Source organism: Lycium ferocissimum, chromosome 10, assembly GCF_029784015.1.
Source record: "Lycium ferocissimum isolate CSIRO_LF1 chromosome 10, AGI_CSIRO_Lferr_CH_V1, whole genome shotgun sequence".
NCBI lineage: Eukaryota > Viridiplantae > Streptophyta > Magnoliopsida > Solanales > Solanaceae > Lycium > Lycium ferocissimum.
Window position 1 is genome coordinate 61,432,166 of NC_081351.1, and position 72,089 is coordinate 61,504,254.

Genomic DNA, 72,089 nt, shown 5'->3' on the forward strand with positions numbered 1-72,089 from the left:
AGACGTTTGAGGCATGAGAAGAAAGTTCGTTGAAGAATGTCAAGCATAAGTCGTGTTTTGAAGAGGGGTTTGCAAAGTACCGAGCTAATGTGGATTTAATAATGTATTGAGGAAGAGTTATAACGCTTCTTAGATTGTTAATGAAGTGCTAAAAAAGTGCTAAGAAGGTTCCATAAGGATTGGAGACCAAACGAAACGACGAGATGAACTTCGGAAAATTGGAGTTATACGACCACTTATACGGTCCGTATAACCCCCAACAGGAAAGCAAAATCCCTGATGGTGAAATACGGTCACTTATACGGACCGTATAATATTATACGGACCGTATAAGGGTCCGTATAACACCCGACGGGCGGAGTATATTTCAAGTATAAAAACATGTTCCCATTTTTAAAATTTCATTCTTCCAACTTCTCCACTTCTCTCCAAGTCTCTAGAACATTCCATACAATTCATTTACAAGAATTCAAGGGAAATCAAAGATCAATATCATCAATTCAAGGGAATCAAGTGCAAGAAAGCTCTCTAGGGTTGCTAGAAGTTAAGAACTCTCTTTGAATTGAAGTTAGGGTTTTCTCCAAGTGAAGCAACTCTATCCAAAATCCATTCCTACACAATCAACAGTGAGTTTTATGACCATTTCATGTTATTTAGAATATTGAAGGGTTGAAAGACTTGGGTTATGGAAGAAAGTAGAATATGGAGCTCAAGTGTGAAATAATGGTGTTCTTGAATGATAGTTTCACATGAACCATAATTCTTGAGATATTATGAGTATAATATTGTTATAAATAACATTAAGAATGTTGGAGAAGCATTATATGTGGATGACTACAACATTGGGTGATGACCATGGTTATGGGTGACTTCGAGAGGGAATTGTAGGAATTGAATAATGTCGAACTTGGCAAAGTTATTGATTATGATATTATGAATGTTGTTATCGATGTTGGGAGTTGTTATAGCATGTGGAGGAAGTTGTAGAAACAAAGGAAATGCTGCCCAATTTTCTTTAGCTTTAGCTTAAGCTTAAGTATATTTCCGATTATCTAATCTTAGTACTAGTTCGAATTCCTCAATGTAGAATCGTGAACATTGGAGGAAAGTGCTTAATTGATAAAGTTAGAGCGACATCAAGGTATGTGAGGCTAGTCCCTTCTTTTTCTAAGGCATGATTCCCTTTATTTTTCCATGACCTTCTTACATTCCGGAAACTATGAGTCTATGTTTATGAAAAGCTTCTCATGAGATAAAGATAAGAGATATATTATGAATATGATAATGATGATGATGAGTCTAAGTTTAGAGCTTCTAAAGCTTATGATATGATATTCTATGAAGCTAATGATCCTCATACGATTCTTTGATATTATTTATTGTTGTTACACTCACCTTATAATGCTAGTTCCTTCAAGGTAAGTCATGATGATTATGACTACTCCATAATGGAATCGGGAGTTCTCGATCTTACATCACCCCGATAGAATCATAGTAACTAATTGATTCCTAATGCATGTTCTACGATAAGTGTATAATGATGAGATAACACCGCGCCTAGAGGGCCGGGCATGACACCGCGAAGGCGGGCGGCTTATGATTACACCGCGCCTAGAGGGACGGGCATGACACTACGAAGGCGGGCGGCTTATGATTACACCGTGCCTAGAGGGCCGGCCTTAAACCACTAGTGGGTGGCGTGTGATAGTGTCACGACCCGAACTACGGGCCGCGACGGGTATCCGGGGCTAACCACCAAACACCACTCACTTACCTGCTTATCTGCTATTATTCATACTATATGCTCATAATCATGTAAAACTGGAATTTTCTGAAATACATTTGCTTGTATAAGCATGCTCCTTCGGCTATCCGAAATAATATATACATGCATATAAATAAAAGCCATAGGGACCGTACTACCCACACCGCGTATCTAGGAGCCTCATCGGAATACTAGACATCCGGACGGACAGGACCCCGTCATGCCCAAAAAACATGAATATACGTATATATATATACCAAAAGAGAAATCGTGGCACTTCCGAATATGGAGTGCTCTCAAATCAACTCGCTAGCTCCTATGAGTTCGGGCCACCTCCTCGTTCACCCGTGGCATGAACACGAATGTCCGAAGAAAGGATGTCGCACGAATATTGTACCGAGTATGTGAAGCATAAACAATAATGAAGCATCAATAAACCGAGGAGGCATAAAACAAGGAGCAATCAGAATCGATCGAATCATAAGGATGATCATGCATGCCGACTTACTTTCGTACTCATCATCATATCATATATGCATAACCGTAATAACCGCCCGACCATATAGGTGCGGTGTAATAATCGATCATTAGCATCATCAATCGCGTCTGTGCATCCTGCGTCCAGGATATTACCTCATGCCGCCTACTAGTGGTGTCTGCCAATGCCATTTGGCCATGGTGTGTATAGCTGCCCGCCTTGGCGGTGACTGCCCGGCCATATAGGCGCGGTGTGACATCATCATATACTCATTACATCATGCTTATCATAACATGCTTATCATAGTATGCTTATCATAACTCATCATGGTATGCTTGACATCATATACTTATCACAATACATGCATAGGGACTCTTAGCTATTCATACTTTATCGGGGTGACGTAAGGTCGTGGACCCCCGATGTCATTATAAAGAGCATTCTTACGTATTCCGTCCCACCTTGAAGGAACAAGCATAAGGTGAGTGTGCACAATGATCAATATCATTAAATTACATAAATGTCATCATTAGCTTCTTAGAGGCATCATATCATAGACTATAGCATTTCTAGACTTTAGCTTGCTATCATCATTTTCGTATTCATCTTATATTTCTTATCTCGTGTAGCTATTCATGAGAGGACTCTTAACTTTCTTGGAGATGGAACATTCATAGTAAAAGAGGAAATTCATGCCGTAGGACTCATGCCTTAGAAGGAAAGGGATTAGCCTCACATACCTTTGTCGCTTAGCTACTCTATCGCTTGTTCGTTCTCCTTAATGCGCTTGTCTATACCTTCAATGGAATTCATATCGACATTAGCTATGTCATCGTAAAAACATACTTACTAAAGCTATAGAAATTTGGGCAGCGCTTCCTTTGTTTATACTACTTTCCGCCATATTCCATATCAACTCCCAACATTCATAATAATCATCACAATATGATTAACAACAATCATCATTCATTCATATGATTCACATTTCATAATTCACCTCAATTTCCCATAATCATGACTAAAAATCCATCGTCGTATTCTTTCATATCCAACACTCATTTCATGTCTATAGGTCATTTGTAACACATTTATATCATCAACATATTCGTTTCCATGACTCGAGCCAACTACTAACCAATAATGACATTATTCATCCATTGATGATTCACTTGTTATGCACTTCTACAATTCATGAGTCTCGACTCATAAATACTTCAAATAGCATGTAAATGTCATGAAACTTACCTTAAATAATAGAGGAACAAGCTTGGAGTGGTGATTCACCCTTAGCACCAAAACCCTAGTTTATCTCTCTTGGGATTTCTTGATGTGGATGACTTTTAATGGGTTTCCTTCACTTGATTCTCTTGATTTCTTGTTGATGATCTTTGATTTCTATAGATTTCTCATGGATGAAATGTTTGGAACTCTCTAGATATTTCTTGAAGTGTGGAGGTGAAGTATGGAAAATGAAATGAGAATGAAAAGGGTCCCTTATATTAATCACAAAAGCTGATTTTTAATGAACGATTCGGTGTACAGTGATCGTAAACCATGGTTTACGGACCGTATACTAGTTTACGGTCCTTCCTCCATGCACGTATTTAAGCTTAAGAAAAATAGAAAGTTGAGATTTTTGACTGCTTGGAGGACGATCGCACTATACGGTCCGTAAATCACTTTACGGGCCGTATTGTGCACTATACGACCACTGGCTGGGAAATTTTCACAACTTTATTATTTTCACAAAATTCATGATTGGCCATTCCCAACTTAACAACACATCATATACTCAAGCTCTTCATCGTTCTACTCGTCACTCAAGTACGGAAAAATTTCGGGGTGTCACATTCTTCCCCCCTTTTGGAACATTCGTCCTCGAATGTTCGACACTCGGGGATTCTAGAAATTTTTTGCCAGAGTTTCCTTTGCAATTGGACATTACCTCTTTGTTACAACAACCCACAATATCTTTGCCTCACAGGGCCATATCACGATATCAACACATCTATGGCCACACACGACCAAAAACACAAAACTAAAACATACATACCTCATAATCTCGATGTCTCATCATAGCTTTCTCCTGGGGAAATTTGAAATAAGTGCGGATATGTGGATCTCATTCTTTCTTCTCGCTTCCCACGTCATCTCTTCTCGATTGTTATTTCGCCATAAGACTTTGACTGATGCTATTTCCTTATTTCGAAGCCTTCGTACTTGTCTGTCTACTATCACCCATATAGAATCATACTTGCCTCGGGAACGGGGCAATCCCACAATGAAATCCATATTGATCACTTCCCATTTCCATGTAGGAATTTCCATTGCTTGTAATAACCCTCCTCGGCTTCGATGTTCTATCTTCACTTGCCGACAATTCGGGCATTTGGCCACAAATTCGCTATGTCTCTTTTCATGCCATCCCACCAATACATCGATTTAAGATCATGATACATTTTTGTCGCTCCGGGTGGATGGAATACCGGGAGCAATGAGCTTCTTCTAAGATTTGGCGACGAAATTCGCCACATCCGGACACATAGCCTATTCTCGTACCGAGAACCCCATCTCGTCGAAACTTCAAATGGTGACCTTTCTTTTGGAAATTTCACACCTTTATAATACTCTAATTTGGGATCATCGTATTGTCGCTCTTTTTTCCCGAATCCAAGGACGAAACTGGGATTATTGATTCTAACTCCCGCATCACCCGAATCAATTATTCGCACCCCTGTTAGCTAGGCGATGGAGCTCATGAACCATTTCTTTCTTTTCTCGGGAGGAACTTCACATGAACCGCCCATTGATCGGCGGTTAAGTGCATCGCCTACTACATTAGCTTTTCCGGGTGGCATGTAATATCAACATCATAGTCCTTCAATAATTCTAACCACCGCCTCTCGCGCATTCAACTCCTTTTGTTTGAAAATATATTGGAGGCTCTTGTGATCTGTATAGATATCCACATGCACACCATACAAGTAATGTCTCCACATTTTCAATGCATGAATAACTGCGGCCAATTCTAGATCATGAGTTGGGTAATTCTTTTCATGTTTCCGCAGCTGTCTCGAAGCATAAGCAATGACTTTTCCATGCTGCATTAATACACATCCCAACCCAACACCAGAAGCATCACAATACACCACATAGCCATCTGGCCCTTCTGGAAGCGTTAGAACTGGAGCTGAGGTGAGTCTGTTTTTCAACTCTTGGAAGCTACGCTCACAAAGGCCATTCCACCGAAATTTTATCGACTCTCCGGGTTAGCTTTGTCGCTGGGCCGAGATAGATGAAAAGCCCTCACAAATCTTCTATAATAGCCTGCCAATCCCAGAAAACTACGAACTTCTGTGGGCGTCGTAGGCCTTGGCCAAGTCTTCACAGCTTCTACTTTCTGAGTATCAACTCTAATGCTATCATCTGAAATCACATGGCCCAAGAATGTCACAGGATTTAGCCAAAACTCGCACTTTGAAAGTTTAGCATACAACTCCCGAGTTCGAAGAATTCCAAGAACAATTCGCAAGTGGTCTGCATGTTCTGATTCTTTGCGAGAGTACACCAGAATATCATCAATGAAGACTATCACAAACAGATCCAAGAGGGGAATTTCGAATACATTATTCATTAAATTCATAAACACCGCCGGAGCATTAGTCACCAACGACATCACTCGAATTCATAATGGCCATATCTTGTTCTAAAGGCACGTTGGGAATATCTTCTTCTCTCGACTCTTACTTGACGATAACCCGACCTCGCATCTATTTTTGAAAACCACTTGACACCCCGAAGCCGATCAAATAAATCATCTATTCTTGGGAGAGGATACTGTTCTTTATCGTCACTTTATTCAACCGCCTATAATCAATGCACATTCGCAGGAGCCATCTTTCTTTCTCACAAATAAGACCGGTGCTCCCACGGTGAAGAATCGGGTCTAATGAACCCCTTTTCCAAAGAAATCTTTCAACCGTGCCTTTAACTCTTTTAATTTCACCGAGCCATTCGATAAGGAGGAATAGATATAGGCTCGGTATCCGGCAACACATTAATGGCGAAGTCAATCTCCCTTTCGGAGGAAGGCCCGGAAGCTCATCGGAAATACGTCCGGAAACTCACTTACTACCGGAACGCATCGGAAAGTAGAGACTCGCTTCGTATCATGAACTCGAACTAAATGATAAATATAGCCCTTAGCTATCATCTTCCTTGCCTTGAGGTAGGAAATAAACCTACCTCTCGGTTGCCGTATTACCTTTCCATTCAAGCACGGGCTCTCCCGGGAATTGAAAGCGAACCAATTTCATTCGGCAGTCAACATTGGCATAATAGGAGGCCAACCAATCCATACCCATTATAACATCAAAGTCTAGCATCTCTAGCTCAACTAAATCAGCTTTGGTCTGACGATCACATATCACAATTATACAATCTTTATATACTTGCTTAGCTATCACGGGATCACCAACCGGAGTGGATACCTCAAAAGGTTTGATTGGCTCGGGTTTCACCCCAATACGATTAGCAACATATGGAGTAATATATGATAACGTAGATCCCGGATCTATCAATGCATACACATCATAAGAGAACACAGTCAATGTACCGCGACCACATCATCGGGGAGGACTCAAGATCTTGCCGTCCTGGCCATGCATATAAGCGGTGCCGTGTGGCACCCGGCAGATACTCCCCCCGGCTCTACCTCGGCCCGCCGGGGTCCGAGAAGTCCGCTCCGTAGGATGTACCGAAGAAGATCCCCGCTAATGATCCGTGGGTGGGCCCTAGCTTCCCGCCACTCGTCGACGGGGCAATCTCTCATCATGTGCCCTACCCGGCCGCAAGTATAACAAGCATCCGAACTCGGCGGCACCGTCCGTAATGTAATCTACCGCACCGACCGCATCGCGGTACCGGAGGTCTCCTTCGACCGTGATCACCCCCAAATTGTGAACACGGGCCCCGTCCCGATCGGAAAGAGCGATCAAATCTTTCGTCCGCATCTTTGGGAGGTGCACTAGTCGCTGACTGACCCGAGTGCCTAGAAAATGTCTGCCTCGATCCTCCTCTATAATCACGGCCTGTGCCCATAGATCTAGCTCTTTTGCTCGGCCCTCTATCAACATCACGTTCACCTCTTTGTGGAGGTTGTTGCCCTTCAAGATTTTGGGCATGTGCTTGAATTCAGAAAATGTCCATCCCGTCTTGTAATGAAGCCGTTAGGCAATCTTTGAATAAATGTGGCCCTAAGCCACTCACAAATCTATACACCCGGTCACCCATGTCGGCCATCATTGTCGGGGCATATCTAGCCAAAGAATTAAATTGAAGGCTATACTCCCGGGCGCTCATATTACCTTGCTTCAAATTCAAAAATCTATCCGCTCTAGCTCGGCGGACCTCGGGCGGCAAGTAATGGCGAATGAAGGCATCAACGAACTCTTGCCACACGGGAGGAGGCGCATTTTCTTGCCTTGATGCTATCCAATTGTTGTACCATAAAACTACCACATCTCGGAGTCTATATGATGCCAACTCTACTGACTCAGGCTCGGAAGAATGAATAATCCGCAATGTTCTTAGCATCTCATCTATGAAGCCTTGCGGATCTTCATCCGGCTTTGACCCAAAGAATTCGGGAGGATTTAGGCTCATAAAATCGCGGGCTCTCTTACTAGTCGAACGATCACTGGGGCCGTATTTTGCCGTCGTGCACCGAGCGGCAACCAACTCGTCAATAAATTAATAGCTTCGGTCACTTGTTGACCCGGCAAGCCGGTGGAGGAACCGGAATAGGAGCCCCTTCAGTACAAGGAGGAGTAGTGGAGGCATTGGATAAGGCCTCATGATGTGACTCTCCTTCATTAACATTCATAGGCGTTCTCTTTCGCCCGCCCTCTTTGTCGTAGTCTTGCCCTTTCCGGCGGCTTTAGCTTTTGGCGGCATTTCGAAATCACAACATACTCGTTAGGGAGGATTAAATCTTATACTCGCCTCTATCGCACGATTTCATATGAAGAAAGATGGTCATTTTTCCTAAATGCCCCGTAGCCTCACGTTTATTAGCGTGGCGCGCGAACACACCATAAACAAGACTCTACTAGACACGGCTCGTAGACACTTCCTAGGACCGAATCGTTCGATACCACTTCGTCACGACCCGAGCTACGGCCGCGACGGTATCCGGGGCTAACCACCGAACACCACTCACTTACACGCTTATCTCGCTATTATTCATACTATATGCTCATAATCATGTAAAATTGGAATTTTCTGAAATACATTTGCTTTTATAAGCATAAGCCCTTCGGCTATCCGAAATAATATATACATGCATATACATAAAAGCCATGGGACCAGACTACCCACACTGCGTATCTAGGAGCCTCTACTGGAATACTAGACATCTGGATGGGACAGGACCCCGTCATGCCCAAAAAAACATGAATATACAGATATATATATATACCAAAAGAGAAATCTGTGGCACTTCCGGAATATGGAGTGCTCTCAAATCAATCGCTAGCTCCTACGAGTCCGGGCCACTTTCGCTCTACCCGGCATGAACACAAAGCCGTCCGAAGAAAGGACGTCGGTACGAATATTGTACCGAGTATGTGAAGCATAAACAATAATGAAGCATCAATAAGGCCGAGGAGGCATAAAACAAGGAGCAATCTCAGAATCGATCGAATCATAAAGGATGATCATGCATACCGACTTACTTTCGTACTCATCATCATATATATACATAAATCGTAATAACTCGCCGACCATATAGGCGGTGTAATAATCGCATCATTAGCATCATCAATAGCTCGCGTCCGGCATCCCGCGCGTCCGGATATTACCTCATGCCGCCCACTAGTGGTGTCTGCTATGCCATTTGGCCATGGTGTGTATAGCTGCCCGCCTTGGCGGTGACTGCCCGGCCATATAGGCGCGGTGTGACATCATCATATACTCATTACATCATGCTTATCATAGTATGCTTATCATAACTCATCATGGTATGCTTGACATCATATACTTATCACAATACATGCATAGGGACTCTTAGCTATTCATACTTTATCTGGGTGACGTAAGGTCGGGACCCCGATGTCATTATGAGCATTCTTACGTATTCTGCCCCACCTTGAAGGAACAAGCATAAGGTGAGTGTGCACAATGATCAATATCATTAAATTACATAAATGTCATCATTGGCTTCTTAGAGGCATCATATCATAGACTATAGCATTTCTAGACTTTAGCTTGCTATCATCATTTTCGTATTCATCTTATATTTCTTATCTCGTGTAGCTATTCATGAGAGAGGACTCTTAACTTTCTTGGAGATGGAACATTCATAGTAAAAGAGGAAATTCATGCCTTAGAAGGAAAGGGATTAGCCTCACATACCTTTGTCGCTTAGCTACTCTATCGCTTGTTCGTTCTCCTTAATGCGCTTGTCTATACCTTCATGGAATTCATATCGACATTAGCTATGTCATCGTAAAAACATACTTACTAAAGCTATAGAAATTTGGGCAGCGCTTCCTTTGTTTATACTACTTTCCGCCATATTCCATATCAACTCCCAACATTCATAATAATCATCACAATATGATTAACAACAATCATCATTCATTCATATGATTCGCATTTCATAATTCACCTCAATTTCCCATAATCATGACTAAAAATCCATCGTCGTATTCTTTCGTATCCAACACTCATTTCATGTCTATAGGTCATTTATAACACATTTATATCATCAACATATTCATTTGCATGACTCGAGCCAACTACTAACCAATAATGACATTATTCATCCATTGATGATTCACTTGTTATGCACTTCTACAATTCATGAGTCTCGACTTATAAATACTTCAAATAGCATGTAAAGGTCATGAAACTTACCTTAAATAATAGAGGAACAAGCTTGGAGTGGTGATTCACCCTTAGCACCAAAACCCTAGTTTATCTCTCTTGGGATTTCTTGATGTGGATGACTTTTAATGCGTTTCCTTCACTTGATTCTCTTGATTTCTTGTTGATGATCTTTGATTTCTATAGATTTCTCATGGATGAAATGTTTGGAACTCTCTAGAGATTTCTTGAAGTGTGGAGGTGAAGTATGGAAAATGAAATGAAATGAAAAGGGTCCCTTATATTAATCACAAAAGTGATTTTTAATGAACGAATGGGCTGTACAGTGGTCGTAAACCACGGTTTACGGACCGTATACTAGTTTACCATCCGTCCTCCATGCACGTATTTAAGCTTAAGAAAAACAGAAAGTTGAGATTTTTGACTGCTTGGAGGACGATCGCACTATACGGTCCGTAAATCACTTTACGGGCCGTATTGTGCACTATACAACCACTGGCTGGGAAATTTTCGCAACTTTATTATTTTCACAAAATTCATGATTGGCCATTCCCAACTTACCAACACATCATATACTCAAGCTCTTCATCGTTCTACTCGTCACTCAAGTACGGAAAAATTTCGGGGTGTCACAGATAGTTACCCGGACGCGGGTCAACGATGATGGTATATATGATATGCATACATGTGTTTTCCTTTAAAGGTTAAGCAGGTTATATCTTCATCTTATGTTTCATTGTTTCTTTATTATGCTCTAACCATTCATGCCTTACATACTCAATGCACTTTTAGTACTGACGTCCTTTCTCTTTGGACGCTGTGTTCATGCCCATAGATAGACAGGGAGTCGGTGCAGATTCCTAGGAGCTACTCAGCAGAATTACAGCAGCACTCCACTATTCCGGAGGTGCCATTTTTGCTATGTTATCTTGTATGTATACATCTGGGCACGACGGGGTTTTGTCCTGTCCCTATGTCTTAGTACTCTAGTAGAGGCTCAGAGATACGTATGTGTGGGTAGTAGATGTCCCATGATAACTACATTGTATATTCTTGTATATCATTTTTGCAGCCGAGAGGGCTTATGTATATTTATATATTGCCTTGGAGTTTATATATGTTCAGGATGAGTATGATGATTAGCATAATGAGTGGTGCTCGGTAGTCAGCTCCGGGTACCCGTCATGGCCCCTAGTCGGATCGTGACAGCTTTGTTAGTTCATTATCCTCTCGCTTGTCCTTGGTGATTGCTCAATTTTTCTTCCTTTCGCTGATGCTATTGCATTCGGACTTTCCAACTCTAACCTGTGGTGAAAATATCATCAACTTACCTTGTAACATCTATCACTTGAACTTCGCTACCTGTTCGATTGATGCCTTGATATACCGCAACGTCGGTTCTTTAGGACACATATACCGGTTGGCGCGGCCCACATATGGGATGTCATACACACACACACACACACACACACACACACATATATATATACTGACACCTCGCTTACAAAGTACTTCCCAATACTATTTGAACTCATCCTAATTCTAGAGATGTGATGCACCTTCTTTCTCTTGCCCGGCTAGTCCGCCTCATCCTTCGCGATCTTTTGTGGTTTCCAACCACTCCGCATACTCCGATTTCCCTTAGGCTACTCTAGCTTCTCATCTGTCTCTTATATCTGAATTTGTAGGACTCTTAATATACTTCCCAGGGGGTCACCCATCCTAGTATTACACTCATCCCAGTACGCTTAACCTTGGGGTGCTAATGGGATCCGGTGCGTTGGTGCTGGTACGATCACATCCACCTTACTGCATGACCTTTACACATGACCTAGAATAAGTTGAAGTTCTAACGGGTCCCAATAAATTCTCGTAATGCATCTTCCTCCGGATTAAAAAGGATCTCTTACTCTTCCGACTAAGCAAATGTTATTTTGGCCTCAATAATCACCTTCAATCTGCATGTATGACTACTTTTCATCCTAACTTTCAAGATTCCCAATGGTGGCGAAAGCATCTTAATCGCAGTTACTTATAAATACTTTAGTTAATGGTCCCTTAAGGATTTCTGCTCGTCTTAAGTAATATTCAACAGTAAATGCACACACATAGGAAATTTCCATAAAAGACTCATATACCTGTAGTTGATTGGTCCTTAGCCTGATCTGGTGGGCTATAGAGTGAAGTGTGCTCTTCATCCTTGTCTTCCCACCATCTACTAGTCTGACCTAACATAATACTGAAACGTAGGGAAAATCTAGATGTGCCAGCTCGTACTTCCTCGGTTACGTCTTCGTCCACAGGACTCTCGTGAACCCTTAAATGGGTCTTTGTCATATGATTTCTCAGTCGGGTCTCCTCCTACTGGAGCCACATCCTCCGATGGGTCCGCCTCAATGGAATAGCTGATGCTCTTTCTTATACCTCTTGACATCCTCGATCCTGAGTCGACGGGTGATACAAGTCTCATGTCCCCCCGAGCCTCACTTACGCTCCCATTAACTGAACTTATCCTCTTCTCCAATAAAATCCTGCAATTTAACAAAAATCGTACCAAGAACTAGCTTTCCTATCATTGGCTCTACTGCACGATCAATGATTAGAAAGAAAGATGACATCCTAAATGTCCTGTAGCTTCCTATTTATAGATGTGGTGCACAACACACCGATAAACAAGACTCTACTAGACACGATCTGTAGACACTCCGAGGATGAACTGCTCTGATACCACTTTTGTCACGACACAAACCGATGGGCCATGACTAGTGCCCGAGTTGGACACTCGTATACAAACCTGTTAGATATAATCAGACTGATACTAAGGACAATGTGGAAATCTATAAAAGCATTCTGTAGACTCATAATGCCATATAACAGAATAAACTTATCTCCTGAGGAGTCACAGTTAACCAAACATCACAAAATATGCAAGCCGACAAGGCTGCCACTATACGTGGGAATATCCAAAATGAACTGCATCTGTATAGCTGACCAAACCATATATATACAACCCACATGTGTCTACAGACCTCTAAGAGTATAACAAAGTCTATGTCAAAGGAATCTGTACCAAAATGACTCAAGCTCCGGAACAATGGAGCTCTCCAAGAAGCTGAGCAGAAGTCCTAAGCCGGAGGATCACCAAACTGAGAATCTGTACCTGCGGGCATGAAACGCAGCCCCCGAAGAAAGGGGGTCAGTACGAATAATGTACTGAGTATGTAAGGCATAAATAACAACATTTATGGATATGAAAGGTAACATGGAATGGGAGGGATAACTTGTACATCTTAAAATCATATGTACACAAGCACCTATTTATATATATACACATATAATATAAATATTAGTGTTGCGAAACGTGCAACCCGATCCATAAATACCATGTTCATATACATAATGTAAATAGTATGCAAGAAAGCTCATGTGAAAGCTACAACTTTATCGGAGTGAAGTAAGGTCGGTAACCTCCGATTCATATTACGGAGCAACCATTATCGCAATATCTCACCTCGAAGGAACAATTCATAAGGTGAGATTAACAATAATGAATAGAATCGAGAAAATCATGAAGTAGCTCAACATCTTCATATTATCGTTGAAATCATAACTTGAAACTTTTAAACATAAAATCATCATCATCGTAATCCTCATAAAAACATTCTCATCTTTAACATCATAAGAAGCTTTAAGAGTCATAAACTTCTAGCTCCTGTAAACAAGGTGGTTATGGAAACATGTACGAGATCATAACATAAGAATCATGCCTTTGAAAGAAAGGGACGAGCCTTAACATACCTGTTCAGCCTCCAATTATCTACACTTATTCGTCCGAGCTCACAAGTCTACATTTAAGAGGATTCACACTATCGTTAGACTCATTGTTGTATACTTGTACTAAGTTTTCAAATCAAACTATTTTATATCCTGCCGAAAATCGGGCAGCATCTGCCCTGTTTATATGCCTAGCTCGAAATCTCAATTCAGCAACCAACAACAACAAAAACAATACCAACATCAATAACATCATTTCCAACACTAATATGTACCAAAAAACAGCCCACACGCTGTTTTCCAACTTCCATAACTAACCAACTTACCACACAATTATTTAACGACATTGCCTCCGAGAATAAGCCTTAAATAATACCAAAAGAGAAAGATTCATACCTTTTTCTTGTCCAAACGATAATATCTTCAAGATTCCACCTTGAATCCAAGCCAAATCCAAAGCAAGACAATTCTAGAATCACAACCATGCGTTATCCGGGCTTGATTAACGCTTCGCCACTTGAAAATCACTCAAACCCTCACTTTTTTATGACGAAATTGCCCTTAGTGTTGCTGCTCCCAATCTGATTTTTTTTTTGTTAAAAAAATGGGTTTTACCCCTTTTATAAGGTTCAAATTCGGGTCGGGTCTCTGTAGCATTTTACTGTAGAAGTACTATTACTGTAGCAATACTGTAGAACGCATTTCTGCTTTGTCAGCCGAACTTGTAACGTCCATAATTGTCTACTCCAATATCCTATCGATGAGCGGTTTATTGCGTTGGAAACTAGAGTCGACGAACTTCATTTTAGGCTTTTGTTTCACTTCAAAAACCTTCATATGCTAAGATATGTCCTTCCTTCAAGTTGAACCAAAATTTTCACACGAAACTTTACGCATCCTTTCTCCAAAGTCGTACTACTCCATTTCTTCCACTCATTTCCTTATAAAACCTTCCGTTATACCGTATATACATTCTTCACTCATTAAATATACTTAATACTGCTTGATCCTTATTTTCCAAAGTGGTTTTACTTAACCATAACTCAACGTACTTGTGTTTCAAATTTGATAAGTGCTCTTCGAAGATACGGGGTGTAACAGTTCAGCTCCAGTTGTGCGCTCGGGTTCTCGGTCTTTTGTGAAAAGCCCACTCTAGTAAAACTTGGATAGAATTAAGCCAAATCCCTACTAAAAGAGAGCATTCATACCTAGATGAGCTTTGGGTATCTCAGACCTACCTAAAGCTCATTAAGAGAGACCACCTTGTGTTCGGACGGTTTATGACCCGATGAACACCACATCTTATTTATGTGCTTTGTGGAAGCATATTTTGTGCCTATGTGATGAACCATTGACTCTGTGGGGATGGGGAAATCTTAACTGTGTTATGTTTTGTAGATGGAAGGCCGCATCCATTTTGACATAGTCATCGAGGCTCCAAGAGTTTGGTGGGAGTGGTTAGGTGATACTCATAAAAAGATAATTAGCTGCACTCTAGGTCACCTACCAGCTAGCATGACAATGAAGGGTCGTCCAGAACTAATAGAGGTGTTAGCCGGACATTGGGACGATAAGGAAATGTTGTTCCACTTCGTTGAAATTGAGATGACTCCGACATTAGAGGAGATAGGGATCCATAGACAGCAATGGAACCTGTCTAAGAAGACGACACAAACTAGATCACCACCTGTTATTTCCACAGAGGCCCACAGTCAGCCAAATTAAGAAGTTTCTTGCACTGACTGAGGCGCCTTGGGCGCGAGGACCCACTGTAGCCTTTAGGGATCTGTATCGGAAATTTGGGGATGTCACCGGGTATACTCTGTATCAGAGGGAGTTCAAGAGTGGAGAAGAGTGGGAAGCTGTTAGACTTTTGGCGTTCGCCATAGCGTTGCTAGGCACTATGGTGTTTCCACAGGACGAATCGTTGGCCATAGACACCCGAATGATCTACTTAGCCCACGCTATCTTCTATGGTATGACCAAGGATCAGGAAACGAGGTATTTTGACCTAGAGCCCATTATCCTGGAAGACATTTTTCGGGCTTTAGACAAGTGCTGGAATCGCTTCCGATACTTCCAAGGATGTAGCATGTTGCTACAATGGTGGATTATCAAACACATCAACATGGCTAAGGAAGTCTAGTATCTGAGCAATCACAACAGGATAGACCGCCTTACAAATTATTGCCCGAACCTTGGTTATATGTACAAAGAGGCGTGGGCCCACTTCTTTGAGAAATTGACTAAAGATAGCATCCAGTTGATGTTTCCGAACATCATATAAAAATTATGGTGGTTCGGTGTAAGAATTGTCCCTTTGTGCCATTACCAGGGGTTTGAGGAATCCATCCATATTATCCAATCGGGTTTTGAGGCAATTTGGTATGAGGCAAGTGATACCTCAGGTAGGAAATCCTGAGCACTTAATCATTGAGCACATAGAGCAGAAGATCATGAACGCTAGGGTGATCCTTAGAGAATGGAATGGTCGTGTGAGTTGGGGTCCAGATATTTTAGCTCCAGACAGGTTTGAGGCTCGGTGTGACCCAGGGTATCATGAATGGCTATAGGGACACCTGGCCTGTGCATCCATCCCAAGGCCCACACTTCCTCACGATGCCTAAGAAGAAGAGCATCTGAAGGAATGTTTGGAAAGCACAGATGAGCACTTAGCCAAGATTTTAGAAGAAACAGATCCGGTGATAATCAGGATGGAGATGTACCAAGCACGACTTCAGATTCAGACCACCCTTCAGAGGGTCAAGAAGGCCAAGACAAGCCAGGCCTCGACGTCAGCCGCTGGAGGAGAACCTTGCTGATTTACTGCTTTATATCAAGCCCCATGTCGGCTTCATTATCTTTGTAATCCCTTCGGGGAAGATATTTTTACTTTTTAACAAATGATGATTTTTCGGGGCAATGGTTCACTATCTCAAATGGCACTTGCATGTTTCAATCAATTAAGAGAGACTTAACTCAAAAAGGATTTAGGAACGTGAATTGTATAAATATCTGCAAATCACATGAATGCTTGCTATGTGCTTCACATGCCTGTTTGCTATGTGTGTTGTCATATATCAAGGATTGAATACATTTGATCCAATGATCTAAAACTACATACCAAAAGAAAAACCCAAAGTTTAAACTTACCCAAATTTATCTCCATTAAAAGGTTGACTTACAATGGCAAACTAAGGAGAACAAGAAACGCGGACCCTGGGAGAGACAGGTGAGATGTTGAGAGACAAGGTGCTAAAGATGGAGAAGCACCTCCAAGAAATAGGGAGGAAAGTTGCGGAAGTGGACAGATTGCTAGAGATGGTCGGGAACTCGCCAGAGGGCATACCCCAAGAACAATACTATGGGAATGTCCTAGAAGGAGTAAGGGATTTGGTGCTAAATTATATACCATTAGAGAGAAGGCCTATGACACCTAGAGAGGGAACTCCAGGAGGAGTGAACGAATATCAAGGAGCTAGATCAAACCTATGGTTGACAGAATCAGACTAGTAAAAGGAGTCGGAGCCTCAACAGAAAGTCTCCTAACCCGTTGAGGAAGGGGAACCAGAAGAGGGAGAGGAAGAGCCTAAGGATATGGAGAAGGAGGAATTAGAGCCCATTGACATAGAGGCTGATCAAGAGGAAGACCATTTGAGATGTTTCCTGAGTTTTGCAAAGGAGGAGAATGACGCCAATGAGGAATCTGACTACTATGCCCCAACCAACGAGGGATCTGACTTGTATGCACCCTCACCTATGTTGGCACCTGAAACCTCCGCTATGGCGTCAGAGAATTTTGGAAGGGTGAGCCCTTCTGAACCCTCCTGGTAGGGCGTAGCTTTCAAATCCCATTCCTCCCCATTCAAAGTGGCTCCGCGGCCCGTCACCTGTAAGGATGTATACGAAAGGATGGTTGCCACAAGAGTGTCTTGCACTGCTAGGGCTAGGTTGCCGCTGCCCGAGTTAGTGTACGCATACAAAAGGTTCTCGTTTCACCGCAACCAGGCTGGTCATACCCTGAATAAGTGTCTGGGGTTGAGGAGAAGAATTTATAGCCTGATTGATGATAGGATCATTCGGACTTTGTGGGGGCCACACACCCTACTAGTCCATGACCCTATTATCCCTGGAGAAGGAGTCACTGCTAGTACTCAGATCTGGCGGTATGATTTCACGATCTTCGAGGAATCATATGCCCGCATATTCTCAACTCTAGCTAGTCTAAGAAAGATTAGACCCGTGGAACCTTCCCACGAGCCCGTGCCATTGGGGCCCAACAGGAATAAGTTTTGCCTGTATCATACAGGAGATAGAAGAGTACCACACATTCAAGCTTAAACTCTAGCACAAGATCAGTACAAGAGAAATCCTGGTCATTTTACCACCACAGTATTGAGATGGAAGGGAAATGAGAGAGCGAGTTCGTAAGGACAGCGACTGACGGAACTATATTTTTGGGTAGAAATTTGGTGTCCCCATTTTTTCACATAAAAATTTACTCCCTTCCCCATAAATATTATGAGGAACTGCACCGACCTGACATCCCTATAGAGGGATACGCGGGAAGCCCTAGCTGAGCCCGGTCTGGGGATGTCTTTAGCTAGGTTTAGCCCAAAGTATATCTAGTAAAGATATATATCCTTCTTTTGTAAAACGAACTACGATAGGGCCTGGCTTCCCCTGGTGGGATACGTAGGCAGTCTATGTAAGACTCGGCCCCTACATAATATAAATTACAATTCCCCCGCCCCCACTTCTTTGTTTGATTTCTGTAACAAAGAAGAGTTTGCCAACTATGTCAACCATAAAAGCCACCAAGCTCCACCCAAACATCAAAGGCCCATAAACGTCTGAACTTTTAGAACAAAGGATCAAAAGTGGTCAAGCTTAATATATGACTTTGTGTGTCATGTGCGCTTTAAATATCAATGTGTGATATCTTGCCTTTATATTTTTGATAAGTAACTAACTTTGTTTACCGTTGAGTTATTCTTGTCTTATAGAACGAGGCCGATTAGTAAAGTACTGAAAGCTGGCATACTTCACAAGATCCAAAGCCGTGTTAGCATCCCTCACAGACAAAGGCAAAGAGAAGATGATTGGTACCCCCGATAACAAAAATGAGCTCGCTCTTCGTGACAGAGATGCCCAAGACCCATAAGAAGTATCATCTCAAGAAGATGTGATTGCAACATTACTGACTGCCGTTACAGCTCTCCAAGGAAAGGTAGCTAGGAATGAGGCAACAAATACGGACAAGGACGCCTCGACAGAGGAAAGAAAGCTCCTCCTCCGTTCCCTTTGTTGTGCTCACCAATGCCTGATCACTTCCCTATATACTCACCAGGAACCATCCCACCTTCACTAAGCTCCACCAACCCAAACCATGCTGGTCCTTCTTATCGCACACCTCTACCAGCAATATACATTCAAATTCTAGGAACCACTCACTCAGTCCCTTCTTACCAAGTTCCTCAGTCTGTTTTCATTAATCCAACAAGCCAATTATGTGCTCTAGCTCCACCAAATGGGCAGACCACCACTGCCCCGCTCAACCATACCACCCACTAAGTCTCATTCTTCACTTCTAACATCCCAAATGAATTCTCCCCAGGGCATAAAGAGCTAGATTATTATGAAGAAACGAACAAGGCCTGGAGGGCCGAATAGGATAAGCGTGAAAAAGATATGGAGAAAAAGATGGAGGAATTATTGGAGAAATCCAAGAGGTCCGCAAGAAAGGCTACAGGCCTAAGATATGATAACCTGTGCATGCATCCGGATCTGGACCTGCCAAAAGGGTTCAAAATCCCAAAAATTTGAGATGTTCAATGGGACAGGGAATTCCAAGGAACACCTCCGATATTACTGCAACCAATTGGTCAGAGTGAAGAAAAATGAACCTCTAATCATGCGACTATTCAGTCGTAGTCTCACCGGAGAAGCCGCTGAGTGGTTCGTAACTGAAGAAATGCGTCAATGGCACACCTGGGAGGACATGGAAGAATCTTTCATGGAAAGATTTCGCTTTAATGTCGAAATATTACCAGACCGATATTACCTTGAAAGGGTCGAGTAGAAATCAACAGAAAACTACAGGGAGTTTGCCAGCAGGTAAAGGGCCGAGGTAGCCCATATGCAGCCACCAATGTGTGAAGGAGAGCTAGTCTTTATGTTCATCAGATCCCAAGAGCCTAATTTCTGTGACAGAATACTGTCCTTGGCTAGAAAACCATTTGCTGAATTAGTCAAAATGGGAGAGGCTATAGAAGATGGTCTTAAATCTGGGAAAATAGTTAGTGTCTTTAATAAGGCATCTGGAAAAGCTACTGCAGGAATCTTCTGTAAGAAGAAAGAGGACGTGGCAAGTATATCCCACATTCCAAACCCAAGCCCAAAAGAACCGCAATCCTCCCACATAACTATGCCCGTCATAAACTACTCCGCACCTGCCTATAATCCAACACCTGTGTATTACGCACAACCAAGCTTCACCACCACTGTACCGGCTTACACGGCCCCGCCTAGTGTCCATGTGTCCGCTCCCACTTACCAAGCACCACCTCAATAAAATTATCGCCCATTACTAAATAACCCACCACAAGCATATCAACCACTTGAGAATTACAAAAATCAACCGCCACCCCCAACATACAATGCTTCACGTCCTGCTTTTAGGAAGAGGCCAGTAAGAGAATTCACAACGCTCCTCGAGCCTAAGGCTCGGCTCTTCGAAAGGCTATTGGCCACAGGCTTGATTCAGAAGGTCCCCTCAAAGCCAGTGCAGCCGGGGAATAGATTTTATAGGGCTGATCAGACTTGTGCCTACCACTCAGGAGGAAATGGGTACAACACAGAGGACTACATAAATCTCAAGAACAAAATCCAAGATCTGATCGACAAAAGGGAAATCATTTTGGAAATCGCAGCTCCCAATGTGAACACAAACCTGTTATCTAATCATGGGAACAACGGAGTCCATATGATTGAGAGGAATGGGGACTGGGAAGCCTGCAAAACATTGGTCCCCAAAGTAATCGAGTCCCTGGAACACACAGTAGCCTCCCTCATACTGCAGGAGCGCCCTAATTTCAAGGTTCTGGTCCCAGCACCAGGAGCCATGAAAGCTACATCGAGGTTTAGAGTCTTGATTCCAACGCTCGTGGTAGCACGGACAGCACAACAAATTTCTCTCACAGCCAAAAAGACAATCACTGTACAAGCAGCCATGGCTCAAGGCATGACCCACTCAGGGAGGTGTTACACTCCTGAAGAGTTAGCTCAGAATGCTACAAGGAAAGAAAGCACCCAAAAGAGGGCAATAACTGAAGGAAAAGCTGAGGATTTCTGGTGGCGCATGCAGCTATAAGACTACTCCATTGTTAAGCATTTGAAGAAAACACCAGCACAAATACCAGTGTTGTCATTACTAGCCAGCTCCCCATCACACAGGCAGACACTCATAAGAGTGTTAGATGATGCACATGTGCCAGCTGGTACAAGCAGCGAAGATTTGGCTGGGTTGGTAGCCCACATCATCGGAGAACACAAAATCTGCTTCTCAAAAGAGGAGTTGCTAGCAGAAGGGACCTCTCACAATAGGGCTCTTAACATCACTATGGAATGCGGAGGCAAGGTAATAGGGAGAGTGCTTGTGGACAATGGATCAGGCCTCAATATCTGCCCCATCACCACATTAACACAGCTCAGCTACGATATGAGCAAAATCAGCCAGAGTAGGACAAACGTTAGGGGGTTTGATGGATCCCAAAGTGACTCCCTGGAAGAAGTAGACCTGCAGATCCAAGTTGGACCTGCCTCTTTCACAGCAGAATTCCAAGTCATGACAATCACTGCTAACTACAATATGCTCTTGGGAAGGCCCTGGATACACTCCGCCGGCACAATCCATCAACTCTGCACCAGGCTATAAAATTTGAATGGCAGGGACAGGAAATCATAGTGGCAGCTGAGAAGGATATTCAGAAGTATCCTTACAACATCATTCTGTGATGAAGGGAGTCCTCACTTACAAAACTTTCATATGGTGGAATACGTTAGGGCCACTCATACGGAGGAGGAGGTCGATAAATCTATGCCAGTAGTCTACAAGATGATTGCCTCTACTATGCTGAGGAATGGTTTTGAAAAAAGAAAGGGCCTGGGAAGGGATCTCGAAGGGATAACAGAGCCTGTGCCAATTCCAAAAGAAAATTACCACTTTGGTCTAGGGTATGCTCCTAGCGAAGACGAGCTCAAAAAGGCTAATAGGAGAGAGCCCAGAGCAAAGAATTTACCTCTTCCTATTCCGAGTCTATACCAGTCATTCCCCATAAAGATGCCAACGCTAAATAAAGAAAAAACTGGCGAGGGTCTCGAATCGCTATTCCAAGAAGAAGGATGCTACATGATTACTGAAAAAAGCCAGGAGATGCTCGCCATATGAAGTCTGAGATCGGGAAAGCGCCTGAACAATTGGACATTTACCCCCCTCTTGGCTCTTCGGTAGAGAGATGGATTTTCCTTAAAACTTTTGGCAAAAAGCGGTGACATCGGCTGAGGCCCGAATGATCGCCTTTTCTAAATTACTTTGTGATGTTTAAAAATGAAAATGGTCCGACGTTGTTCCGAACCAAGACCACCGTTGTAATCTATTACTCTTTAATTAATGAAAAGCCTCGATCTACATAAAACTGTAATTCTTATCAGATAATAATAATGAATTTTTTAAAATTAACTACGCATAACGAACAATAATAAACCTAACTTTACTTTGCCTCGCCTTTTTAGTAGTAACCATAATAAAACAACTAAAAATGTCATGATGTGTCGTGAAACGAACGAGGAAAACAGACAATAGGAATACGAGGAGTACGATGAATCGACAATGATGCCGCAGGAACTAATAGAAGAATTGGAAGAATTAGAAGAAAAGAAGAAGCTGAATATGGATGAAAATGAGGTGGTCAACCTCGGTGACGAAGAGGATGTCAAGAAGACATGAATCAACGCTCACTTGGGAGCACCACAGAAAGAAGAGCTCATAGCTCTGTTAAAGGAATATGCAGACATTTTTGGCTGGTCATATGCGGATATGCTAGGATTAAGCAGTAAAATAGTGGCCCACATATTACTTATGAAGGAAGGCTTTGCTCTGGTCAAGCAAAAGACCCGGACATTTAAGCCAGACATGAGTATCAAGATAAAGGACGAAGTATAGAAACAAACGAAGTCTGGAATAGTGGAGGTGATTGTTGACACCTAAGTTTTGACCTTCCGTAATTTATTTTAAGTATTCGGAGTCCTTGGACAATAAGTAAAATCAGTTGCGCACCCTAAAAGGTTTGAATAATTTTTATGAAAATTATTTGGGATAATGTTTCACCCCTTTAAATTGATAAAGAAAATTTTGGGATGTTATGAATTATGTGAAAATTAATTGGGGTTTTTATGACATTTAGGGAATATTTTATTGAAATTAATCAACGGCAAAATAATTCTGAATAATTGTTTACTTAATTGATTGGGAAAAGTGTTCAAAACACACTCTAACTTTGGCCGAAATTGCTATAACACACTCCAACTTTGCGGGAGTCCTATGACCCCCCTGGACTATTTTTTTGTGTATTATTGAGGGTATTATTGGTGACGTGGACTCAATAATACCCAATATTGAGGGACTCACTTTTTTGTCCACGTCACCCAATAATACCCTCAATAATACACAAAAAAATAGTCCGGGGGGGTCATAGGACTCCCGCAAAGTTGGAGTGTGTTATAGCAATTTTGGCCAAAGTTGGAGTGTGTTTTGAATACTTCTCCCTAATTGATTAAATCAAGGAAAATCAGATTAAGGGGGGTGATTTATTCTATTTATTGTCCGAGGTAACTTGAATAATTAAAGGAATTGACCATTTTACCCATCAAACCTTGATTCTGTGTGTTTGCATAGTTTTTTAATTAACAAATTATCTATATAATTAATTTGGTAAATTATTGGGATAATTTTATGCAAAAATGATTTTTAATAAGTCATGTTTTAAAATTAATTAAGTCCTAATAGGCTAATACTTGGTTTTTATTTTTTGAATATTCATCCTCGGCCCTTCGTATATATATACATACACACACACACACGCCATGTATATACAAATATACATTATGCATACATATATATGTAAATTATATACAATGGCCCATCATTTTTTAAAAAAAGAAAAGGGACCTGGCCCAGTCCATAATGGAACAGATCCCGTCCACTAAGGATTAAAATAGGGATAATATTACTCCCCCCCCCCCCACCCAATCATTTTATTTCAGACCCTAGGGTCTCTTATGCAAAGAGGAAAAGGGGGAGGCGGCTAGGGGTAAAATCCTACCACCTCCCCACTGCCACGCTCCCCTCGCCTGTTTTTGGTCACGTCCCATTGCGTATTTGAATGTCTGGCCAAACAACCCCTAAAGGTAAGAATTAAACCCTTTCTTTGCAATTTTCGCTGATTGCAGTAGTGTTGAAGTGATTTGAGCCATTGATTTCATTTTTACTTTAAATTTGGGCCGTGTGTTGAAGTTTTCAAGTGAAGACTTGTGTAAATCCACAAGTCCCACATCGGGGTTTTTGAGTTCTAAGATGAGTTCTGAGGTTCTATAAATAGAACTGCATTTGTTCAGAGAAAGAAAAAAGAGAGGGAGAGGAGGTTGGAATTGAGACAGGCTTGAAATTATGATTTTTTCAAAGTTTAAGCTCCATCAGTCATTTTTAATCTTTAGCCGAAAGGTTTAAGTTTTCTTTAGTTCTAAAAATTTCTATATTTTATTTGGTTTTGGTTTTAGTGGCTAAGTCTGGCATTGGAAGCATAGAAAGCATCCAAGTCCACTGCTTGCCCCGGTTGCACTTGGAAAAGGTAAATACTTATTAGGTTATTGCTTCCATTTAAATTTCTGTCTATATTAATATAGTTTAATGTGGTTAAGAGTCTTATGTGTGGTTTAAAATGTAGTTCAAACTAATATGCTTGTTTGATAAGTGCATAATGAGTCTTGTGTTTTGAGCTATGATTAAGGGGTCTATTATGTATCATGCTTGGCTTAATCCTGTGTGTTCCATGTAACAGTGCTTGGTTTAGAGGTTAGCTTAAGGTTACAGGACCTTTAAGTTATTTATTTGGCTTAAATTCTTAGTTTTCCCATTTAGAAGTATGTTTGGCTTAAAGGTTAATTCAAAAAAGGGTTAAAGGTATGTTAAAATGAGGTGTTTGATTTGGTTCCGAGTAATCTATTTGATAGTGTGTTTGGTTTGGAGATTATTTAAAGGTTGAAGATTTGTTATGTATGGACTTAGTCTGATTCTGCTTGTCCTACTTAATCATGTGTTTGGTTGGAAGGTTGAAGGTTTGTTATGTATTGTACCTAGTCTAATTCTGCTTGTCCTACTTAGTAGTATGTTTGGTTTGAAGATTGAAGGTTTGTTATGTGCCCTGTCTGATTGTGCTTGGCCTATTTGGTAATGTGTTTGGCTTTAAGGGTGTTTAATGGCTATAGGTGGGTTAAGTTGGCCTGATTCTTGTTTGTTCCATTTAGTAATATATTTGGTTGAAAGGTTGGTCTGAGGTTTTTAAAAAAACTTATTATTTTGTATCACATTAGTAATATGTTGAGATAGAGACTTTAAATAATGGTTCTAGGGGGAAGGGGTTTGAACCTGGTCAAAAAATATTCACTTAGCTTGTATTTGTCTGATTGCTTTTTGCTTGTAGCAAGCTTTGGAACTTGTTGAACCAACCTCTGAGTGGACCCTGTAGAATATGTATATGCTTGGGATGATTTTAAAAGGTCTTTGATACTGCTATAATAAACTGAATTCAAGGCAGCCTTGAGATAATCTTTGTTTGGTAAAAAATGGTCAATCAATTAGTTAAATAGGATTTTTAAGGTTATAATTGTCATGTTTGCTTTAACCTAGTAATGAGATGTATTTACTCTGAAAATGGCATTAAAAATAAAAGAGCTTAGTGGTTGGTAGCTTGACAGGAAATATATGTGTATGTGTAAGTCTGTTTTGATCCACCATGTGTAAAAATGTCCATGAATGTGTTGTGTAATCTTGTTTTTTAAGACTGATCACATAATCTATGATAACTATAAAGATAAGAGATAAAAAGGGGAGGGGCAATGGGAAACCTTGATACAAGTCTGCCTATCTTGTCTTTGTGAAGCTGTTTTGGATGCTTTTCTTTTCCCATTGCTTTTGTCTTTTTCTCTTTCTTTCCCTCTAAATGTAGTGGATTGAATTCTTTAAAGGGATAAGTAACTAAGGCTGAGAAGGGGTTAAGGATAGTGTCTCAAAACTTGGCTAAGGCTAGAGTAATTATGATTTGAGTTTGTTTCTGCTTCTCTCTGTGTGAATTGGTCTCAATAGAAGGAAAATGCGTGTTTTCTTTAAGATACAATGTGGTATTAAGAGCAAAGATCCTTTCATGATTATAACCTTGGTTTGAATTTGCTTATGAACATTAGCCTGTTATTATTGTTAAAATGATTATGGTGGGTCTGTTCTTAGTGCTCATATTTGAAACTTGGCAACAAAAGCCTTTAAAAGGTTGGACATAGTTTCATAAGTCAACTGTGGAAGTTGTGATAGGGTTAGGTTGTTTTGAACCTGCCTATGCCCTTTAGTGTTGTCACTGGAAAATAGGATAAGGCCATAGGATGGGGGAAGAGTCTTAGGAGAGGAAAAGGTGAGCCTGGGCATGAACTGGAGGTAGTGACCAGTGGAGCCCAGGATCCCTTTTTGCTGAAAGGAGACTCAGGAAAAGGAGATGGGGAGGTGATGACCCCACCCTATCCTGTTTCCCTTTTAGGAGCCTGAGACTATTTTCTCATCCTTTTGACCTCCTCCTCATGATCCTGGGACACACGAGGTCTCGGAGTAGATTAGAATAACTTAGTTATATCCTAAAAACGGGGGGGGGAGGGGGGAGGGGGGGGGGGGACACACCTAAAGTTAAATGAACTGCTGTCAATATTTTGAAATTCTAAGTGTTGTATGATTTTCACCATGTCTCCTAAAGGTTTGTTTCTTTTTCTTTATCTTGGGAGTTTTCCTGTTTGAGTTTTATTGTTTAAACTAGTTTTGTGTAAAGAAGTGGGATTGATAAGTGTATTGTACTGGTCTGAGTCCACATCATAATAAACTAGCTGTCAACTTTGTTGCTTCCCATTTGCTCCTATTTGTGATCATGTGTCTTTATCCCCCTTTGGTTTGTCCATGACTTGTATTTGGGAATCGCCTTGGTTTGTTGTTGTGTGTTTCCTAATGGTGATTGTATCCTCTTGTTTACCAAAACCATGACTATGCCATAAACCTATCTCTTGCTTCTTTCCTTTTTTTTTCCTTGAGAAAAGATTCTGATTAGACCAAGTATTTGAAAGGTCATTACTAAGGGCCAAAATTGTTTTAAGGCTGTATTGACTAAGTGCCAACATAACTTGCTTATTAAAATCTCTTTTATTTAATAAAGGTATACAGAGTTCATTCATTTGTTAACAGTAATCCCAATTAGTTAACATGTTTGCTATATGCTTGGATGATAAAAAAGAGGTAGGTTTAAAAGCTGCCAGTTTAAATGTGTGCTCTAAAGTCATAGACTCTGTCAAACCTTCCCTTACCTGAAATAAGTAATACTGTCTAAAGTCTTGATTGCTTGTGGTGTCTTCCTTAGGCCTTTTTGCACCTTTTGATCGGGGGTCCTAGTGATTTGCCTATGTGGTTGGTGTCATCCCTTGCTTAGCTTGGACACCAGGCCCTTGTGAGGGTGCTATGTCTGCTTTGTTACTAATTTGGTTATATGTACCCTTGGGGTTAGTTTGGATGAGACTTATGCCATGATTTGAATCTATGAGGAGTATAGACCTATCTGGGATGAGAATGGGATGCCAAGGGAGACTGAATAGTTTGTATTGGTATAACCTGATCTTGCCATCACTTGAATTAGTTCAGTTGTCCTGGGTTTTTTTTTAGGAAATGGCCCTGGCCTTAGTATAAATGGATAGGTCTTTTTGGTTTGAGCATGTGCATTTGGAACCTTTTCATATTGAGTTCTAGGCTAAATAACTTTGAAAGATACAAACCTCTATGTGATCATAGAGAAGGCTGGAAACAAACCAAAGCTACATGACTTTTGAAAGGCCTTTTAAAGGGGCCTTGGGAAAGGAGAAGAGGAAAGACAGGCCCCGCCTTGTTCATAACACTCTCGTTCAGATAAAATGTCCCATGGCACCTCTGGTTTTGTGGGGCGGATGTTCATTGCCAAGAATTTTGGAAACTATATAGATTTTGCCCTCTTAGGCTTAGTGAGACCCCCCTCCCAACTTAGAGTTAGCTTGTCCTAGTAAGATTGATTTTAGCTTTGACCAAATGAAGAATAATTGTGCACTTGAGTTCAAGTTAGAAACAAAAAATGGAAGGTTAGGCAAAGTGCGAAAAAGGCTCGGTTTCATTTTTCTTTACCTCGGTCTTGTTTACTTGTCCTTAAGGGTACATTAGTTTCCCCCTAGTTGACTTCAGGTTTGGTGCATAAGGCTCAGATCTGGGAAGACCCCAGTCTTGCTCCTCTTTCCTGCCATGGCCATATCCTTTGTTTGGCTCTATATGCTCCTCTCACTGGCAAGATACAAAGATGCTCTAGTTTATTTCATGGTAGCATATTTTAATACTAATTTGTCTCCTTTGTGTGTCACAGTTTGTGTGCCTTTTCATTGATTATGTGTCTTTGATTTATCCTCTAAGGTCATTCCATATCTGATATTGTTGCTATGTTATTTTTCCTCTCTATGACTATGTTGTTTTGTGCTTGTCCCATTTATAAATTTATAGGCTGCAGTTGTGTCACCTCTATGACTGTGGGCTTGGTTTTTATTTCTTTGATTCATTCAGTCTGTTTTGGGCCTCTCTCATAAGCGTGTATGATCATATTTTGCTACTCCAAGTCCATGAATTTATTTGCTTTGTTTTTCTTGAATTGCATTGTGTGGTGAATCTGGGCAGCTGTGTAGTGTCTTATCTTGGGATCTTCTTATGTTTTTTTTGGCTAAATTGGTGTGGGACAAGGTAATTTGGGGTGGGGTCTAGTCTTAGCCTTCCCCGGTGACCAGCCATGCCTGGGGTTTGAAAAACCCCTTGGAACTTATGCGGCATCGGGAATATGGGGCAGCGACTTACCCTTCCTCCTCATTGCCAAAGACTAGCCAACAAGCCTTGTGGCATTCACACATAAGCCTTGGCACAACTGCCTTACTTCCTTGACTTGTAGAATTTGTGTTGATAAACATGTATATGTTTGATGTGTATTGCTCTTTTCTTAGTATAATCGTGATAGTTGAGTTTGTTTTGGTATATATATGTATATGTTTGATGTACATTATTTTTTTCTTAGTATAATCGTGACAAGTTCAAAAATTATAAACTAACCGGTTTCCCCTTTTCTTTTCTCTCTCACCACGAGGCCCACTAAGGGAAATTCTTTCCTCGAAGATATTGAGTCCGCAAAGATGAAGGGCGTGCGAAAAGGTCCATCCATAGGTGAAAATGGGGGCTAGGGGGCTACGCCCCTAACAATTCTTTCCTCAAAGATAAACTTAAAAACTCATGTCATAGTGGAATCCTTATGGTGTGAACTAGACTTAGGACAACGGTAATGATTTTTGATAAGTCCCCAAACCTTTTTCTTTCAAAAAACCAGATTTAGCGTAACGATTTTGACATAACTAATTAAAAACTATTTGACATAGTTTTGAATTTTAAAACTAGAAATGAAATGAGTATTTTTAAAGCCATGAGTATTGCAAATGTGTTAAGAAAAACAGAGTGATTTTCCGAAGCCAAAACTGAGTTTTGTTTTTCACTAAAGGATGAAATAGATAAGTGTTTTATGACTAATTTGGTATAAATTGGGGCCAAACCCCAATGATTTTAGCAAAAAAAAAATGAACAGGGCTGGGAACGGCCAAAACAAAAAGGATTTTTCAGGCCAAAGGCTCATTTGCAAAATAAAAGGAGACAATATAAACATCCCAAAACCTTTAAAATAAACTCATTTGGGCCCAAAAATAGGCAGATCTCTTTCAAAAAATCACAAATGTTAGTTACAAAAACGGGACCAATTTCGAAATTCGCATTTCCTAAAATAAATACATTCGTATATATAAGTTACTGGACAAGGTGTTCCAAACGTGTTATACGGATCAAACCAAATAAAGTATGAGTTAAGCATAGACAAAATGGGACATTTCAAAACATAATAAGTTTATATTTCTCTAAACGACATGTATAAAGACGACAACTTTATACTCATTTTCCAAACGAAATACATCACCCTTACATACAAGAAGGGGGAATTATGTTACCCGGATATCATAAATCTGAATCTACGTACCCTATATATAAAGGGAACATATTCTAATTCTTTTTTCTCTAAATGATATGCAAGTGACAAGATTTTTTGCGAGGATAAAAACTAAATAGACAGTTCATGCAAATACTCATACGTTGGAATTTGAAGGTCAACTGTATAGTACGGATCCTTAATATTGTGGTGTCTAACACCTTTGCCAGGGGATCATCAGAACCCTTACCTAGAACTACGATTACGAATGATTTTTCACTGTATTTGAATAAACTCTTCACCCCCGATTTTCCTAATTTCCTTAAAATTAGGTGGCGACTCTTTTCAAAAATAAGTCCAAAAGAGCACCAACGAGTTCGTAGTAGCTTTTACGCCTTAAACCCGCATAAAAAGCAAACCGTTCTCCCCCAACTATTTTTATGGATTTGATGAATGGCATTTAAGCCACACTTGGACTCTTTTGTGATAGTGTTTATTGATGACATCTTCGTTTGTTCGAAGAGTAAAGAAGATCATGAAAAACACTTGAGAGTTGTCCTTGGGTTGCTGAGAGACAAGGAGTTGTACGCCAAGTTCTCTAAGTGTGAGCTATGGCTTGCATCTGTGTCCTTCTTGGGGCATGTGGTTTCGAAAGAGGGGATTATGGCGGTGAGGGATTGGGCCAGGCCCACTTCCGTGATAGAGATCCACAGTTTCATGGGTTTGGCTAGTTACTATTGTCGGTTCGTGAAGGGGTTTGCCTCTATTGCTTCGTATTTGACCTGTTTGACTCAAACAGAGGTACCTTTTTAGTGGTCCGACGAGTGTGAGGAGAGCTTCCAAAAGCTTAAGACCTTGTTAACTACAGCTCTTATTCTATCTTTGCCCGTGGAGGGCAAGGACTTTGTAGTTTATTGTGATGTGTCTCGTTCTGGTTTGGGTGCTGTTTTGATGTAGGAAAAGAAAGTGATTGCTTATGCTTCCAGACAACTGAAGATCCATGCAAAGAACTATCCTACTCATGACTTAGAGTTGGCAGCTGTGGTTTTTGCATTGAAAATTTGGAGGCACTATCTCTATAGTGCTCGTTGCAAGGTATTTACTGATCATCGTAGTCTTCAGCATGTGTTTAGTCAGAGGGATCTTAATTCTAGGCAGTGGAGATGGATGGAATTGCTTAAGGACTATGATATTACTATTTTGTATCATCCTGGCAAGGCAAATGTGGTAGCAGATACTTTGAGCAGGAAATCAACTAGTATAGAGAGTTTGGCTCGTTTGATTGCGTCAGAGTGTCCGTTGGCCGGGGAGGCTTAGACTCTGGTTAACAGCTTCATGAGGCTTGATGTGTCTGGTTTGGGCAGAGTATTGGCTTGTATTGAGGCGAGATCATCATTTCTGGAGCAGATTAAGGCCAGACAGTTCGAGGATGCGAGTCTGAGTAGGATTTGCGATAAAGTCCTGCGTGGTGAGGCCAAGGAGTCCGTGATTGATGATGAAGGTTTCTTGAGAATCAAGGGGCGTGTATGTGTTCCCCGTGTTGATGATTTGATCAAGATAATTTTAATGGAGGCTCACAGTTCTAGATATTTCATTCATCTTGGTGCTACCAAGATGTACCGTGACTTGAGGCAGCACTACTAGTGGGCTAGGATGAAGCATGACATTGTTGATTTCGCTCCACAGTGCTTGAATTTCCAGCAGGTGAAGTACGAGCACCAAAGACCCAAGGGTACATTTCAGAGGATGCCCATTCCAAAGTAGAAGTGGGAGAGGATAGCGATGGACTTTGTGGTTGGTCTTCCAAAGACCTTGGGTAAGTTTGATTCGATTTGGGTCATTGTTGATAGATTGACCAAGTCTGCTCATTTTATACCGGTTCAGATTACCCGTACGATTCAAAAGTTGGTGTAGATTTATATCCGAGAGATTGTTTGCTTTCATGGGGTTCCTATTTCTATCATATTCGATAGAGGCACGACGTTTACATCCCAGTTCTGGAAGAATTTGTATTTGGAATTGGGTACTAGATTGGACCTTAGTACAGCTTTCCACCCTCAGACAGATGGCCAGTCTGAGTGGACTATTCAGGTCCTAGAGGATATGCTCTGAGCCCGTGTTATTGACTTCAGTGGCCATTAGGATCAGTTCTTACCATTGCCTGAGTTTGCTTATAACAATAGTTACCACTCGAGCATTGACATGGCCCCGTTTAAAGCTCTTTATGGGAGGACATGTAGGTCTCCCATCAGGTGTTTTGATGATTTCGAGGTAAGGTCGTGGGGTACATATCTTTTGAGGGAGGCATTAGATAAAGTCAAGGTGATTCAGGAAAAGCTCTCGCTCAGAGTAGACAGAAAAATTAAGAGAATCAAAAGGTTTGAGATCTTGAGTTCTTGGCTGGGGAACAAGTCTTGGTGTAGGTCTAACCCATGAAGGGTGTGATGAGGTTTGGGAAGAAAGGTAAGCTTAGTCCCAGATTCATTGGTTCATTTGAGATTCTCAATCGTGTAGGGACGTAGCCAATGAGTTGGCTTTACCCCCAGGTTTGTCAGCCGTTCATCCAGTGTTCCATGTCTCTATATTGAAGAGATATCATGGGGATGGTTCGTTTATCATTCGTTGGGATTCTATCTTGTTGGATGAGAATCTATCCTATGAGGAAGAGCCTATTACTATTCTATATAAAGAGGTTCGCAAGTTGAGGTCGAAAGAAATAGCATCAGTGAAGGTTCAGTGGAAGAACCATCTTGTTAAGGAAGCTACTTGGGAGATAGCATTCGATATGCAAAAGAATTATCCCCAGCTTTTTACTGAGTCAGGTATTTTTTTCCCTTGTGTCTCTTCTTTGTCCGTGCGGGGATGAACAGGTGTTTAATTAGTATCTGATGTAACGATCTACTAGGTCGTTATGGGGGGTGACTTAGAAAACTAGACCTCCGTTCGTAATTCCAAGGCCGCGAGTGAGTCCGTAGCATGTTTTTATGTATATGTGCATGTTTAGTTTGCATCAATAGGGCCTCAGATTGGTGATGGGATTTTTGGGTGAAAAACTGGTGGAAAAACTGAGCTACTGGTCAAAATGGACCGCTGCAGCGGGTAAGGTATTGTTGTAGCGCGTCCGTCGTAGCGATTATAGGCTAGTTGTTATAGGGAGCCGGGGATTAATGAGGTCCGCCATAGCTAGAGGGTTCCTGCTGCAGCGAGGTTTTGACCGCTACAGCGGTCGATGGGAGGGAGAATCCATGTTTTGTATCCTTTATTCCGTACCCATTCCCCACAAAACTCCAAAATAGTTTCCAAGAATTCCTGTGGCGAAATTCAAAGGCTAGGGCTAAGTACTTTTAAAAGGTAAGTCTCAACCCTTGACTTTGTTCATTTCATCATTATGTTAGATTCCGCGATTAGTTAAAGGTCCGTTAATGGTGAATGGAAGGGCTAAAACCCTAGAACTTAAGAAACCCTTGATTAATGAATGGGTTATTGCTTTTATTGCTGTTTAATCATCTAGGAGTATAGATTATCACTTCCTAGGATAAGAATTGATTATTACATGATGGGAATGATGTATTGAGACTTAGGGTTTCATAAAGATGATAAATTTGGCATAAAAACTGCTTGTAAAAGGGTTGGAATGATTAGAAAACCCATGAACGGATAGAATATGATTGTTGGGGTTGATATTATGGTGAATTCACGCTTAGTGAACTGTCACCCATTTAAAAAGGGTAGAAGTAGTTGGGTTCTTTTCCCCAAATTGTTGTATTGATTGAATAGATGATTCGAATACTTATGTAGCACTATATTTCTAGACTTTGAACGTTTAGAAGCCTTGCGAAAGGGGAAAGCTATCGTGGACTGATTGCATTGTCCCAGTTCTTCTTTGAGGTAGGTTATGGTCTACTTGAGTTAGACTTTGATTAGTTGTTTGCATATTTTATGAAATTGATAGGAGAAACATGATTAGGGATTCAGACATAAAGTGTGGTTGGAAATTCCTTAATTGACATTGGTTGACTTATTTTGTGATTAACTATCATGAAATGATAAATAATGAGTTAATGAATACTCTTCTTGTTGATTTGAAGTAATCCGCTATTCATGCTATTGATGAATTGATTCGTGAGTCTTGATATGACTTGTGGCATGGTGACTTGTGTTCCTTGATATTGACTTAATTGATTGTGGAACGAAAATACACTGTGATGAGAAAGATAATATAATTATGAAAAGGCACATTTGACATTTTTTTCTTGGTGAGGATGTGGCCTAGTGATGGGCTTGTGATCCGAGATCAGTTTCGGAGCGAGTGATACATGGACACCAAGAGTCCCTTGCAATTCATGAGTATCTGGGGAAAACAATACCATTTAGCATGTGTGTACACGGTGAAGATACTTCTATTATTTATTTTATTGCATCGGCTCATGGCTATTTGGGCAAACATTACCATTTCGCATGTGTGTACAGATATGTGACGGAGTTGAGATAATTCGTGAGATACAGTTGTGTTGGTGATCACATGAATTGAGTTACTTTTATTGATTGTTGGTTGCATGGCTTATCTTAATTCAATGGGATGATTCTTGTTGATAACTTTTTGTGGTTATGTACTATTGTGCCTATCTGTTATTTTATTGATCTTGTGGTCTATGTATGATACTAATCTTAGTCAGCCTATGATATCTACCGGTACATAGTGTTTGTACTGATACTACCTTGTTGCATTCTTTTGAGTGCAGATTATGATCCAGAGACATCTACGAGACCTCATATTTAGCGTGAGGCCAGTTTCCGACAGATTCTAGGGTGAGCTCCTATCCATGCCAGACCGCCTAAAGATCTTTCTTATTTTAGATGTCTACTTCACTTCAGACATTTATGTTTATTTCAGACAGTTGTTCATTCTTTAGACAGTATGTTTTAAAGTCCTTATACGATGACTTTCGAATTTTGGGGTTGTAATAGTTAGACTTCCGCACCTTTATTTATTTGTGGCATGACTAGACATTTGAATGATTATTACTTTGTTAGATTAATGGCTAGGTAATTGGTAATCATTGGATGGTTGATTAAGAGGAATAATTCACCCTCTAGGTGAATTAGTGTGGGTGCCACTCACGGCTATTTGGGTCGTGATAGGTTCATGGGTTTGTATCTGCGCTTGTGATCCCGTCTTTGTCAAACCAGCATCCGAATAATGTGAGTTATTTTGCTTGTTCCCTATAGAATTTTCTTCTCCCACATTAGCATCCAAGTCTTTGATTTGGTATGTCAAGCTTTGTATTTTTTATTCAACATACTATCGCTTCTCTGCTGCAATAGTCGGAGTCAGCTCTATCATTGCCAAACTCAAATACATATAAAGACCTACTGATAAATGAACTAGTCCACAAATCATGCTAATAACTAAGTAGGCATCAAAACAAACAAACAAACAAACAGTTAGAAGCAGTGTTCAACTACATCATCTTATAGGCATGACACTAATCATAATTAGATCACATTTGGAGGCCCCATAACATGCTGATGGTTGGGTTAGTCAAAACTAAACAAAGATTAGGATAAATCAACAACAAACTACAGGTCAATATAGCATATACTCATTTGCGCAACATGTTTTATGACAAGAATGGACTAGTGAATGAACAGGTTAGCCATTGAGACTATTCAAATAGGATGAATAATGCAACTCAAAGCATAATGCATCTATCAGTGGTCAGATCAACCTATCAAGCCTACAAATGGGTAGTATTCAAATTTGAACGATATATTAGTGAACTGCCACAAGTTAACTTATCCATATGATTAGACCAACACATACCACATGCATAGCATTAAAATGGATCCTCTAATTAAAATATTGCTAAATTAAACTAAACTGAAATTAGCAAATAAACACAGGCATGAATATAATTAAACTAGGATAAACACATAAGCTATAGACTAAACTGGGAATTATCCTAATTGAATAAATAAAGCCTTACCACTAATCTACTAAGCCTACTAGTAACTAAACAAAACAAACATACTAGCAGTTAAACTAACACATAATTAAACCAAAATACACAAACACGAACAAATTAAACAAATTGAACAAAAATAACTGAAAGGAAGAACAATTATCTTTTTCAAGTGCAGCCTCTAGTCGAGATTCGAATTGAAGACTTATGCTTCTCACCCGAACTCAGCCACAAAGAAAAAGGATAAACTTTTAGACTTTAACCTAATTATGTAAAGGTTTCAGCAAATATGCTAAATCCCTAGTTAAATGAGGTATTTTTCGGATTTCAGAATTGTAAGCTGGGTGTAAATGTGAAAGATGGGGTTCTTTTTATAGAACCCCCAAAACCCTAGCTTTTGGTTGAATATCAATGTGGGACTTGGAGATTTTCAAGGATTTCTCTTTGAATCCTGCCTAAATCTTGTGGAATCAACAAGAATCGACGATTTCAAACTCGATTAAGACAAAATCCATTAATGTTTATCCTTGCTTTGGACAGAAAAGCAATAGAGAGAGAAAATAAGGGTTTTACCTCTTTTATGGTTGAACCACGGTTGCGTGGAGGAGATAGGGTGAGAGTAATTAATGATCTTACCCCAAATAATTGAACATTGACTGTGAAAAGGAGGTCTTCGCCCGATTTTTTTCCATTCTCGACCGCGCCCTTTCTAGATTTTTTTCTATTACATTAGGAAAAACATCTATATAATAGATTAGATTGGTACTAGATTTTGCTATGTTTTTGGTATGTGTAGATATAGAATTCAACTTAATTTATTGATCATTACATATAATTCAATTAAGATATTGTATGTGTTATATCCCGTATTTTGAACAACGGGACGACTTGAGTGAATTATGAGAAGTTAGGGACAAGGCTGTCCCGAGAGACGTTCGTTTGTTTTAAAGACATGAGTTGTGTATGATTTTAGTGTCATGTAAATGTTAAGGAAGCATTTGGAGGCAATTTCCATTTTTAGTAAGTGTGCTAATTTTGGAAAATTGGAAATAATTTTGGTTTGTAAGAAATAAGGTAAGGATTGATCTTATTTAGCACATGAGTTGTTTATGGAAGAATATTAGTGTGGAAGTGTCGAGGAAGGCTAAGGGAAAAATGGGAATTTTGGAGATTAGTTTCGGGAATTTTAAAATGTGACCAATAAGTCATTGGGCTCAAAAAAATGATGAAAATTTTAGGCCCAAGTGCATGTGGTGGCCGGCCACATGGCCAAGCCCACCCAAGAAAATTAAATATTTTCCATGTGCTAAATTAATTATAAAGGGATCATTTATCCCTTAGAAACTTCATGAAATAAGAAGAGCAAGACAAAGAAAATCAAGAACAAAAAAAAAGGGCATTCGGCCCCTATGTTCCCACAAATCACTTTCAAAAATCTTGTTCCAAAAATTATTTCCTTGTTATATTCCTACTAATTCAAGGTCCCTCTACAACTTGGTGCAATTGTTTTGGAAGATTGAGCATTGGTTTCATCAATCTCACACTTTGGACAAGTGAAGAAGATAGAAGAAAAAGGTAAGAATTAATCTCTTGTTATTATGTATGAAGGTTGGTTTGTGTTGTAGTATATGGAAATGAGTAGAAACTATGGAAATATGGAAGTTTGCAAAGTGGGTGTGGATATGTATGTGTGGCCGTGTGTGTTAGTGTATGAGTGTGATGAGTTGAATTTTTATATTGTATTCTAGTTGTGGTTATTGTGGAAATTGTATTGGAATTGAAAGAAGAATAAAAATTGGTTGAAGTTGGAAAGGAGTGTTGGCCGTGTGGTGCCTAGTGAGGAAATGGGAATGAATTAATTTTGCCTAATATGTTAGTTGTGTTGTTGTGATCCTTATAATGTAAATGAAGGTAAAATGGTTTAAGTTGGCATTAAAACGGAATGTGGAAGGTTATGTCATTTTAGAATGATTTTATGATATTGTGGAAATGAAGTTGTTAATGTGCAAATAATGATTATTGTTGATGAAATTGGAAGATGGAAATGTATTATGAATACGTATGTTGAGAATTAGAAGTTTCGGATGAATTATGGTTTCGGTGGAAAATTTGTATATTTTGTATATTTTGTGAATATCTTGTAAAATGATATGAAAACGCTTCCTAATTATGTTGGAATGATCTTGGCTAATATAGAACCATGAAAATATTGACCTTGACTTGAAAATGCAAAGTTAGATTGGGAGATGTTGCGTTATGTGGAAAAGAAGACAATATATGTTAGAATATGTTTCAATTCAATTGTTGATGTTGTTGGAATTGTTGATGGTTTGGTTGTTGATATTTGGGCTGAATTGAATCTCGGGGATGTTGTATGTATAGGGGAGATGCTGCCCAAATTTCTGTAGACAAGTATTGACTAAGATTGAATTCTTGAAGCTTTATGATTAATATTTGGTAAATATGACCAATTGTAGATTTTGGACGAAACGGGATTTGAATTTGGAGAAGCGTAAGGAGCGAATAAGGTATGTAAGGCTTACCCTATCTTTCTCTTGGCATGTCCTAGATATACTAGGCTTGAATTTGAACCTTGGGGGCAACTCTAATTCTAATCTACGTCTAGAAACGCCACTTTTCATTCAGTAGAATTGAATGGGTTATTGCGCGAATAGTTAGAAAAATTGTTTTAACCTTTAAAACTTGTGCAAATGAAATCCGATTGCCTTAAAATATTCACAAATGACGTTATGAAGTTTGACATGCGTAATTTACGTACACCACCTCGACTTGACCCGAGGTGGGCCCCTAGTCTCCGAGATTTTTCTATGTTGACTTAATTGACTTATTTTGAGCGTTATGCAAGTACGACTTTTGACTAACTTCCGATTGTTAAAAAGTGATCGTTTTGATTATTCCATTGATTCTATGATATATTTGGCCATGTACAAACGATCCCCAAGGTTTTGTCTTTGACGTAATTTTGACAAATCGAAAGGTATGATTTATGGCTATTGTACTTCGATTTCTTTTAAATGATCTACCGTCGGATTGGTCTTTAAAAATCTTGGCAAACATGGTATGTTTTACATTGCATATGGTTTCTCACTACTACTCGCTCGTGCGAGTTGTTGCTATTCTTTCACCGCGTCCGGGCCGGCATGTATTCGTGCAATTCCACTTTGCATTGTTCACCGCGTCCCTCACTAGAGGGCGGGCATGTTATATATATATATATATATATATATATATGATGATGTGATGACGGGGAGGTGGCCGGATGGCACGTGATGATTCCTTCACCGCGTCCCTTACTAGAGGGCGGGGCATGTTACATGTGCATATATATGATGATTTTACTTACCGCGTCCCTCGTTGGGGCGGGGCACGTTATGTAAACATATGCTCATGATGTTTTCTTTAATTATGATACTCGGTCCATTAACGATTTTGAAAAACATAATTTACGTTCAAGGTAAGTTTTATGAGATCCGGTCAACTGTACTACTTTTACGTCCTCTTTATTTCCGTATGATTCGGTTATTGTGTTCTTTTGCCTTACATACTCGGTACATATTTCGTACCGACCCCTTTTCTTCGAAGTGCGTTTCATGCGCGCAGGGTGCGGATACCCGTTTGAGTGAGCGCGGCTTAGGGTCCTGTTCAGCTATCTTGAAGAGCTCCTTTGTCGGAGCCCCGGATTTTGGTCGTACTTTTATTATATTCATGTATATTTGTTCGGGGTACGGCGGGGCCTGTCCGTCATATGACTTTGTTACTGCGTAGTAGAGGCACGCAGACATGTACGTGGGTGTGGCTATATCTGTACAGCTATATGCACATATTGTATGTTTGGGCGGCTTATTCACCGCGGCAGCCTTGTCGGCTCGCCTATATATGCGTATATGGATATGTTGGCCCTGTGTGGCCTTTGTTGGTATTTTCTGCGTGCAGGTTAATTTTGGTTAGTAAGAAAAACGGGCCTCTGCCCAAATTTTTCTAAATAATTGAGTTTCTATTTTTGGCTTTTGGTACGTACGGGTGCCCAGTTCGGGCGCTAGTCACGGCCTACGGGGTTGGGTCGTGACAAAAGTGGTATCAGAGCGGTTAGTCCTCGGAATGTCTACAGGCCGTGTCTAGTAGAGTCTTGTTTATCGGTGTGTTGTGCACCACGTCTATAAACGGGAGGCTACGAGGACATTTAGGATGTTACCTTTTCTTGATCTTTGATCGTGCGATAGAGCGGTATTATCGGGATGACTTCCTCTGTATGACTTCAGTTATGTTTTCGAGCGATACCTCCAAGAAAGGCGACGGTTGCCCGAGAAGGGCAAGTCTCTCGCCGGAGAGACTAGTCGGGGCCGAGAGAGTGACCGGGGCCCATGCTCGGCCCGGCCGGATATTGTGCCCCGGTCGGCGGTTCGCCGCCCCCGTCGCCGTCCCAGGGAGCACGGAAGCGGCGGCGGTGCGGCACGAGAGCGGCCCCACGCGCGCGCCACCGAGATTCGGTGCCGAGCCTCCGGCTCTCGGCTTGGGGGGAGGGACGGGGGCTATGAGGGACGGCTTGTTCGGTGACCGACGGAGGACGGGCGCGGGCGGTCCGGAGACGAGGGGGGCGGAGATGACTATCTTGGATGGACGTGACGACGAGAGGGGCTCGATATTTCTTGACTTGTAATCCGCCGGGGTTCTTCGGGTCAAAAGCCGAGGAGGACCCTCGGGATTTCATTAGAAGATGCGGCGTGCGTTGCGACTTATCAAGGCCTCGAGGGCGAGTCGGTGGAGGGCGGCGTCGTATCGAGCCGCGATATAGCGACGGTGGTTTGAGTCGTGGGAGCTATCCAGGGGCGAGGGTGCCCCTCCGGCAGTATGGGATGAGTTCACTGAGGCTTTTCTTGCCCATTTTCTACCTCCCGAGACCAGACGCGCTAGGATTCACAGGTTTATACATCTGAGGCAGGGTGGTAGGAGCGTTCGGGAGTACAGTCTGGAGTTCGATTCCTTGGCTAGATACGCTCCTCATATTGTAGCAGACATGGCCGACAGAGTACATCAGTATGTTATGGGGCTGGATGATTATTTGATTGACAGCTGTATGTCGATGGGCGCTCGATGCGGCATGGACATTGCGGTACGAGCATATGCCCGGGCATGGAGGAGCGACACGAGGGCGCCCGGTCCGACGGGGATCACGGTAGGGGCCGGCCCAAGAGGGCTAGATCGGCGGGGTATTCGGGGGGGAGTTTCGAGGTGGGGGCCTCGGCGGCGTGCGGGGGTATTCGTCCCGGCCGGCCACGGTGCACCCCCGCGGTTCCGGGTAGAAAGGTTTGACGGTGCGGGGTGTTCGGAAGCCGGTCGAGGTTCCCGAGCCTCGGGGTCACCCAGTCGGCGAGGGGTCCGAGGTCGGACGAGGCCATCTATGCCTCGGTGCCCTCGGTGCGGCGGCGCCATCGGGAGGGGTGCGTCGCGGCACTTCGGTGCTGTTTTCTTGCGGCCGTTACGGCCGTGTTGTGAGGATTGCCCGCGTCGGGATGGTTCGGGTGGTATAGCCCGGCCCTGCGGGTCGGTCGGCGGTTCGTCCTCCTCGCGGTTATGCGCCTACGGGCGGGGGTACGCGGCACCAGCGGGCCGTGGTAGAGGTCGCGGCGGAGCCTCTAGTTTTGGCGGTCCATCGAACCGCCTATACGCGTTGGCTAGTAGACATGATCAGGAGGCATTACCAGATGCGGCTACAGGTACATAAATCCTCCCTAGAATTTATATTTTTATGTGTGCATATTTATTGTATTACGGTTGTTACACGATAGCGGTAGATGGAAAACTGAGGGTTAGTAACCAAGTAATTGTGAACAACGGTAATTAAGGTGTGTTTATTGTTATTACGGACCGGGAGTTTAGGATGAAAAGTGGAAATATCTATAAGGGACGGTGAATAGGAAAAAAAAATCGAGAGAGGGGCAAAACGGTAATTGTCTTTGCGAGGGCGTCGGAAATGCATCAAGACCTTATTTTACTCCAAAGTGCGTGACGAAGGTCACATGAGTCGGTGAACGCGATTGTGCTAACGTTAGAGCATCGTATTTCGTTGTAGTTCGAAGTTAAGCGTGCTAGAGTAAGGGAAATTCCGGGATGGGTGACCCCCGCAGGAAGTTTACGAAAAGTATCACAACTTTAGTCATAAGAAGTAATGGAAAGCTAGAGTAGTCTAAAGGGATCTAGAATATCCTGAGTAGGCGGAAATCTTAAGAGGTCGCGTAGGCCGGAGCGGACTAGACCGGGTAAAGGAAAAGAAGGTGCATCCCGGCATTAGAGTTGGGGCTAGTTTGAGTAGTGTTTGGGGGATCTTTGGTGAGTGAGATGTTGGCAATTATACATATGCACCGAAGGCGTGTGACACTCCATGCATGGCTATGTTAGCGGGTGAACGTATTCCGGCCATTAATGTGACGGTATACGGAGGTCATTAAACGGACAGAACAACAGAGTTCAAGTGAAAAGAAAATAAATGGCATGAATGTCATAAGGTAATTTGGTATCGTTTCAGCTATAGGGTAAACTTGAGAAGTACTGGCATAGTGATATGGAAAGGAGAAAGAAAGTGAGCGGATAAATAGTAAAAAGGATCGGAACATCGAAACAGAAGTGCGGCCTGACCGAGAGAGAAAAATGCAGGCGTGAGGCGAATATGATCAGACGATAATATGAGTACACCCCTAAAGGGGGGAAACGGATACGAGAAATGTAAGTGCTGGATAGAGACCATTTAATACCACAATGTAGTTGGCACGGACGCTCAGTATACTGATAAGGTTCCCTATTGAGATAAGAAAGGTGACTAAGTAAGGCGTAGGGAGGAATACCATCGGTAAATGAGGTTGTATACTATGACAATAAAGGAAAACCCCTGAGATCCCTATCCGACTCTATAAGACTAATTGAACATTCGAGGACGAATGTTCTAAAGGGGGGGAGGATGTTATATCCCGTATTTTGAGTAACGGGACAACTAGAGTGAATTATGAGAAGTTAGGGACAAGGCTCTCCCGAGAGACTTCTGTGTGTCTTAAAGACTTGAGTTGTGTATGATTTTAGTGTCATGTAAATGTTAAGGAAGCATTTGGAGGCAATTTCCATTTTTAGTAAGTGTGCTAATTTTGGAAAATTGGAAATAATTTTGGTTTGTAAGAAATAAGGTAAGGATTGATCTTATTTAGCACATGAGTTGTTTATGGAAGAATATTAGTGTGGAAGTGTCGAGGAAGGCTAAGGGAAAAATGGGAATTTTTGGAGATTAGTTTAGGGAATTTTTAAAATGTGACCAATAAGTCATTGGGCTCAAAAAAATGATGAAAATTTTAGGCCCAAGTGCATGTGGTGGCCGGCCACATGGCCAAGCCACCCAAAAAAATTAAATATTTTCCATGTGCTAAATTAATTATAAAGGGATCATTTATCCCTTAAACTTCATGAAATAAGAGCAAGACAAAGAAAATCAAGAACAAAAAAAAAGGGCATTCGGGTTCCCTATGTTCCCCAAATCACTTTCAAAAATCTTGTTCCAAAATTATTTCCTTGTTATATTCCTACTAATTCAAGGTCCCTCTACAACTTGGTGCAATTGTTTTGGAAGATTGAGCATTGGTTTCATCAATCTCACACACTTTGGACAAGTGAAGAAGATAGAAGAAAAGGTAAAAATTAATCTCTTGTTATTATGTATGAAGGTTGGTTTGTGTTGTAGTATATGGAAATGAGTAGAAACTATGGAAATATGGAAGTTTGCAAAGTGGGTGTGGATATGTATGTGTGGCCGTGTGTGTTAGTGTATGAGGTGTGATGAGTTGAATTTTTATATTGTATTCTAGTTGTGGTTATTGTGGAAATTGTATTGGAATTGAAAGAAGAATAAAAATTGGTTGAAGTTGGAAAGGGAGTGTTGGCGTGTGGTGCCTAGTGAGGAAATGGGAATGAATTAATTTTGCCTAATATGTTAGTTGTGTTGTTGTGATCCTTATAATGTAAATGAAGGTAAAATGGTTTAAGTTGGCATTAAAACGGAATGTGGAAGGTTATGTCATTTTAGAATGATTTTATGATATTGTGGAAATGAAGTTGTTAATGTGCAAATAATGATTATTGTTGATGAAATTGGAAGATGGAAATGTATTATGAATACGTATGTTGAGAATTAGAAGTTTCGGATGAATTATGGTTTCGGTGGAAAATTTGTATATTTTGTATATTTTGTGAATATCTTGTAAAATGATATGAAAACGCTTCCTAATTATGTTGGAATGATCTTGGCTAATATAGAACCATGAAAATATTGACCTTGACTTGAAAATGCAAAGTTAGATTGGGAGATGTTGCGTTATGTGGAAAAGAAGACAATATATGTTAGAATATGTTTCAATTCAATTGTTGATGTTGTTGGAATTGTTGATGGTTTGGTTGTTGATATTTGGGCTGAATTGAATCTGGGGATGTTGTATGTATATAGGGGAGATCTTGCCGCTTTTGTAGACAAGTATTGACTAAGATTGAATTCTTGAAGCTTTATGATTAATATTTGGTAAATATGACCAATTGTAGATTTTGGGCTCGAAACGGATTTGAATTTGGAGAAGCGTAAGGAGCGAATAAGGTATGTAAGGCTTACCCTATCTTTCTCTTGGCATGTCCTAGATATACTAGGCTTGAATTTGAACCTTTGGGGGCAACTCTGCTCTTCGGAATCTACGTCTAGAAACGCCACTTTTCATTCAGTAGAATTGAATGGGTTATTGCGCGAATAGTTAGAAAAATTGTTTTAACCTTTAAAACTTGTGCAAATGAAATCCGATTGCCTTAAAATATTCACAAATGACGTTATGAAGTTTGACATGCGTAATTTACGTACACCACCTCGACTTGACCCGAGGTGGGCCCCCAATCTCAGATTTTTCTATGTTGACTTAATTGACTTATTTTGAGCGTTATGCAAGTACGACTTTTGACTAACTTCCGATTGTTAAAAAGTGATCGTTTTGATTATTCCATTGAGTTCTATGATATATTTGGCCATGTACAAACGATCCCCAAGGTTTTGTCTTTGACGTAATTCGTCGCAACTCCGAAAGGTATGATTTATGGCTATTGTCGATTTCTTTTAAATGATCTACCGTACGGATTGGTCTTTCGAGTCTTGGCAAACATGGTATGTTTTACATTGCATATGGTTTCTCACTACTCTGCTCGTGCGATTGTTGCTATTCTTTCACTGCGTCCGGGCCGGTATGTATTCGTGCAATTCCCCGCATTGTTCGCCGTCCCTCACTAGAGGGTCGGGCATGTTATATATATATATATATATATATATATATATATGATGATGTGATGACGGGGAGGTGGCCGGATGGCACGTGATGATTCCCCTTCACCGCGTCCCTTACTAGAGGGCGGGGCATGTTGCATGTGCATATATATGATGATTTTACTTACCGCGTCCCTCATTGGGAGGGCCGGGCACGTTATGTAAACATATGCTCATGATGTTTTCTTCAATTATGATACTCGACCATTAACGATTTTGAAAAACATAATTTACGTTCAAGGTAAGTTTTATGAGATCCGGTCAACGTACTACTTTTTCTCTCTCTTTATTTCCGTATGATTCGGTTATTGTGTTTCTTGCCCTTACATACTCGGTACATATTTAAATGCGGCACCCCTTTTCTTCGGGGGGCTCATGCCGCGTGTGTGCGATACCGTTTAGTCGACTTGACTTAGGGTCCCCGTTCGGCTATCTTGAAGAGCTCCTTTGTCCGAGCCAGATTTTTGGTACGGACTTTTATTATATTCATGTATATTTGTTCGGGGTACGGCGGGGCCTGTCCGGTGCCATATGACTTTGTTACTGCAGAGGCACACGTAGACATGTACGTGGGTGTGGCTATGTACGTACGTATATACACATATTGTATGTTTGGGCGGCTTATTCACCGCGAAATTGTCGGCTCGCCTATATATGCGTATATGGATATGTTGGCCCCGTGTGGCCTTTGTTGGTATTTTACCCGTGCGAGTTAATTTTGGTTAGTAAGAAAAACGAGAGGAAACTTCTGCCCAAATTTTTCTAAATAATTGAGTTTCTATTTTTGGCTTTTGGTACGTACGGGTGCCCAGTTCGGGCGCTAGTCACGGCCTACGGGGTTGGGTCGTGACAGTATGAAAATATGATTTTTTTCGATTCTCCTCTCGGCCACGATGACAAAGGTAAAAGAGGAGGGGGCCCTAGGGTTTCATAATGAAACCCTTGTTGAATCTCACAATAAGACCTTATGAGGTCTGTGTATGTAAATGTGTTCGTGGGCAGGGTCAGTCCGATTAGATTGGGCCCGGTCATTTTAAAAAAAAAAAAAAAAAAGGAAGCCCAAGTTCACGTATATACCTCTATATAAGAGGGGTAATTTTGTCAAAATGCGGCTACCAATTAATTAAACCAACAACCAAAATTAAAATTATGACAATTAATTAACCATTTTAGTTATAGCCAAATTAAAATAGAAACTAACTAACCCTTTTCAAATGTGACCAAATGCATAAGATAAATTGGTTATTTCAATTATAGCCTTCATTAACTCATAGCAAATAATTGGATTTTTCAATTATAGCCACAATTATCTTATGCAATCAACAGAAATTCAATTGTAATCAATTCTAGGCAATAATTGCAATTGTAGCTAAATCAATCATACAATTGAGATGTAATTGATTATCTATTAATTAATCAATTTTCTTGACTTAACGGAGTAAAATACTTGTCAATTTTAGTAGTAATTATTAAAACAATTAATTAAATAATTATTTTAAACTATTGGAATTAATTTTGACAAATACACTTAATATTTACGGGAAAATATGAAAAAAATACTTATAATGAACTACAATATATATTTGAAACTATTTTTCCAAATGACATGGCAAAATTTTATCAAAATAATTTTGTAAAAATCATTGTGGTTTGTAAAATGTATATTTCACTTCGTTTGACTTCAAGAACTCTGAGTAATTAAATAAAATTATTGGAGGGCCAAAATTAGGCGTTAATGGTGCGTATGTGATTCGTTTAAGGTTTAAACTTCATTATTCCAATCTCTCATTGACGCTGAGGACAAGCTCTCGGATTCGCTCATGAACAGCTGGATGCAACGTCGTATAGTGTGGTAAGAGATGTGACAACATGAGGAGGACACATAACCAGATTCAGATTACAGCTATGACTCAAAAACTTGTCGATCATGCTAGAAGAATATTTGATGAGTTTATGAAGAGAAGTTTAGAAAGCATATAAACATGAGAGATGACCTTTTGCGATAAGGTATGAGGAACAAGGACTTTATATTAGGGCGCGTGTGGAGAGTCTTTAGTTACTTGACAGAATCAGGACACAATGAAAGGAATCTGAATGGATCATTCTCAGTTATAAGATGAGCACAAGTGGTGGATGTGCTCGTCTAACAAAAAATTACTATGGATGATTAACTCTTGTTGGAATAGCCAGGTGTAATCTTTTGGTAAAGGTCATGTTTGTAAGTTTGCTTGATATCTCGGGGGTATGGTGATAAGAAGGATTCATTTTGAGCTATGAGCTTGTTGAATTTGTGAGAATACTCTGTTTATGAAATGAATGGTAAGGGAACATGAATTGATCGGTAAGTTTGATTACATCGTAGGCTTCTGGGCGAAAACAATGACCGACTACTAGAATTGACTCTAGCGATGGACGAGTGTAAAATTTAATTAATTAAAGAGTTATCAGTTGTTACAACTAATTTGGAAAATAAATATGGATATTGTATATGTGTTGCATTTGGCTTAGAGGAATGTTCAGTTTTAAGGTTCAAGTGAGGCAAGACAAACTTTCAGACGCTCAAGATTGTGTTTTACTACTATCTCCATGATTGGCTAAGCTATTTTAAATGATGTACGATACTTTGATTTACCCCACGTGTGGGTTTGAGTGATTTTTGGTTGATGTTGATCAAAAGTGATTTTGAATGGAATGTGGAAACTGAAGAATTTAGAAAAAGGCATCTTACTATCGGGTTTTGGAGGATTAGGATTCGTGAGACTTGAATTTGGAGCAGCGTGACTACTTTAATCATGTGGTTGTGGTGGCGTTATATTATATCATTCACATAGAATGTAGAAGTGATAAGTATGATTGAGAAAGGAAGTCTATGGACAACTTGACTTGGTGTGTAGCAAGTGCCAACGAGACTTTGCGATGGAAGATTGATAAGAATGTAACTTGTGATATGTCAAGATTGGTAATTTTATGGCATCCTTGAATGGACGATCTAGAGTTGATTGATAAGAATGAATCTCTACAATTAAAAGTTGAAGTCATAAGTTTGAGGTAAAACTATGTCAGTAGTAGTAATTTATGTTGAAGTAATAGTTAGATAGTATGTGGAGTATTTCGAATATGAATAAGTTATTGCACCCTAAGATTTCATGGGTGTGAAGGGTGAGGTACAAGGCTATAGGCCTTGCGTTGGAGTGTTCGAAGTGATGAACGAGTTTAGTGAAAGTACAAAGAGGAGAGTTCGATGCAATTAGATTACATGAAGTTATCGTATTTGGGTGACCAGTGTGAGTTTACGAACATGAAGAATGAAAGTCATACGGTACAGTTCATCGGTACTCGGTTGACAACTTGGGCAAATTTTATCTTTTAGGTTGGGGATGACAGAACGAGATTGAGGATTTTAGAATAGCAGATTATAATGTGTCAACACAGACTTATGAGAGGCTTACTATTTATTTTATTAAGATCTGGAAATAGTTCTAGTGATTATTGGTGACATTCAAGGAATGGCGCATTTTAACTAGGTCATATTTGATCATTTAAAGCTGGTTGGCTTATGGATATATTACTATAAAGACTTATGGCTATTCTAGTAACCTATATCTGAAGAATTGATAGATTTTGGTTCGGGATAAGGTATGGCAGATTTATCGAGCATTATTGGAGTTTTACAAGGAGATTTGATAATATTATGTTGATGGAAGTTTTACGAACAATTCTAATGGTCTACCCGGCTACTTAGTGATGTTTTGAGGAGGTATAAATGGATATAGGAAGTCTTGGGGTGATCAGTTGATTTTTAGATATTTGGCCAGCATGATAATCACTGGGATGATGCGCATAGTATGTTATTTGAAGGATTAAGAAGAATTGGATGATGATTGTTGACTCAGTAGTTTCATCTCATCGAAACGAAACAAAGGGATTTGAAATTCGCCAATCGGCCTTGGATAAGGTCAGCTTTTGAGGAAAATGCTTAGAATTGGCTTAGTACAGGCACAAATTCTTTTCTAGTCAGTGGGAGTCATGATTTAGACTTGCGGTGTGTGACAACATGTTTTTTTTAAAGGATCTTGGTACTAAAGACGAATTTAGAAGGTGTGGAAGATAGATAAGTAGAATCGGAGTACTTTATGGGTACAGTTTGACAATGGGTTACGGCCCGAAAGAGGGCGTGGAAATTATAATGATAATTATGGAATCAACCAATTGTATTCAGAGTCATGGTTATAATCAAAATTAGGTATTTCAAGTGGGCTGGATCAAATGTGTGAGAATCAGACTAATGAGCTAAGTTAAAAAGAAGATTTAGTGGATTAAGTGAGCGATAGAATTGCTATGGACTTTATGGTAGGATTAGCACAGACTTTGGAAAAATTTGGTGCTATTTGGGTCATTGTGTACCGTTTGACTAAGTTAGCTCTTTCCATATTGGATCAGACTGCTCACAACTCGGGTGGAGTTTACACTTCATTTCACCCTTAGATAGATGGCTAGTTCGAGTAGGCTATTTAGATCCTTAAAGGGATGTTGTGGGCCTATATCTTTGACCTTGGTGGTCATTGGGATCGGTTCTTGCCTTTGGCAGAATTTTCTTACAAGGGTAGTTACCATTCGAGGAATTGTATGGTAGGAGATGTAGTTTTCCACTTGGTTGGTTCGATGAATTTGAGGTTAGGCCTTGGGGTACAAACTTGCTAGAGGATTTTTTAGACAAGGTTAAATTGATTCAAGAGAGGCTTCTCATAGCTCAGAGTAGGTAGAAGATTTATGCGGATCGAAACATTTGTGATTTGGACTTCATGGTTGGTGAGCGGGTTTTGTTAAATGTGTCACCCATGAAGGATGTAATGAGGTTCAGAAAGAAGGACAAGTGGAGACTGAGGTATATTGGTCCCTTTGAGACTGTTCATCATATTAGCGATGTGGCCTATGAGTTAGCTTTGTGTAACGACCCGCTTGGTCATTATGGAAACTTTCTGTGGGCCACAGTCATAGAATGTTAAAAGGCCAGGTTTGCTTAGAATTATTGTGTGAAATCAGAATCATGATCAAAACTAGGTAGATTAAAATTTTGTGGGCCTGGGTATAAAAGGTTCACTGCAGCGGACCCGTGACCGTTGCAGTGGGCTCGTTGCAGAGAGAAACCCTTCGCTGCAACGAAGCGAGCTAAAATCAGAAAAATAGTTCAAATAGCCCAATTTCGGAGTTTGTCCTACTTTTCTTCTCAAACCCTATTCTAGACCGCCCTTGGAGATACTTGGATAGGACCTTCGGAGGCTTCATCAAAGTAAGCCCTCAACCATCGTTATTGCTAAAAAAAAACAAAAATCATAAAGACAATCCCTCCTGCAGTAAGTTTTCCCTCAGGATTAATAAAAGAAGAATTGGCTGTAAATGACATAGAAGCATTAATCACCATCGAGTCTAGATTCTTGATTTTGACTCTTGTTCTCGGGTTCGTGAAATTCTTAGAATTTGCTGTCAAGGCCTGGGTTCGGGAAGGCGACAGGAGGAGACCCCACAACGCTCGTGATAGCTGGCATCGAGGTAGGTTATGGTTTACTTGAGTTAGTGTAACAACCCGTCCGATCGTTATTTAATATTTTGCGAACCCACGCCCAATCTAGGTTTATGATCGTAAATAGTAAGCCCCATGGGGTGTTTTAATGATTAATAGTGGGAAAAATTAGTTTCGGAGAGAGTTAAAACTTACAGGCCCGGGGCAGGAAGCGGACCGCTATAGCGACCAAGGGACTGCCGCAGCGGTCCCGGTATAGCGAGACCCCGTCCGCCGCAGCGGACGAGGCGAGGCAGTGATGCATTTTTTTTTTTGGTTACTCAGTTAAATTTCACCCTCCCTTTCAATAAAAGACTCTCCAAGGCTGCTATTAGGTTTTCACAAAAAGAAAAACCCTTGACACCAAGAGAAAAGTTTTTTCGCAACATTCTCCATATCCTTCCCCACAACTATCATCTCCCATGGATTCGGATAAAAGCTAGGAAGGCGAGCAATTTGTGGAAACTCAAATAGTTATTCGTCATCAAGGTAGGTTATGGTTTACTTGAGTTAGACTTTGATTAGTGAATCGTATATACATTTAGAGTTGATGGGAGATTGCATGATTAGTTCTTCGGACACGGAGTTTGGATGGATATATTCAAAAACTTAACGAAAACTATGTGTAAGTAGTAGCTAGTGTAACAATGAATATTTATTTGAGTGTTGAGCACTACCATCGTTGAGAGGTATGTATTATGGAATGGAAATTGATTATTCATCATGGCTAGAAAGGGGTATTTCGTTGTTTAGAATATGTATTCCTAGGAGTATTTGATTTCCATCTTTAATTCCAAGTACATTGAAATATTCATATGATTGTCATTCTTGTTAACAAGAGGTTTGTATTGGGAGGACTGAAGGAAATCATGATAGTGCTACACTCATCAAGGGCATGATTTATGACTTGTTTTATTCATTCGCATCATTGCATACATTGCATGTGGTTATGAGCAAATACATGGAGCAGGAAGTCTGAGTATGTGTCAGTTGTGTTATCTGATCTTATGGCCGAGTTGAGATGAATATGAGGTACTATCTGTCAACCAATCATTGGCAGTAGTGTAACGGTGAGTAATCTATATGATGTGAATTCGCGTCCGAGATTCTTTCCGAAGCGGAGGATTTATGGCTCGGGTCCGATGAGTATCCGGAATGAGTGGCACATGGACACCATGGGTCCCCTGCATATCATGACTACTAAGCAATGACATCAGCTAGCATGTATGTATAGCGTGGTTGGGCCCTTGCATCGCATCTGCATTGCATTACATTTCATGCTGCTATGTCCTTATGTTTGTGTACTGTCAGTCTGTTATATTACATCGTGCATCTCTTATGATTTTATTGAGGCTGTATGAAGTGGTGGCTATTATGAAGGTAAGTGTAAGAGCGGATTCCAAATGGTAAGTTGTTCCCTGGGTGCATCTCATCGTAGTAAGAGAATTGGGTAGACAAACTCTACGACTAAAAGTTAGGAATTAAAGGTTAGGGTAAATGTGGAGACGAGATTTAATTAAATCGATTAAGGGAAGGGGACTGTAATGATTAATTAAAAAACAAGTATTTCTTTGGGGATGAAAGAAGTGAATAGCTGGGAGTAGAAAGGTAAGATAGAGAAAGTGAAGGAACATATATTGAGAGTCTTGAGGGCCTTTGACTTATCAGCTTATCTTATTGACTTTATATTGTGATGCGTGAACTAATCTTATTCGACCTATGACACTTTCCAGTGCGTGTGGTGTACTGATACTACTCTTCCTATATCCTTTTGGATATAGGTATATTGCAGGTTAAGTTGAAGTTTCTTCGTGTGGATTATCAGGAATTCTCCTATAGCCTCGCTCATCTCACTGCAGGCAGAGGATGGGTCATTTATTTTGCTTCCCTTGTATAATAAGAGCTCTTGTACCGGTCTAGACTAGGTCCCGGGAAGTTCTTTTTAGTGTTCTTGTATTTAAAACAGAGTCTGTATGAGCTTTTACTTTCAATCTTTGTGATTTTTAAGAAATTGTTTATTATAAAATGGATGAATATTGGGTTGGTTGGTAAGGGTTCGCCTACTAGTTAGTAATATGTAGGTGCCCGCACGACTAGCCAGGTGGGCTTATGACAGTTAGACTTTGATTAGTAAAACGTATATATGACGTAGAATTGACGGGAGAAAGCATAATTTGGTCTTCGGACAAGAATTTTGGTTGGACATACGATAGGTTGACATGCTTAGCATTAAAAAGGGCTTGTAGTAGCGAGAAACTTAGCTAATTGTTCAAAGAGGGATATTAGTGTTGTATGAGAATCATGGAAGGTCTAGAGGGTTGGTCTTGATGCGGTTGTAAATTGGTCTTAGTATAGGTTGGATTATGACATGCTAGGTGGTGCGTACTTTGCTATAGTAATTTCTGTTGTAGGTATGCATGATTAACATCGAGTTCTAGTACGAATTGTGGTAATTCGATTGGTACATCACCGATTCTGGCATCACTTCATGTTTATGATTTGATTATGTTCGAATAAGACATTATGGATAATAGCTTGTAATGGAAATTACTGATAAATATATTGTGATGGATAATGTTGATAATAATTGAAGATGGAACATATACATCTACGTAAGGCACATTTGACAGGGGGTGACGATGTGGCCTTGTTGTGAACTTGTGGTCCAAGGTTCATTCCGGAACGAGTGGTACATGGACACCATGGGTCCCACGGTCACGGCTATTTGGGGAAAAACATTACCATTGAGCGTGTGTGTACATGGTTGGTGAGAGACAACATTTATTTCATTGTACTTCCATAATGATTTCCTTTCTCTCTCTCTCTCTGTGTATATATATATATATATGTCCTGCTTGGTGGTGTTCGCGAGCCTTATGGTATTATAACAAGGTATGACTCACTTTCGTGAATTTATGAGTTGAATCCTTTCGTAGTAAAGAAGTGGTGGTTTTTCATGCATTTAATGTCTACGTCAGGAAGGGCTAAGAATGAAATACGCGAATTGGGTGTTCTGTTTTTCATGGGTTGTAGATATTTATGGTAAGGAATAATTAATAGGTAGATAGCAGCTGAGGATTGTCTAGAGTCGTTACACTATGTGTCGGTCCGTTAATTAGTAAGTTCGCTATATTGTGGGAATAAGGGGGGAATATTAATCAGTTTCCGATAGGACGAAGTGGTATGAAGAGCTGTTCCAATTTCTTATTTCGAGATATGAATGTCGGTGAGTCTGCGAAATAAACGAGGCTATTGGGTTATGTTATTCCTTATCATGCGATTATGTAAGTGATAGTAATAGAGGGGCTCCGAGTTTTGTTACTTAGTGGGAATAGCTAATAAGTGTAATGGTTAATTAACATATATATATTTATCATGTTTAATTTTATATTATATTACGTGAGCTAATTTTAGTCGGCCTATGATGCTTACCAGTACGTGTGGTGTACTGATACTACTCTTGATACATTCCTTTTAGGGTGTAGATGTGTTTTCAGGTTATTGCTTGGAGGTTTCAGTGTGTCGCAGCGGCAGATAATCCTCCGACAACTTTTGTGTATCCTCTTCTAGACAGAAGCTGTGTCATTATTTTATTTTATTTGACCATCCTTAAATGTCATAAAAGCTCTTGTACACGTCTAGACTAGGTCCGAGAAATTTGTATTGTTAAAATTGTAAGGTGTGAATTTACTAGAAAGGCATTTTATTTACTTATTTATTTCAATATTGTTGGCCTTAATTGTTAAATCGATTTTATGAAGGAAGTATTGGGTAAGGGTTCGCCTGCCAGGTGGGATAAGGTAGGTGCCCGCACGATCCGTGAAATGGGGTCGTGAAACTTTGCCACCTGGTTTGTCGGGTGTTCACCCCATATTTAATATTTTGATGCTCTAGGAGTACCATTTGGATGATGCTCATGTGATTCAATTGGTTTCAGTGTTGCTTCTTCAAAATTTGACTTATGAGAAAGAGTTTGTAGCCACTTTGGATAGGAAGATTCAGAAGTGAGATCCAAAGAGTTAGTTTCAGTGAAGGTTCAATAGAGACATCGTCTGGTCGAGAAGGGATACTTAGGAAACTGAATCGTACATGCGTTATGGATATCCCCGACTTTTTGATAGTTCAGATACCTTCTTTCTCTTTATCTTCGAGGACGATCATGTGTTTAAGTGGTGGATGATGTAACGACCCGGTTGGTCATTTTGAGAACCGATGCTCTGTTTTTGCGTGTCATCTATTCCAGAAACTCTGTATTAATTATTTTGACTTGTTTGCAAAATTTGAAGTCAAACGGATACCATTTGGTTCACTTTGGGAGAAGGTTTCATTTTGGAAATCCCGATATTTAATAATTTGGATTAATTGCTCATTTTGGGAAAACGTACTCTGATCAGCGATCTGATTATTTTTTCAGATTTGTAATATTATTTATGACCCTTAAAAATTGACGCAGCTAATTTTAGAGTTTGTTTGTTGGTTTTTGACAATTAAGTCGGTTTTAGTATTTAATATGCCTATTTATGGTGAAAAGATGGTCACGAAAAGAAATAAGACCCGGATTGGAAATTTGTTGGTTCCATTAGATTTGTATTGATGTTTATGACTTGCGGGGATGGGTGCAGCGCTTCCCGACGCTTTCGGATGAGTTTTGTGTAAGAAAAGGATATTTTGGAAATCCTTAAGTTAAGAAATGAAAAAGTTTGACCAAAGTCAATGTTGCGGGTAAATGAGTTTTTTTTTGAAGTTTTGTCGATTCTATTAGATCCAAAATGTGATTTATGACTTAGTTGAGTCGTTGGTTCGGTTCCCGAGAGGTTCAGGTGTGATTTTGGTGGTTGGTTGGGAAACTAGCTTTTGAGATGATTTGAAGTTGACCACGGTCAACATCTGATCAAGACAACCCATTTTGATATTTTAAGAGTTCGAGCAGGTTTGTATGATGATTTTGGACTTGTCCACAAATTTTAGTTAGATTCCAATGAGTTTCAGATGGGTTTGGATTGTATGGTATTTATTTTTTGTTTCGATGTCGTTTTGATCATAAAGGGTATCATATTGAGCAAACGAGCTTTGAGTTTTGTTCCGATTGAACTGTTAGATCTGTAGCGTAATTTCAAAACTATAACAACAAGAATCGTCGCAGTTGACATCGTATGGCCATTATTCTTCGAAATTGCATTGCTGGTTTTTGGTGTAAAAAAAAGGTCATTACAATTGTGACACATGGCAGGTCCCCATCGCGAAGAAGGAAATACGCCTGGACAATGTATAAATCAGACACATCCGAAATATTAAGTATTTTGAGCATGTTTTGGGTATCGGAGCTCCGTTTGAGGTGATTTTCGTGGTTATGTTCTCGTCTCAACATGGGGGGGGAGGGCCGGGGGTAAGTATCCAACCTTTATTTTGATATTTCCGTTGTTTATCATTTTTATCCGTGTTTGGTTGGGAAAATTGGGGTTTTGAATCCAAAATTTGAAAAGCGGTAAATCATAGATTTGAGGATCAAGATGATGGCTTATTGAATAGGTTTTTACGGATTTAGACTAATCAAGTCATGGATAAATCAATTTTGAAATAAAATTCCAGTTTTGTCCTCACGGGCTCAGGGTTACCTTTTTGGGTTCTGAATCATAGTATAGCAATATGGGTATCATTGGACTCGTTAAACTCATAGACTTCTGTTTTAAATATGTTGGACCTGATTTTGTAATGTAATTCCAATTTTTTCCTTGGGGCTCGTTTTGACAATTTTGGGTTCGTTTTGGGGTTCTGGATAGAAGTATATTACTAGACTTTAGGTCAATCTAGTACCAATATATTTCTTTGTTCCATACTTGTTATATACTAGTCAATTAAATTATGGATATCGTTAGACTCGTTTAAACCCGTAGAGTACTATTTTGACTAGATTAAACTCGTTTGATGATTATGGATGCGGTAGAGCTTCGGGAAGACTTAATCTTCGCTCGGATCGATATTTGGAGCATTTTATGGCGATTTGGGAAGGAAAGGCTCGGACTTGACGGTTCGTTGCACCTGTTGAGATTTCAAGGTAGGTTACGATTTACTCTTTTAGACTCCAATTGGAAAGCATATTTAGTCCATAGATATTGAAGGGGTATTGGGCGTGAAAGGGGGTCCAACCTTAGTGTTTGCGGTGAACATTTGGGTGGTACTAGTATATTTATTCGGGAAATTATTACAAAGTATATTCTTGTGAAGGAAAGCATGGTTAAGCCTATGGGCATTGGTTGTGGTGATAAATCCACTAATGTTGGTACGGTTGTTGCTTATTTTGGCTATGATGGCCATGTTTGACTATTATGTGTACAATTTGATCCATTAGCATTCATCACTCCACATTTGGTCTAAATCATAAAAATGGCATCCTTCTTGATATTAGTTGATATTATGTGATTCGTCATTGGTACATGAGATCCCTTGCTTATTGTTTCTATGCTTATTAGCGGTCTTACTTGTGATTATGTGTTCTCATCAGTCTGAAATACTCATTTAAAAGTGAAAAGAGCTAAAGGTTGAGTCTTATTTGCTTAGCTTGATTACTTATTGTTGTGCATGTCATATTCATGCTTTAAATGGTATCTCATGCATATTTTGAAGGTACCTATGTAAAGTCCGATGGGAAATAGTTCCAGCGGGAGTGATGCTGATAATATGAGCTGAATCGGCTAGAGACAGGTAATGTGAGCCCACGGGCTGAGTATGATGATTTTGGAAGCTTAAAGAGGCTAAGAACCCGAAGGGAAATGATTCCGAGTATGATGACAAAAGTTGCTCGGATATGATATAATATGGTTCTCAGCCAGTACGAAGGTACATGCCGAATTCAGTTGAGAAATATATGGACTTGGCGATTCCCCTGTGGTTTATGACTAGATCGAATGACCGCTAGCATGTGTGTACGGGGAAGTGTTATTGTGTGCATTTCATTGCATTCATGCATTTATCATATTTTATTTGAACAAGTTTTCTTATCTGTTGATACTTCTAAAGATGTGATTCCTTTTCCTTGTACTTATAACTACCTAGTCTTATAAGTGTTATATATTCAGTCTTTATATGCTAAATGTGTGTTTTCGATCGTACTTACGGGGTACTAGTGGTTCTACTCATACTACACTTGTTGCACTCTTTGTGGTGAAGATTAGGTTCCAGAATAAGTAGGACCTGCAGAGCTATTTTTGAGTTTGAGACTGTGACTTCAGAAGATCGTGGTGAGCTGTTCGCCTGATCCGTAACACCTTTCAACCTCTATCTTTTATTTACTCTTGTCATTCATTTGTACCCAGATAGTGTATAATGGATTTCTACCTTGTATTGTATTCGTAGTGGCTCTTGTACACATGACACCAGTCTTGGGTGGCATTTGTATTTCCCCACTTGCTCCTTAATGAAAGACTTAGTATTTGGGTATTTGATTTATCTCTTACTTTTCGCATATCTAAGTTAATTGCTTTATTAAATGGTTGGGTTGGCTTACCTATCCGGTGGGAATAGGTGCTATCACGACTTCAGATTTTGGGTATTAGTATCGGAGTTTTAGGTTCACAGGTCTCATGAGTACAAGAGCAATATCTAGTAGAGTCTTACGGATTGGTACGTAGACATTCCTACCCATTCTAAAGAGGCTATAGGACATTTAGAAAACTTCCGTTCTTTCATTCTTTATCATGCGTATGTGATTCGTTTAAGGTCTAAACTTCATCATTCCAATATCTTATTGACAGTGAGGACAAGGTTTCGGATTCACTCATGAGCAGCTGGATGCAACGTCGTATGGTGTGGTAAGAGATGTGACAACATGAGGAGGACGCATGACCAGATTCAGATTATAGCTATGACTCGAAGAACTTATTGATCGTGCCAGAAAAATATTTGATGAGTCTATAAAGAGAAATTTGAAAAGCATATAAACATGAGAGAGGACTTTTTGTGATAAGGTATGAGGAACAAGGACTTTGTATTGGGATGTGTGTGGAGACTATTCAGTTACTTGATAGGATAAAGACGCAGTGAAAGGACTTTGAATGGATCATTCTCAGTTATAGGATGAGCAAAAGTGGTGGATGTGCTCGTCTAGCAAAAAGTTACTATGGATGATTGACTCCTGTTGGAATAGTGGGGTGTACTCTTTTGGTAAAGGTCATTTTTGTAAGTTTGCTTGATATCTCGGGGGTATGGTGATAAGAAGGAATCATTTTAAGCTACGAGCTTGTAGAATTTGTGAGAATACTCTGTTTATAAAGTGAATGCTAAGGGAACATGAATTGATCGATAAGTTTGATTACATTGTAGGCTTCTGGGGGAAAACAATGATCGACTACTTGAATTCACTCTAGCGATAGATGAGTGTGAAATTTAATTACTTAAAGAGTTATCGGTTGTTACAACTAATTTTGAGAATAAATGTGGAAATTTTATAGGTGTTGCATTTGGCTTAGAGGAATGTTCAGTTTTAAGGTTCGAGTGAGGCACGAAAAACTTTCAGACGTTCAAAATTGTTCTTTACTACTACCTCCATGATTGGCTAAGCTATTTTAAATGATGTATGATACTTTGATTCACCCCACGTGTGGATTTGAGTGATTTTTGGTTGATGTTGATAAAAGTGATTTTGAATGGAATGTGAAAATTGAAGAATTTAGATAAAGGCATCTTACCATCGGGTTTGGAGGATTAAGGTTCGTGAGACTTGAATGTGGAGCAGCTTGACTACTTTAACCATGTGTTTGTGGTGGCGTTATATTATATCATTCACATAGGGTGTAGAAGTGATTAGTATGACTGAGGAAGGAAGTCTATGGACAATTTGACTTGGTGTGTAGCAAGTGCCAACAAGACTTTGCGACGGAAGATGGAAGAGAATGTAACTTGTGTAGTGCCAAGATGGGTAATTTTATGGCATCCTTGAATGGACGAGTAGAGTTGATTGATAAGAAGGAATCTCTACAGTTAAAAGTTGAAGTCATAATTTTGAGGTAAGACTATGTCAGTAGTAGTAGTTTGTGTCGAAGTAACGGTTAGATAGTGTGTAGAGTATTTCGGATATGAATGACTTGAGAGTATTTGTGCGTGGTAAGGAACTTGAATTGTAAGATTTGATACTTTTGGATTTGCTAAAGGTGTAATAAGGTATTGCACCCCGAGATTTTATGGGTGTGAAGGGTGAAGTACGAGGCCTTATGTTGGAGTGTTCAAGGTGATGAACGAGTTTATTTTAAGCATTGTAGCAGGAGCTAAAGGATTCAATTTTATGAGATTGTGAAGAAGCTATTAACAAAGAATGAATTGTGTACTGAACATCTAATTTTCGTAAGGATAAGTCATGACAAAACCTAGTGGTTTAAGTCACAGTAAAACCTGTCGTGCTAAGTCACTGTGAAAAAAGGAACCAATATAGCTCTAATGAGTGCAATTATCTTATTGTGAGTGTGGATTTGACACTTGACTTAAGTTAGACGTGGAATATAGAAGTTGAGACCTAAAAAAAGAGGAAATAGTGAAATAAGGGTCTAGTTACGGAATTAAGGACCTTGTGAAGTCTACGAATTATTAGTGGAGTATGACGATGGACTTACGCCTAAGTGGGGAGAGTCGGGAAAATAAAGTCAAATTGAGGTGATGATGTTGTAAGAATGTCACGACCCAAATAGCCGTGAGTGACACCCACATAAATCTCCTACTGGGCGAACCATCCCTTTACCTAGTTAACAAACCATTTAAACAATTATAAATCAATAACCAGAATTAAATCATATATTTGTCTAGTCATGCCATAAATAAATAAAGGTGCGGAAATCTAACTATGACAACCCCAAAGATCCGAAAATCATCATAGAGCCTGTTTGGATGGGCTTATGCCTATAAGCTGTTTGCAGCTTATAAGCTAAAAAATAAGTTGGGGTAGTCTAACTTATTTTTTTTGGCTTATAAGGTGTTTTTCAGCTTATAAGTACTTTAGATAAGCTAAGTCAAATGGGCCCAATTATTTTTGAGCTTATTTTAAGCACAAAATGACTTTAAGTGGCCACCAAACACTCAAAAAAGCTTAAAACAGCTTATAAGCAACTTATAAGCAACTTATAAGCCAATCCAAACGGGCTCATACAAGGACTCTAAGCATAACTGTCTAAAGAATGAACAACTGTCTATAATGTAAATAATGTCTAGAATGAAAGTATACATCAAATAAGAAATATCTTCAGGCGGCATGGCATGAATAGGAGCTCACCCTCTGATCTGAAAGGGAAATAGCCTCAAGCTAGATGTGAGGTCTAGAAGATGTCTCTGGCACACAATCTGCACTCAAATAAAAAGGTGCAGCAAGGTAGTATCAGTACAAACACTATGTACTGGAAGATATCATAGGCCGACTAAAATTAGTATAATCCATACATTCATAAAATTAACAAGATAGGCAGATAGGTACAACAACACATAACCAAATAATGTCATCAACAGGAATTCAGCCAACATAGGAATAAGATAAATTCGGCCACAACCATCAACAGGAATAATACAAGTCCAATGCTATGCAACACAACAATAATACTATCTCAACCATGTACACATATTCCAACTGGAAATGTTTGACCAATTAGCCATGACCTGCAGGGGACGCATGGTGTCCATGTAACACTCGCTCTGGAACTGACCTAGGATCACGAGCCCATAACTAGGCCACAACCGCACCCTCTGTCAAATGTGCCTTTCTATATGCATTCTTTCTGTATCTCATTATAATATGAATCTCAACGTATTTCCAGTCCAACGGTCACAATGGAATATGATCAGCCAACAATATCATATCATATCACGAATTACAAGGCATCAAGCCACAAGTCATATTTAGACTCAAGTAAAGTAAATCATCACATAGTGAATATGTAATCGTCTCAAATCAACAAGAAGGGTATATATGAACTCCTTCCTTCTTATAACACAACAATTACACCTCAGGTTTTCAATACATAAAGTAATGGTAACAAGCCTACATAATCAACCAATCACCAACCTAGGAATTTTCAACCAGACTTCATGTTTGAAAACCTATACATGCTTTCTCCCATCAATTCTATTACGTATACATTCAACTAATCAAAGTCTAACTCAAGTAGACCATAACCTACCTCAGATGCAGAAGGCGGAACAATGCAATCTACTCGCAATAGCTTTTCCCTTTCTTAAAGCTTAAGAACGTTCAAAGTCTAGAAATATAATGCTAAGTAAGCAATGGATCATTGACTCTAACAAGAACGACAATTAGGAAAGAAAACCCAATTACTTCTACCCTTTTCAAATGGTGAGACCATCATTTAGTGATGAACTTATCATAATTTCAACCCCAACAATCATACTATTCCAATTCATGGGCTTCTACTCGATTCAACCCCTTTTCAAGTTGTTTTTATTCTAAAGTTCTCATTTTTATTAGAACCCTAAGTCTCAATATGCAATTTTCACCAAAATCAACAACCCATTCATTATTCAAGGGTTTGCTAATTCTAGGGTTCCAATCTTTCATTCACCATTAGAGGACCTTAGACTAATCATAGAACTTAAAGATGATAATGGAATTAACAACAAAGGTTTAAGTCTTACCTCCAAAGGGGAGTTTCACCCGAGCCTTAGAAAATTGACTCTACCTATTCTTGGGAACTGTTTTGGTGTTATGTGGGCAATGGCTTCGAAATTTGTGATATAAAAGTCAGTTTCTGCCTCCCGTCGACTGCTGCAGCGGTCAATGTTTTGTTGTTGTGGTATCGTTACAGCGGGACTTCTCCCGCTATGACGGACCACATTAATTTCCCAACTCCCATGGCGGTGGTCTTACTACAGCAGTATAACACTCGCTGCAGCGGTCCCAATCGACCAGTAAGCTCTGATTTTTCACCAATGTTTTACCCAAAATCCCAACATCAAACCGAGGCCCTACAGATGCAAACCAAATATGCATATCAATGTAAAACATTCTACGAACTCACCCGTGACCTTGGAATGCCCAACGGAGGTCAAAATTTACTAGGTCACCCCCAACAGAAATAAGCCAAGTTTTTAAACAAGTGCACAAATACCATCAAAGGCCTTTATTTCAGAATCCTAGCTCCTTAAGTTATCACTAGACTCGCTCCTAGCCTCGAAAAGGAACTAGCAGGGGTAAAAATGGTCAAAATGCCCATAACGGCCTAGCGGGTCATTACAAAAACAAGGATTGTACCCATCAATAAATGGAAAAGACAAAGAAAAACCATTAATAACCCCCCTGAGTTAAATGGGAACACGTGTTGATAGCTAATATGAAGATATTGTGGGATTACATCCAACTTAGGTGATAAGCGATCTAAGTTCCCTAACAATGGGGAAGCTCACAGTCACCTGTTACAATGAAAAGGTAAGGTCAGACATGGAATGCTATGATTGAATCTTCCACGTGCAAGCGTTTAGTCTGAAATAAATCGAGATGTTTTAAATCTTTGATGCATCTTAAATTAGGTTCGCGTTAAATGCTTTGATAAATTAAACTGTTTATATAATTTATCTCTCAAGCACTCGATATTTTCTTTATATATAAGTATAACCCTTGTCCCATCATGGGCGATGTCTATGACACATATCTCAGTATTTCAATACTCAAACATTATTTGTTCAAGTGTTTTTAGGTCTAGCAGGCGGTCAGGTGCAGGGTGGTCCATTATACCCCATACTTTCCTTAAGTCTCTTCATTAGTTGGTTGCTATAGATTCGGAGAGCAGATTTATCGTTGAGGTTATATGAGATTAGACGTGTTCATCTTAAGTATACGAGGTTTAAGTTCATGTTTGGCAAGTGTTGGAAGGATTAGAGGATGAACAAATCGAAGAGAATACATTTCGTCGGAATTGATTTTGGCAATGAAATATACAGACCGTACCTTGGAAATACGGATCATATTTTTAAATACATACCGTATTTCCTTTGGCAGAGTAAATGATTTTTAGCCTAAGAATTACGGTCCAAGATACATATCATATTTAAAAATACGGTCCGTACTTGTGGACATATTTTTAAATCGGCTACAGTTGTTTATATATATATATATATATATATATATATATATATATATATTTTTTTTTTTTTTTGTATGCTTATCATTTTGGTTCATTTTGTCCACTTTCCCTGATCTCCAACATTCTAGAAAATTCTCTCCAACATATCTAATCAATTCCTAACAAAAATCAAAGATCAAAAGAGAAGATCAAGTGTTTAAATGTTCTAAAGTGAGTATGGAAGCATGTTTATCCTCTTGTTAGTGGTTTTGGAGGATATTTCAAGCTGAAGCACTCTTGGAATCGATGTGTTCTTGAATTTTTGAGGTAAGATTCTATCTTAGCTCCATGTTTATGAGTTTATATAATGGTTATGCTAGGTTCAAATATGAATTTGAGGTTATGTTGAGATGTAATTTAACTTAAGTCATATTGTAAATATGTTTTTAAGTTAAAACTATAAGGACCCGATTGGTCGTTATAGTGCTAATGATCATTTTACCCTTGTTGACCCTTTCCTGAGGTTACCAGGCGGGTTTTGGAGTGACATTTAGAGGTTTGAGCCTCGAAGTGGAATTCGTTTGACCCAAAGTTGACTTTTGAGTAAACGAATCTTTTTCAGAATTTCGTCGATTCGGAGAGGTCCGGATGGTCATTTATGACTTCGTAGGGTATTCAGTTCGATTCCTAATACAATTGGAGTGTTTTGGATCTTGGGTTGGAAACTTGGCTTTAGGCCATTGGGGGTTGACTTGGTCAAATAGACCTCCGTTGGAAAATCTGAGGCCACGGGTGAGTTCGTAGCGCGTTTTTATGTGTTCGCATAGTTGTTTTGTATCTGTAGGGCCTCGGGTAATAGTCATATTTCGAGTTGAGATTGGTCAAAACTAGATCTTTGTGATATCTTGTGTATGCGCTATAGCGGCACTAGAAATCGTCATAGCATTCCCGCTATAGCGCTGGACCGATGGCGATAGTGGACTGGGTGTTTTGGTGACCAACTGCCGTAGTGGTATCCTTGCCACTATAGCGGCCTGTGTAATTTTTGTGATGACCACCGTAGAGGGCCATGTGGGTGCCATAGCGCGTGCACCACAACGGTTCCCCTGACCGCTACAGCCGTTATCGGGCAAAATTATTTCTTTTTTCTCAAGTTAAAACCCTTAAACCCGATCACATCTTTTCATCACTTTTCTAAGCACTCTTTGGGAGAATAGAGCAACTTGTGGGCTGAATCTTCTTGGAGATAAGATCTATGACCCTAGACTTCATCATTTACCTTCCTAGATCCCTAATCCATGCTTAGAATCACTAGAATCAAAATAGAGAAGATGAGTCTCGTGTTAAATTTCTTGAAATGGGTTTAGACTTCTAAAATGGAAATTGATGGTGAAATTAACTATTATAACCATAGAATTTGATGAATTCCTTGTTATTAAGATTATTTCTTCCACTATTAGTGGTTAAATTAAGGATTGAAGAATTAGGGTTCATACCTAAATTTGGGAGTTTTACTTTAAATGCAATTAGGCTTAATCTTGAGTTGTTTTAGCAATTGATTAGTGGGTTTGATGTTACACCTCGAAAAATTTCCCATTGATGCACAGTGAATAGACTAATGAAGGGCACGAAGTATACGATGTTTCAATAAGCAAGAAATAGTGTTTAATGACTCTAATTGAGATTTCAAAGGCATTCGAGGTAAGAGAAGAAAGTTCGTCAAGAAAGGCGAGGTATACATTGTGTATCGGAAAGGATTTACAAAGTACCAAGTTAACGATAGCTTAATGATGTCTTAGAAGAAGAGTTATAATGCCCCTTAGATTTCTAATGAGGTGTTAAGCAAGTGTTAAGAAGGTTCCATAAGGATTAGATATCAAACGAGTCGACGAGAACAAGTTTCGAAAAGCTGAGCATTATACGGTCCAACATACCGGCCGTATAAAATGTACTGGCCGTATGTTAGGCCGTATATTCTACCCAAAATGGGAACCTTCACTGGACCAAAGATACGGTCACACATACGGTCCATATAAATTATACGGACCGTATGTTAATCCGTGAAACCGAGTCGGGACAGATTTTAAGTTGATAAAAAGGGGACCCAAGCTCATTTAATTCATTTCATTTTTCATTCCACACTTCAAGAACTCTCTAGAACACTCTCTACACTTCTCCCATAATATTTCAAGAGAAACTAATGATCAACTTCATCAAACCAAGAGAATCAAGTGCAAGAAACTCATTAAGGTTCATCCAAAACAAGAAATCTCATTGGAAGTGGAACTAGGGTTTTGCTGAAGTGAAGAGTTTCCACCCCAAAACTCATTTCCACACTATTTAAGGTAATTTTTATGATCATTCCATGTTATTTAAAGTATTGAGAAGTTGAAAGACTTGGATTATGAAAGGAAGTAGAAGATGGGTCATAAATGTAAGAATAGTAACAATTTTGAGTAGTAGCTTAGAATGAATCATGATTCTTGACATGTTGTGATTATAAATATGTTATAAATGACATTAAGAACATGGGGGAAACATTATATGGGGATGAAAGTAATATTGTACTATGACCATGGTTATGGATGATTTGAAGTGAAATCGGGAAATGTGGATAATGTAGGTGAATGAAGATTATTGCTTATGATGTTGTGAATGTTATTATAGACATTTGGGAGTTGATATATGATATGGAGAAAATTTGTATAAACAAAGGAGATGCTGCCCAAATTCCTCTAGCTTTAGTTAAGCATGTTTATGTTACCGATTAGCTAATGTTATACGAACTCTCTTGAAGGTAGAAACGTGAGCATTGGAAGAGAACGTTTAAGCGATAGATTAGCTAAACAAAAAAGGTATGTGAGGCTAGTCCCTTCTTTCTAAGGCATGACTCCCATGGCATGAATCCTCCTATTTTCCCCATGACTTTCTTACATCCCGGAAATTATGAGTCTATGATTATAAAGAGCTTTACATAAGATAAAGAAATGAGATATGTTATGAGCATGACAGTGGTGATGATGAGTTCAGTCTAATGATTCTAAAGCTAACGATCCTAATTACGATTCATTGATGTTGATTATTATATACACTCACCTTATGTGCTAATTCCTGCAAGGTGAGGCAGAATGCTTATGAATGCTCCATAATGGAATCGGGGGTTCACGACCTTACGTCACCCCGATAGAATATAGTTGTATTTGAGTTTCTATGAATGATTCATGATAAGCATATGATGATGATATTACACCGTGCCTATATGGCCGGGCAGACACCACTAAGGCGGGCAGCGTATACACCATGTCCAGATGGCATGGGCAGACACCAGTAGTGGGCGGCATGAGATGGTTACCCCGGATGCGGGAGGCCCGGACGCGCGGGCTAATGATGATCACACGATACCTATATGGTCGGGCGACTATATATATATATATATATATATATATATATATATATATATATATATATATATATATACATGATGATGTTTATGAAGTAAGCTAGCATTCATTATTTCTATCAAAATTGACGATCGATTCTGAGTTGATCGCACTTGATGTCTCCCTATTTCATTGATGTATTATTATTGTTTATGCCTTACATACTCAGTACAATGCTCGTACTGATGTCCTTTTCTTTGGACGCGGTGTTCATGCCCATAGGTAGACAGGGAGGTGATCCAGATTCGTAGGAGTTATCAGCAGACTTTGAGAGTACTCTATTGTTCCGGAGGTGCCATTGAATTATTATTTTGTGTATATACATGTTTTGGGCACGACGGGGTCCTGTCCCGTCCATATGTCTAGTACTCTAGTAGAGGCTAGTAGATACGTATGTGTGAGTAGTATGGTCTCACGATTTCCTCATTGTATATATTATTTTGATAGCCGAAGGGCTCATGTATATAAAGGTAAATATGTTTCAAAGTGAAGATGATTTTCCCTATGATTAGAAGCATGAAAATAATGAATGAACGCAGGATGAGTATGATGAGTTGTAGAATGAGTGGTGCTCGGTGGTCAGCTCCAGGTACCCGTCATGGCCCCTAGTCGGGTCGTGACATTTGATCACCTAGAGCTTGAATTGCATGTTTCATCTTTCAATTTTTTGTTTTACCCTTGTGGGCCCGTTTTCTCAAAATTCCTTGGGTTAGAATTTGACCTGACTAGAAGAATAGCAATATGGGTGTTGTTATTCGTGGTTTTTAATATAGAATTTGATTATAAATAGACTGTGAGTACTTGAAGGCGCTACGAAAGGGCAAGGCCAAGGTTGACAGTTCGTGGCTCCTATTCGGCTTTCCAGGTAGGTTATGACTTACCTTTTTTATTAGACTTCGGTTAGCGGATCATATGTAGAGTTAGTGATTGTGGGAGAAAGCATATAAACCTTCGGATATGAAGTTGGGATGGAATACTTAGATTGGTATTATTGTTGATTATGATTTGTCGCCTTATTGTGTTCTATAGAGTTGTTGCGTATTTGTGAGTTGTTGGCTTGTCGCCACGTGATTGATTCTAGAGAGTTGATGCTTAATGATTACTTGCGGGTCGGAAAGCAAGTTATCATGATTGAGGTTATTGGGAAGGAAAGAAAGGTTATGATATGGATATCATGAGTGAGATTTAGGTCCATGTGCGGCACCAATGATTGATATATTCGTATTGGCGTTGTTATCATGCATTCACTCATTTATACATATTTTGGGATCGGGTTGCACGCTGCAACACTTACTTGAATCGGGTTGTACATACCGCAACACTGACTGGATCGGGTTGCACATTCCACAAAATTAACTATTAGATCGAGTTGTGCGTTCCGCAGCAGGTACATGGACTTAGCGGTCCCCCATGGGGTCATGACTGTCGAGGCGACGAGATATTTCGCCCCAAGCATGTGCGTATCATTACATTTGCATTGCATGCATCTCATATTTACTTCCAGCATTGTATTGGACTTGTTGGTTGATCTTTGTTGATACGTGTACTTGTTAGTGGTTCTTAAGATTATGCTTCGGACTTATTGTGGAATTTGAGGTGATATACTAGACTTGGTGGTTTGGTACTGGATTCAATTTTTGGACTGTGTTGAGTTTCTCTGGTAGTAAGAATACCTATCTTTTTTAGTCTCTTTCTTACATATATATGATTGTCTAACTGTTGTCGGCCTATGATGCCAACTTAGTACTGTGGTTTTGTACTAATACCACTTTGCTATACTCTTTCTATGAGTGCAGAGTACGTTGTTGGAGAGTCGTCTATTCCTCAAGGCTGATCCCGAGGCTTCCTGTCAGAGTTTTTAGGGTGAGCTTGCTTTATGGATTCTGCAACCCGAAGATTTTTCTCCTTACTTGTCTTTTCTATTTTCGAGACAATATTTCTATTTGGAGACATGTTGACTATTCCAGATTTGTATTATTAGTAGCTCTTGTACCATTCAGACCAGATTTGGGATTGATGTATTTCTGCACTTGTAGTATTTCCTATTTATGCTAGACCTATTATGTTATTATTCTTGGGTGTTGAATTTACTGTATTGCTATTGGTTGTTGATTAAGAGACGAGTTCGCCTACCGAGGTGGGAAATGGTAGGTGCCCGCACGTTCCCCAAGTTGGGGCATGACAGAAACCTTGTTGTAAGGATAGTAGTTGGTGTTGTGATTGTATTGAGGGTGTTATACTTGGTATAATTGGAAGAAAAAAGTGTATAAGTGTGGTATACAAAGCGTATATTGGGCTGTTTTGATGTATATCTTGGGGTGAGTAGTGATGTGGAATTAAAGAGACTTATAGCTGGTAATTAGTAGCTACGAACTGCTAATACCTAAACTATAGCTATATTATGTTAGGGCCCGACAAACAATAGCTATTTATGTACGTTACTTTTATTTTATCCTGTGTTTGATTACTGGCACTAATTAATCCCAGAATTATTTTTATCCCATCATTTGAATACAATGTGATTAGTTTTGCTGGGATCTTATCTACCATTTGATTTGGTGTATTAAGAGCAGTTCTGTCTTTAACCATGCTTATTCATATATTAATAACCCTTGTATTGCTAATACCATAATTTGTTGTGCATAGGAATAATACTGAATAGGTTGTATAACTAATTACATAGGTTGATAAACACTACCGACCAAGAGATTAATAATATCAAAATTAATACTCCCTCCGTTTCAATTTACGTGAACCTTTTTGAAGTACGAGGGTCAAATTTTATAACTTTAACCGTAAATTTTGACACAGATTTTTCAAGTTTGTATAAATAGAATTTATACATTTAGAAACTATATAAAAAGTATTATAAGTCATGATAATTTATAATTCAAATAATTTAGAAAAATGGTAAAGAAAAAATGGTCAAAGAACCACCTAGTAGACTCCTCAAATAATATGTAATAGGTTCACATAAACTAAAACACAGAGAGTATGCATTTTATTTTCTCTAATATATCATATCAAACGACCCCATAATCTTTTAGGCATCTTCTCATAAACTTACAAGTTTAACACGCATTAAAACTAAAGAACTCTTATATAGTAAAGTTGCAAAGTACGCCTTTCAAAAAAAAAAAAAATTGCAAAGTACAGTAGTGTTGCTTCTTTAGATTTTCTTTATATGGATCTTTCTTCTTCCCTTTTTGCATGTTTATATCACATCATGCAAGCAAATTTGTTTAGATAGCATGCTAAATTTGTTGACGTTAGTCGTTGGATGATACACACAAGACATATTTCCTTTCCTTTAATAGCATCTTGTTTCGGATTATCATAAATCATCACCACTAACTGATTTTCACACATCAAATCAATTCTTTTTAGACGATAGTGATAAAAAAAATTAGAGAAAAGGCCATAAATAGTCCCTTATCTATGGGAGTAGGTCTAAAATGGTCCCTTAACTATATACTTACCAATTTTAGTCCTTTAACTATCCAAAAACTTATCAAATTTGGTCTCCATCTTTTTTATACAAACGGCACAACTCATAAACGCATGGAGATTAATCGTTAAACCATTCGCCGACACTATATTTCTCTCTCTCCCTGTTCTTTTCCTCAAGTTCATTCTTTAACCTCAAATTTTTTTCCTCAAGTTCTCTCTCGCGTTTCGTAACCGACGGATTTGCGTCGATTAAAACCGACCAGGTCGTCGGTTTGTTAAAAAAAAAATTAAAAAAAAGCGGCGGTCTCACGTCGGTTTTTTTTTTTTTTAAATTAAAGAATGAAATCTAGGAACTTGAGTCAAACCCGGTATGTTCCTTGGCATTAAAGGGCTTTACCACTAGACCACTGATTTTTTTGTTCATATACTTACATTGATTTAATTTATACTGTTTTTTCGCTCTAAAAACTGACAGACTCCGTCTCTGTCGGTTTTTTATAAAAAAATAAAAAACCGACGGACTCCATCGATTTATTTTAGAAAATAATATAACAAATAATTATATTTTTTTGCGCATTTTTGTGCAAAAAATAATCGACGTAGTCCGTCGGTTTTCTTAAAAAAAAAAAGATTTAAAAAAATTATTGAAAAAGCGAGAGTGCGTCGATCTTTCGTCGGTTTTTTCCATCGATTTTTTTCCGTCGGTTTGCCGAGCTTTTTAGTAGTGTTTGAGAAGAATGGTTACGAAATTTTGTCTTTGAGTTTTTCTTTTCGAATTTTAGAGACTCGAGAGCGACACCAGTGCTAGAATGCTCCTTTTTTTTTTTTTTTCTTAACAAGAGGAACTTGAGGAAAAAGAAGCAGGGGGAGAGAAATATAGGTCTGAGGAATGGTTTAATGATTAATCTCACAAAGGTTTATGAGTTTGTACGCTGTTTGTATAAAAAAAATAGAGGAGACCAAATTTGATAAGTTTTTATATAGTT